The 71,838-nt window shown below is 39.4% G+C and overlaps 4 protein-coding genes across 6 annotated transcripts; 3 read left to right on the forward strand and 1 right to left on the reverse strand.

Annotated features, from left to right (window-relative positions):
• The first annotated feature begins 15,374 nt into the window (after positions 1-15,374).
• On the forward strand, positions 15,375-24,535 carry smad3b (SMAD family member 3b). The gene is made up of 9 exons (XM_026365828.1): positions 15,375-15,817; positions 18,182-18,375; positions 18,474-18,608; positions 18,969-19,043; positions 19,233-19,283; positions 21,607-21,819; positions 21,942-22,079; positions 22,213-22,357; positions 22,939-24,535. The coding sequence occupies exons 1-9, from the start codon at positions 15,615-15,617 to the stop codon at positions 23,060-23,062; spliced, it is 1,278 nt and encodes a 425-aa protein (XP_026221613.1). The 5' UTR covers positions 15,375-15,614; the 3' UTR covers positions 23,063-24,535.
• A 171-nt stretch (positions 24,536-24,706) lies between these two features.
• aagab (alpha and gamma adaptin binding protein) lies at positions 24,707-27,462 on the reverse strand. The gene is made up of 10 exons (XM_026365829.2): positions 27,303-27,462; positions 26,842-27,032; positions 26,659-26,755; positions 26,489-26,578; positions 26,319-26,402; positions 26,127-26,206; positions 25,920-26,013; positions 25,653-25,757; positions 25,515-25,564; positions 24,707-25,310 (listed from the first exon to the last, which is right to left on the reverse strand). The coding sequence occupies exons 1-10, from the start codon at positions 27,394-27,396 to the stop codon at positions 25,233-25,235; spliced, it is 963 nt and encodes a 320-aa protein (XP_026221614.1). The 5' UTR covers positions 27,397-27,462; the 3' UTR covers positions 24,707-25,232.
• A 448-nt stretch (positions 27,463-27,910) lies between these two features.
• Positions 27,911-48,055, forward strand: iqch (IQ motif containing H). Of its 3 annotated transcripts, none has more exons than XM_026364823.1 (21): positions 27,911-28,061; positions 28,322-28,438; positions 28,523-28,620; positions 29,126-29,201; positions 29,504-29,620; positions 31,424-31,526; positions 31,781-31,867; positions 32,302-32,495; positions 32,575-33,120; positions 34,069-34,135; positions 35,058-35,141; positions 35,239-35,420; positions 36,371-36,643; positions 36,799-36,987; positions 41,287-41,407; positions 41,573-41,859; positions 44,852-45,010; positions 46,206-46,328; positions 46,466-46,527; positions 46,962-47,070; positions 47,286-48,055. In XM_026364823.1, exons 1-21 carry the CDS (start codon positions 28,011-28,013, stop codon positions 47,367-47,369), a joined length of 3,129 nt encoding a protein of 1,042 aa, XP_026220608.1. In that variant the 5' UTR covers positions 27,911-28,010; the 3' UTR covers positions 47,370-48,055. The 3 variants fall into 3 exon arrangements, with proteins under 3 accessions (XP_026220608.1, XP_026220609.1, XP_026220610.1); XM_026364824.1 differs by having other exon boundaries at positions 46,293-46,328; XM_026364825.1 differs by lacking the exon at positions 46,962-47,070.
• A 460-nt stretch (positions 48,056-48,515) lies between these two features.
• c6h15orf61 (chromosome 6 C15orf61 homolog) lies at positions 48,516-52,393 on the forward strand. The gene is made up of 2 exons (XM_026364569.1): positions 48,516-49,183; positions 49,268-52,393. The coding sequence occupies exons 1-2, from the start codon at positions 48,841-48,843 to the stop codon at positions 49,390-49,392; spliced, it is 468 nt and encodes a 155-aa protein (XP_026220354.1). The 5' UTR covers positions 48,516-48,840; the 3' UTR covers positions 49,393-52,393.
• Positions 52,394-71,838: the final 19,445 nt, after the last annotated feature.

A 71,838-nucleotide genomic window follows, 5' to 3' on the forward strand; every position in this document is an offset into this window, starting at 1 on the left:
CCACTAACTTCTTAATGCAGTTTAATTTTCCTTTTTAAATGATTTTTGAACCACCTCGTTCACCTTGACGACGATGAAAGGACAAATTCAAGTGCGTCACCAAAAGAGAGAAACAAACGGGCGCCCAGAGGACGCGTGTTCAGTCCCCAGGCTTGGTGCATTTGTGGGGTCCCTTGAGAACACGCAAAAATCCCCTGAGGCTTTTCCAGCCAACGAGAGCAACCAGTGTTAATAACATGTCTTATTCCTTGAGGGCTGTGCAACATGATCTCCATCTGACATTCCTGGGCTTTTGTTTGTCTCCATTTCCACTGCGCTCCAGCCCCAACTGCTTCACTCGTCCCGTGCCATCCCATATGAGGCTGTTTAACATCTTAATCTGCTGCTGTCTTTCATCTGGCTCCTGTTAAAGCCTTAACAGAAAGATTGTGAATGCTAACTTCTGTCAGCACCTCGCTGTAAGAGAGCAGGGGAGAGCCGGAGAGAGGGAGAGGACCAGACAGAAGAACAGGCAGGGAATGGGAAGATTTAGAAAAGTAGACAAAAGTGGCAAGTGTACACATTTGTGGTGGTGGAAGAATTACTGTGATCTTTTACCTAATTAAAAATAGCAACAATAAAATGGAATACTCCATTACAGGTAAACTCCCTGCATTTTTAACAACTTATATAGCAAATCATACCCAAGAGCCAACAGTAAAAGCACTGAAAAATATCACTGGCACACCATTCAATTATTAAAGGGATGCATCAGTTCATAAGCAGCATTTCACTGGTGTAATTGTTGAAGGTGGGGGTCAAATGTCATGAACACAAATGTGTTTTCTTTTTTTCTTAATTTATGAACTATTTGATTATTTTACATCTGTAGATCTCGTTATTTTAATGTAATCATCTATGGGTTTTAACAAGGAAATCACTGTTTGGTGAGGCTGCAACCAACAGACAAATTACTTGGCCGGGATTAATCTGTAAAAATTTAGTTTTATGTAGGATTATCTGAAAAGTAACAATTAACTATAGATGTAGATATAGATACGTTTATCAAATTGCACAATATTCCCACTAAAATGTAGTTGAGTACATAGTAGGTACATGTACTTAGTTACTTTCCAGTCCTTACATTGCTGCTTCCTTTAACTACCACTCCATCTCACCTATGTGTTAATTTATGTTCCTCCTGCTTTAACTCAGTATACATCATGTCTGCCTATGATATGAGTTCATTTTCTGATAGTTCTTCCCTATGCGTTGAACGTCCAGCTCATATCTGTTAAGACAACGTACGGAGGAGTAGGTGAACTGGTATCTCTGCTGCTCTCGTCAGCGTGTGTCTTAGCTTGATGGCATCGTTCTCACAGATTCCTCAGCAGATTTATGTGAACGCCCATCCCCTCGCCTGTGGCTGCAGGTACGAGTGGCGGCAGCCCGTCAGAGCTGAGGGGCCTGGTGATGTTCTTACAGCCATTAACATGGCAAAAAATCACTAATAGGAATGAGCCTCCAGCTACAGGCGCTAGGTCAGCTTCAGTACAGTGGGCCCTGCTGTATTACACAACCAGGGGTCTTATCATCATTAAGGAGACAACACTGCTGAACATAAAGCATCACGCAGATCAATGCAGTGTCTCTGCCATCACTGAGCATATTTCATCTCTTTGCTGGCGTTCCTCTAATTGCTTGAGTCTTTTTTTTTCTTTGACCTGTATGAACAAAATGAAGCAATCCAAGGGAATTAATATAAATGCTGTAATAACTGCCCTCAGGGCGACTCAAAATCAGGATAATAGCAGGCGCCTTGCAAGCTGTAAGAAAAAGAAAATCCTCATTACACTTGCTGCTGCATTCTTCACGAATGGCTGACATGCTGCAGCTTGTCACTTGTGCTCAGAAAATGTACAGACCGTATCTGCGTTGCTGTTCATTCCTCCTTTGCCCCGTCAGATTGAAGCAGGGGAACAGAATCTGGCTGAATTATGTGTTTGTGAGGGATGTAATGAAATTCATATTTTTTTGTAATGTGTTTTATGTCCCGTGGCGCTCCGGTGTGAAAGTACAGTTTATTTCCAGAAATCCAAGCTGCAGTCTGCGACTCTCATGCCAAGCTCTCGCTCTTGGGTATGGGTTTAAACTGAGGGCAGGGTAAATTTGGTCCTCCGTGTTGGTGTATTTTTACTGGCATGTGCACGTTTTTGGGCACAACCCGGCATCTACTAGTATTTCAGGTCTCTGGCACAGTCTCAGTCGGTGAGGTACAGTATCAGGGGATTTTTTCCCTCTGGTGATGGCTCCAGTTCAGCCTGAGGCCTGTTCACATCTAAAGAGAGGCGCCGTGTGTCAATGTGATCACTGTGTGAGAATACAAGAGAATAGGCAGGTGGTTGTTATAGCAGGACAAGCTAGAGACACATCAGTTGAGGCCAATCAGACGTATAACATGAGCAGTCAAAGAGCTGTTTTATTTTGTTTTGACTGGACAAATATTTGTGTGTCCATTATGAGGTTACACCTACAGACATGGGCTTAGGAGACAGTAGGAGTTTGTTTTCATGCTTTTCATCTTTCCCTAGCTGTTCACCCTCTTCCCTCCCCACGCCACCCCCCCCAGCAGAGTTTTTAATATCAAAGTGCGCTGTCTGACAGGGGTAAGTCTCAAACAAGGGCTCTTTTGTTGGGTCTCCCTCTAACCGGCCAGGAACGACAAGAACTTGTCAACCGTTGTTCAGTTAGAAGGGAAGATGAAGAGAGGGAGAAAGGGTCGGGACAGAATTGGCTCTTCTGCAGCGTACAAAAGAGATTATTTAGGTGTCTGGCAGTGGGTATGAAACTGAATAACTTAATTTCAGCTTATTAAGGAGCAGGCATACTGCAGATATGAAAACACTATTCATTTTTCAGATTCCCCATATATTTAATATCATCACGTATAATAGGGACACAATCTGTCTGTCTGCGTCTGTGGGAGAGAAGGAAGGCCGTTGTGACTGTGCCAGAGAACAGAATGACAACCACAGCCTGGGAAAATGTAATACACTTACAGTTTGCTTGGCATTTACACTCATGTCATCTGATGCTCAGGATAATTATGTATATCCAGCAATGGTGGAAAATAGCTAAGTACAGCTACTCAAGAACTGTACTTAAATAGAAATCTGAAGTAAACTTGAATATATATCATTAATATTACTTTTACTTCACTCCATTTCAGAGGGAAATGCTCTACTGCATTTATTAAACTAACAAAGCTATATATACTTGTTGTTTATATTAAACACATAAAAGAAACAAGCATTACTGTTCATCCTCAGGGGAACATGAATGAGTGTACCACATTTAATGACAATCAATACAGTAGTTGTTGAGATACTTGTAAACCCAAAACCAAAAACGTCATTATGGTTCATCCTCTGGAAACCAGACACTGAGATATTTCAGTGTTGGACCACCTAACAAACAGATGACATGCAGCTAAAATGTCATTTTTCAACACATTGAGGCTTCATAAAGAGGAAATCCTGCACGACAAGTATTTTTACTTTTGACTTTTACTCAAGCAGACTCTTGAATGCAGAGCTTTTACTTGTATTCTTACAGTCATCTGAACACTTCTTCCAAAGAATTATGTGCTTTTAATATGGAAAAAAACTTTCAATGCCCTCATCTCTAGTGACAGACCACAGAACTTTTATGCATCTGTTTGTGATATGAATATCCTCATACCAGCTTTGATCCGCTGCTTGACAAAGATCGTCATCTTGATTTAAAGAAAGATATTTAGCTTGTTCCCGCAGTTGATCTTGAGGATTAACAATCCATGTTGAGTTTCTTCATTCTTTGCATTTACTCTATCTGATCATTGACCTGCCAAAAACCATCAAGTCACCACGTCAGAAATTGTTGACGTTAGTCTCTGTGAAGTATTGGTTCCTGTTAGCAACATGGTGACAATGAAGATGTGCTGGATTTGAGCGCTATTCATGCGTTTAACACACTTTAAAACTAACAGGAAACCCAAATTAGCACTGAGACAAGCTGTTCCTGCCACGTTATGTAGAAAAACTTTATTTGACTTGAGTCTACAAAGAATATCTCTATGAGCTGTGGTTCAAGCTGTAGGTATGAACATGCACGGCATGCTTACAGTGATCTGTAATGTACACCAGGAAAAGGGAGTGTGGGTGGCTGATAGCCAGCTGAGGCCACAGATGTGCAGCACTGTTTGGGCCTTGTCCTATGTTGTAAGTGTGTAGTGAGGAGCTGGCTACTGGACACACACTGTGGGATCTGGGCAGCAGATGATGGCTCACTGTTTCCAGAGATGAGCTGTAGGCTATTAAGGATTTACACCAAGAAAATAAGAAAAGTTTGCAAGGGAGTAAGATGTGAAGCTTAAAAAAAAAAGGCTAAGTGGGAAAATTAGTTGTTGTAATTTTGCAACAATAATAATCAGTTTCTGGTTTCTACCACTACGTTCACCAGCTAGACCTTATCTCCTGTGTGCTGCCAAGCAGGGGAGATATGGTGGGTTTACCAAAGATTTTTCGGTGCAAACAGCCACCTGCTGCTGTTGGAAACAAATTGTGTGAGAGTGAAGAGAGGGAACCAAAACAGCAGCATGCCAAAATAGTCAAACAATAAGACGAACAACACTGAAGAGCTCTGTGTAGATGGGAAGGACATTTGTGTGTTATGGCAAGAAGCAGCACTAGTGCACTAGTAACATTACATGCATGCATCTTGACAAATCCAAACCATGAACACTCAGCTTTTGTTTCTTATGTGACTTTGTCAGCAAAAATAAATCAATCTCTAATTTCCTCATGCCCCTGTAGCATCTGTTCATATGATGCATGTCTACAGCCGTAGTCACGGATGTACAGCTGTAACACTGAGCCAAATTCTTGTTGTTCTACGTATCTCCTCCTTCACTAATTTCAGGTTTTCCCTTTCCGTCTTCCAGCACGTGAATCTGTGTTTTTGTTGAGTTTGTCCTCCTCCTGCCTCAGTTTTTGCCTTTTTCCATTCAGTCATGTAGATGACTACCTATTCCCACAGTGACCTGTGAACAGAGAGTTGAAACAACAGAGGTAACACTCATGTACCTTCCCACCAACTTGTTTGCTTTCCATCTTACTCTACTCACGGAAAATGAAACCTTACTATTTTGAGACACTTGAAGGGGGAAAATACTCCACCCAGAAGTTATGCAATTTATAAACACAAATTTTTTCCCTATTTCTTTCATGTGTTATTCAAGAATGGTCAGCACTCCTTGAGGGGCCACGTGTGGAGCGCATGAAGGGTTTGTTGGACGGGCACAGCACTCTGGGAAGGAGAGGGAGTGTTCTGTCATGGTTGAACGTTGGCGTCTGGTGGTGATTAGAGACCATTTGTTTCTGTCAGTGCACAAAGCTTGAACCTTCTCTCTGTGTGATAGATGAATTAGTGGAAGTGAACTGGATAGTAGGATAAAAGGAGCCATGCTCATCAATGAAACACTTTGACACCGAGATGTCCTGTGATTACCCACGCTAGAATGTTTTCCCGTGATGATCAAATTTAAGAAAAATCTCTTTTTTTCCTGAAACTTGTCGTCCTCCCACGCTACCTCCTTGCTGGTTTCTTCTCTCTCTCTCTCTCTCTCTCACACACACACATACATGCACACATGCACTCATGCACATACATAATAAACATACTAGTTGATGACCTGGCTAATGCTTGTTCCTTGTCTAAAGAGCAGAGATAAAGACAGAGAGGAGAGTGGCGAGTGGTGCAGTAGATCCACCTCCCCTCCTGTCCTCCCCAAGGGGATCGGATGTTCTCAGCCGTTATAAGCAAGCAAAGCTGGCGGCCGGCAGACCGTCTGGCTCCAGAGCAGCCCGGGCACACAGACAATGCCAGACCTTCTGTCATGAGGTTTGCTTTCACTGAGGTCAGCTAAACAAGCCTCCAGGCCCTAAACACAGCCATGTGCTCGTGCACTCTTCCATCCTCATACACACATGCACATCTCAACACACTCAAGATAACTTACTTTGTTTCTTACCTAAGGCAACAGTGTCAGCCTCTTGTTTGTGTTGTCTGTGCCTGTGTTTGCAGTGTCGCTCTGTTCTGCAGTCACTGACCTCACTCTCCTTCTCAGCTCGCTGTCGCTTGGCCGGCTCACTGTGCCAACATCAACACACACTGTAGCGCACATTATTACACATATGTTATTAACACTTTCACCAGGAACTGTCAGTGTGAACTGTAATAACCAGTGAAACATATCATATTATTAATGAGTATATTCAGTGAGTAAATGTTTGTTAGTATTGGGTTTCCAATATTTACATTAGAATATAAAGTGCAGTACAAAGTTGTAAACACAGTAGGAAGTAACTAAAGACTTTTACTTAGTTTGATGTGGTACATTACATGAGATGAGTATTTCATTTTTGAGCTGTGGAGTATGCTTTAACATCAACAAGCAGGTAACTTTACAAAAGGATATTCATTCATTACAAACTTTGATGTTAGGCATCCTTTTATGTCTGTAACTAAAAGTTTCATATTATCATATTGTATCAGCTTGTTCCAGCTGTAGATACTGAACACGTTTTGCCCATCAATTAATTTCCCCCAAATTCTCCCTAATGAAATCTGTTTAAAGGTTCGATTCTTCACTAAATTCCCCCGCTGCTGCTCATTTTGCCTCTCCCCAAACATATTTGTGCATTTTCCTATAAGTAAGACACTCCACTGTTTGTCCTCCCATGAACTAAAAGAAAGCTTGTTTCTGTTTATAGCAGGGTCACTGTCCTTGGTGTCTGAAGGCATAGACAGAGAGAAGAGGAGGGATGCTGCAGGGATCTCCTGTGTGTGGGGATGTGCAAATCCGGCCTGCACACATGAGGGCAGAGTAACTTCTATGAGTGAGTTATTCCAGAGTCTTCTTTGTGGCCTGCTTTGATTTCACAGTTCACGCCCCCCCTCACACAGTCAGCATCCCTCCCCCATTCCTTTTGCCCTCCTCAGCCCCCATACTATACACTGATACTCACTCAGTTGAATGTTAAAATAGTGCCACGCACCACAACAGGTGTTTACACTCGCTTGTCTGTCCACACAGGTTTCAGGGTGATTTATGAGGGACGAGAGGAAATTAAGCATGAAGGATTACACTGTGAGTGTTAAGACACTGGCAAGACCTGCAGAGTGTGTGTGGTGTTCTTTGTACAAGGCTGCTGGTCTGCTAATGTGAGGCCTCTGATAGACAGACAGCTTTAGCAATAATGAACCAGATGCTTTTTATTTTTCAGTTTGTCCCATGGGGGTCACCATAGCGGTTCATGGCCCGCTTATTTATTTGGCCCATGGCTTTGGACCAGTGTTCTGCCGAATTCTGCATGCCTGCCAAGAATTGCATTTCCTTACCTTAACCTGAACTCTACCTTGCTCTAATGCTAACCACACAGGGGAGGGTGCTCCATGGAAGCCAAGCTACAGTGAGAGAAGTATGGGTGCTTGCAGTTCTCAGCAATCAGGCAGAACTTGGCATAACACCGGCACCAAGCGTGCAGTGGCTTGTGCAGTGTCAGTGGCTGGGGTTGTGTGAACATCTTTAGGGTTCAGTGTATTTTCCAGGAACCCTTTGACACATGGTCTGGAGGAGTCAGGTCATGAACTGCCACCCTGGAGACGAACGCCTTACCTGCTGTGTCTCTGTGGGCAAGATAAACAAACCAGGTGGAACTTAAAGAATAAAGCAAAGCGCCAATATTTGATAGCAAGGGAAACACTCTTATAACGATAGAAGAAGCAAAAGATGAATGTATGGATTTGCTGAAGCTGACATGTTTTGCACCGTGTATTTTTAAACTTCCATCTTTTGGTCTTAATCTTCTCTCTGGGGTATTATACTGTGTAAAACTATACAGTAGTCTAATAATGTATATTGTTGTTACTTAAAATCCTGTAGATACTGGAGGAACTTTACACAAAGGATCTGGCCAAGTAGAACAAACAACTCTGCCATTTTAAACTGAGTAGGCTACAGGGCAGTCTTTAGAGAAGCAAATAACAGATACATGCTCTAAAATGTTTCCTTTTATCCTCCCTCCCCTTTGGCCTTCTCCCACTGCAGGCCATGCTTCCCTCCTATATCTTTTCTCTTCCTCCTCACCCACCCCTGTTTTTTTATCACTCCCTCTCTCTCTGAATGAGCTGCCCTTGGATTACTGGGGCTTGTGGAGGTCTATCAGAAACATGTGTGGAGGGTTGGAGGCGGCTGATGGGAAGTCCTTCGTCAAGCGGCTCCTCATTTCTCCTAAAGAGCTCGAGCCAGTGGGGAAGAAAAACTCTCAGCGAGTTCAAAGACAGAAACTTATTGGCTTTTTACAGGATATTATTTTCCACTGAATGGATAAACAGGAAAACACTTCTCACCCTAAACCACTCTCTGTGAAACACAGAAGTCAGTTGGAAAACTGGATCATACACTCATCTCTGGGCACAACCTTCAGTCATCGCCGCTCCAGTTTTTAGCCTATAATTCTCCTGCCCTCTGTCTCTGTTTGACTAACTGTGTGTGTGTGTGTTTGACTGCAAATTATACCACCAGAGACATGACATTGGGATTTTGGGACGTCATAAACAATCATGGATGATCACACTAAGGCACACTACTAAATAACTTATATCCACATCCAAATAACCACGTGAATGTGAGGATGCCCTCACGGATTGTGTGGACATGCTCCTTCCTCACTGAAAATGTCTCATCATAACAGTGTTGATGTGTGACAATGGTTAAGAGCGACACTGAAGGAATTTACACCTTCCATATGATTTCCCAATTTTCTAGAGAACTCAGCTACTGCCACCTTGTGGACACCAATAAAAGCATAAAGGTGCAGACAGAGTACAGTTTCCAAAACCAAACTCAGAAAACATACAAATATCTGAGCACACACTCAGAAACACTGATTGTTAAAGCAGTAACCAGATCATTTACTTGAGTTAAAGTAAACAATACGAGAATGTGAAAGTATTTTCAGCAAAGTGTCCCTAATGGATCAAAGTAAATGTACTTATTCTGCAGATACATTAGTTCTAAATACTTTATGTGCTGGTGTGTACTGTATTTTAGTCCAGTGAATACCAACCTAGTGGTCATGCCAAAGAAAAATAACATACATTTGGGGTATTGATAGAAGAAATATAATCATAACATCTGTAACACATGTTCTAGCAGCCAAAAGTAGAAAGATTTTAATTTAATAAATGTATACTAGTAAGTACAGGATAAGCTGGTACTAAATAATGTGTGTGCAATTGTTTGTTGCCTCATTTGTATTTTGATGTTTTGTGCAACCAGTGAGAGCCAAATGCGGCAAAGATCAAAAGTCTGTGGCATCCGCTTTAGGCAAATCAGTCTACATTACTTCCAGTCTATGTGGTTTATATTCACTAGAAGCTGTAAATAAATTACAAAACTTTAAACCAAGCATTTCTGTGTCTGAAGAAGCATTCACTGTAGCCTAACGCTGCTGAAACAAGAAAATGTCTCGCTGGCCTCTCCTTTAGCTACTGAGCAGAGTGTGAGCTGCCTGAGAACGGGCCAGAAGGGGAATGGAAAAATCCACGGCATTTAGGTAAAACCATGTCATAAAGGCAACACTAATGAGCCGGAGGTTTTAAGAGAGGGAGAGGAGGAGGAGGAGGAGGAGGGAGGAAATGGTTTACATATGGATTTGAAAGAGCACAGGCATAACAGCTATGTTGTGTATTTAATGAAGCAAAGTAATCCTGGTGCACATGAACCTCCACTGCTGCCGCTCTACCACTCATCTTTCTTAATCCTAACATTTTATTCACACACTGAACATATGTATTTGCTGTGCAGAGAATGTGTTTTTCTGTTTGACTGATATGTATCAAGAAAAGTAACAAGAAAAGTGTGTTTGGGCTTTGGCACAAAAGATTGCATCTAACTGTGTACCAAAAGGTCTCACTTTTTTTTAGATTAGCAGCATTAAAACAAATCATTTGAGATCTATTTTATGTCTCTGTGGGTAAACTGCTACTAAAGCTGTGCAAACGTATGAATTGACCAGAGGCTATGTGCCAATGCCTAATAGATAAATGTAGACGATTGTTGAGAACTACAACAAGCCTGATTGTTTTCTTTTCCCGAAGCCACATTAAATCATCTACTCAGCCACATTAAACTCCATTCCTATTACACAGATAATAAGACTGGCGTTTTAATGAGTGATAAGTCTTACCTGGAAGAAGACCAAACCCCCAGTCGGTGTAGATGTTTGAGGCTCATTCAGCTGCTTCATCTACACACAGAAAAAACACATAGCACACAAAAGAAGAAAAATAATGAACACAATCTAAATTATGTGAAAATAGTTTGGGTGAAACCTGAAACTGCAATCAAAGTAACTATCATCCAATGATGAAGTAATAATTAGTTTGAGCATTTTCTTTAAAATTAACAATGCCTTCACAGTCTGTTGAAACTTGATTGTACACCCGAACAGGGGGAAGGATGTGCCCATTAAAAGTTCTTTGATGAACTTGATCAAGAACAAGTGTTGTTTTAAAATCTCAGTGTCACAGACATTCGGATATTTAACCACTTAATGAAAACAGAAGAGGGGATTTGTTTGTGTGTGGGAGTTTTTTGAAGACTGTTTTATGTGAGACATAATGAAGCCTGTTTGGTCCTAATCTGTTTGCCCTATTCAGCTTTAATCCCCTTTTATCCTCTACATCTGTGGCCCCTGTGAGCATCTGCTTTTGAGTCCCAAACCACATTTTACAAAAGAGCTAAAGAAGTACCTAATATACCTAATGCAGATGATTTAGTTCAGAAATTACTTCCTGAAGGTTGGTCTGCACCGGCTTGTTGTTGGGAGACAAGATGCTCAGTTGGTAGAGCAAAAATAGTTGTTTGTTACCGAAAATCACATGTTAGTGAGATTTTAAACAACTAAACCATGTGTACCTTGGCACACAACTGGAAAATTTATTTTGTAAATGTACGCAATGTTTCACAAAGTTGTTCCTCATCTCAATCAAAACTCAATTTACGGATACAGCACAGAGAGATCAAAAAGTTTATAGTTGCTTGCATACTAATACTAATGAGAACACATTATAGGGAAACACCAAAAATAGTGATGAGTCCAATAACAGCTCTCCACTGCCTGCAGCTCTCTGAAATAACCAAGTTTTAATGTTCAAGAGTAATGCTTAATTATCCATACATGGCCATTTACAAGAATGTTGCCACAGGGCTCGAGCTTCACAACAGTCCCCAATCTAATAGAAGATAGCATTATTGCGTGCAGTCAGAATTATTCACTGCATTACCCACGATTCATAGCATGTATTAACACAAGCAATTTCATGCATATGGATACAGTGGGTCTTAGCAGGGGAGCTCCTGATTGCTCTGAAACTAATTTCACAATCATTAGTTTTGGTGGTGGTGTGAGTGACAGAGTGTATTTACCAGATTTCAGAAAATGATAAGTTCCACAAGCGTTGTGGTGGAAGTTGTAGAGCTTAAAGTCTGATCTACGCCAAGTTCTGTGAGGTGTACTGTGATCTGTAAAGTGAACGCAGTCAACTGTTGTCAGTAAAGAAAATCAAATTTAATTTACTAACATTTCCCTTCCAAGCACAAAAATCATTAATCAGAAGTTACTTACTGTATATTATTGATTATATCAATGTCCACCCATAAAAGTGATACTTAAAAAAAAAAAAGCCACAGAAACAGACATATTGTGTAAATACATGTCCAGGAGCTCGAGGTGCAAGCCAAACAGAAAACCACTTTAGCCTGGAGGTGAAGTTAATGAATCATGTTAAAGTGCTGTATTCCATCCATATGTAAGATGAGGAGATATTTTGCAAAAGCCTCGGAATCAACTTAATGCTGTTATGGGCCATTGTTCCCAATAAACATGTAAATTGTGTTTATGAAAGAGCATATAAATCAGTGGCACTGATTCACAAATAAATTATAATCACAGTGAGTCCTTACCATATTTGTGCACAGGCAAAATCTGCATTGAACAAAAAAACTAAAGGAAACATTACACTGTGTATTTTAACCCAAAGTATAGAATACAGTATATTTTCTTAGTACAATAGCTGTTTTTCAGGTAGAAAATGTGTTTTATTAGTAATTACTGTAGAAAATAAGTTCACAAAAACCTGACGTGCTATTGTAGTAACATTAGTAAAACACCAGGGGGTGATGTGTCATTTTTACATTGTTGGTACTGGTCTATAATCCAGTCTATGAGCTGTAAGAACTTGTGAATTTCATTGAGGTGATAAATCTATGCTGTGTACAGCTTTCCTTGCAGCCTGAAAATGTCACAGGATAATATTGAAGCCAATAAAGCAAACTAAGAAATCTGCATTTTAGAAATCCTGAAATAATTTGCTGATGTTAACTAAATGCTTTGTAATTCTATTAATGGTGTGTTACTGATAGAAAACTAATGATAGAGCTCAGTAGAGATTTTAGACCCCTTTTAAATAAAACGTACCTCAGCACCTTTGAAAATAATAAAGATAATTATTGTTAATCTGTATTAATTGACATTAGATTTTGTGTATGTATCTCTTGGAGACAGGGGACAAACAATTACAGGTTGAAATGGCTTTGATACAGATTAAAAGGCAGTGTTCTTCATAAAAACAGGATGCTACACGATCCAGTACAGAAGGTGGAGAGTGCACCTGTAAGTAGACAGTAAAAGCAAAGGAGGAGAACAAGAAGCAGTAGGCAGTGACCAATTCTACAGGTAAGGGAAAAGGTTTTTCAAAATAATAGCTGTAAATGTCACTTGGCTAATTAAAGCAGCCATTATTTTTTCTGTTAAAGGACAATTACTATGCACAAGCTCTAGATTGTACTTCAAGGGAATAATTTATTAGAAATACTTTTGCAAATAACAGGTTATTCCATTTTTTTTTTTAAATAATTTGTGGTAACTCATGTTACTTACCAGTAAGCAGTAAAGTATTAATGTTGTATTTTAAAAGATCAGGTATATATAGAAAAATATGAATGTCATAATCATAAATAAATAATCATAAATAATGTCATTATCCAATGAAAATAGCGATGCAGCAGGTGTGTTGACCACTTTTGCCTGGCACTTTTATCATTCGGGGCTGATTCTAGAACCTGATTGATATGTAATGTAATATGTAGAGTGTGAGCAGAAGAAAGAAGAGACACATGCAGATAATAGGATCATATACACAGAGAGAGAGAGAACTATATGATAGTTCACCTCCTATATGATAGTGTATCACCGCCAGAGGACGATGATTTGAGGGTGCTGTGGTTCAGGCCAGAGGAAGAGGGAGGAGGGAGGTCACTACTACACCAGATTTGGAGGTGCCACTGTCTGGGGAGAGATTGATAGCTGCAAGCAGCAGATAACAGCTTTCAGTATGAAGAGAGATTAAAAAAGGCGGCAGAGATTCTAGAGAAAACGAGACCCCACCCATCTGAGACTACGCTGAACAGCCACGTCTGTTACAAATACACTACAATTAGCTGTTGAGGCAATTACAGGTTTAAGGGCAAACGTGTGAGCTACGCTGAATTTTTTTTTTATCATACATATCATACTTAAAAGCTTTCATTCATCACAGAGAATATGTGTTTATGGTATAACTGTGACTGCAACAGGATGAATAGTTTCCTTAAAATTGAGAATAATTTTAAAGATTAAGATACAGGTTTTATAAAACTTCACAGCAGTTTGCCCATATGGAGACACAAAAGACTATTTACTCTAATTGCTACTCCATCCTTGTCTAAGTATTGTTGTGACAGCAGCCCAGCTGATCGGCCTCTCCAACACATTCTGCTTGTTTCCCACGAAGCTCATGAGTGGTCCATCACAATGCCATTGTTATCCCTCTGCAGTCATTACTTAATCAGCCAGCCATCGTGCCTTTTGTCCAAAATCATTCGTCAATCTGTCCCCAAGACCTTCTCCTGTCTGCTGCAACCCATCTGCCCCCCCTGTATCCCACATAGCACACGAGCCCACTCTCTTTCTCTCTCTTTCACGCATAAACACACAAAAGCTCTCCACACCAGCTGTCCAGCTCCTGCCCCCCTGGTAGTAAAGGTGCTGGCCCTGCAGCAAACCATCAGAGTGCATATGGAAGGAGTGGTCACTGCTCTACAGCCTGTTTAATTTATCAATGGCAAGGGCATTTTAAACACAGGGTAATCCATTTCCAGGTTTAAATTTATTTCACATACAGACAAAGCATTTAGTGTTCAGTATGTATGAATATGTATAAACACTTTAAGATAAGATAAGATAAGATAAGATAAGATAAGATAAGATAAGATAAGATAAGATAAGATAAGATAAGATAAGATAAATTTGGTCTTCAGGAACTGAAAAAAGCTCCAATCCTGATTATAAGCCACTGTTTTCTGAATTATTAATGTGAATAGGGTTGCATCGTTACTACTGAGTCAACCGACTCATTAAGTGTTCTTTAAATATTAGTTTTCAGCTGCCAATGCCAAGATAGCTGTAATATTTATTTAAGAAGAAGGAAATAGGAAGCCTTGCCAAGTGCTTGCTCAAAAATAGGCAGCAGTCATTGATGGAGGTTATAAATAGAAATAAGGGAAAGAGGCTGGTCCTGGATGGTATATTTATAGCACAGGCACAGTGGTGTTTACTGGAGGCAGCAACTTGGGGTACACTTATCAATGACCCCATAAAACCCCAAATACCAGTCAATGCACCGTCACCTCCCCCGTCCATTTCTGGAGAGATGCATCTGAGGTGAAATTAAATCACTTTTATGAGGGGATCAAAGGGATTACAACCAAGGATGTTCTATTCATGGACACAGTAAATGCAAACGTTGGATCACTTTTCAGTGTTGACATATATCTAATTACAACATTTTTTACATTTCTTGCCTCTAAAGTTTAACATAGGTTGCACAGCTCAACCTGTGGTGAAGAAATACATACAATACACAGACAGCAAAGGGACACTTGTTTTTAAAAATGTTACATGCATAAAAGCAAATCACTCATATCCAGTTGTGTAAAACTAATTGAAAATAAAGAATGTTTTATAACTGCATTTTCATTTCGCAGGTGTGTTATTTTGCCCTGGATTTAGATGTTTGTGCAAATTATCCGCTGTATTTATTTTGCTTATTATAATGTTTAATGGTGGCTGTGTAATGTGCCATTCGTCCGCACACTAGCTCGATACAGGTGGAGGACAGACCAGCTGAGGAGGAGCAGCAGCAGCAGGAGGAGGAGGAGGAGGAGGACAGACAGCCGGGGAGGTGGAGGAGCTGCTCCCCTCCGACACACAGCCAAGTTCAACGGAGGAAACCTGCGACACAAGCCGCTGCTGAGTCCCCGGCAGCAGCCAGCACCTCGTCTCAGTGGAGTTTATCCTTAGTTAGTTAGCCAGGCTAACTAGCTAACTGAGTTGTTGTTGTCACGATAAAAGGCATTTGAGGAGCAATCGACTGTGGACGGTATAATTCAAGCAGAGCACAGAGACTAATTGTTTGAGTTGCAGAGTAAGATGTCTATATTACCGTTCACTCCCCCGATCGTGAAGAGGCTTCTTGGCTGGAAGAAGGGAGAGCAGAATGGGCAAGAGGAGAAATGGTGCGAAAAGGCTGTGAAAAGTCTTGTGAAGAAGTTGAAAAAGACGGGACAATTGGACGAGTTGGAGAAAGCCATCACAACACAGAATGTCAACACGAAATGCATAACCATACCCAGGTAACGACACCGACAAGCTAACTGGCTAGCTTAGCTGCCTCAGAGTTAAGCTAATGCTGGTGACAGCTAGCTAGCGAAGGTTAGCCGAGTAGCTTGCTAGTTAGCTTGAGCTAACTGTAGCTAGGAGCCTAATGTTTTATTGAAGCGCTTTTCTTTGATTATTTGATTATATTAACTTCGGCATGCTGCCTCGTAAATTTATTTATGAGTAGATGAAATGTTTGATGCAACGCATTTGGGTTTTAGTTGCATTCCTATTTAGCATTGACGTAAACTTAGCTTCCCCTTTGAAAACAATTGTAGGCTGAGTGCAAACTTAACGCACAATTAAATTGTGTTAAGTAAACAAGGAAGGTAAAGGCCAAGTGGCATTTCATCAGCCTGGCAAACCTGTGTTACGTGTATGAGTGGATCATTTAGTGTTATGAATATCAGCTGTCATTAGCTAACGTTAGTGTCTGATGCCATAACGTTAGTTAGCTAATTAGCATGACAGGTGGACCAGCGTTATCCCTTAGCACCGTTCAGATGTGATAATTGTCATTGAATTTTACGGGAAGTGGTAGATGCAGTTTCTTCTCATGTCTAATCAAGTTAAATAAAACGACTGAGCAAGTTTCACCCGGTGACCTGGTGGTTGTGTAAACAAGCGTGTCCACAGTTCACACGTGTGGTGAACAGGAGAATGGGTGGTTTGGCGAGGCACGACTCTGACTCACAGAGGATGTTTAGACTGGAGTGTGTGTGCGCTGGGAAAGTTGGAATAAGTGCTTGATTTGGGATTCCCCAACAGGGACAAGCATCTCAGTGCAGTGTAGTTTGTCTGATATATGATAGGTTTTTGGGTGTGATGCATCCGTAAAGTTCTACTCTCAGTCTGAATGACTCAACAACTGTTTATCAACTGTTTTCACTTGGTTGGATGTTGAACCAAAATATTGGTCTGCAGACTGTATGTTGACTGAATAACAGCTGTTGTATTTCAGTGATTCAGCCCTACAGCAGGTCTCCTTTGTGCTGTGCTTTCATCACCACGCCTAGTGTAGCTTAGGGAGAAAGGGGATTGTCAGCATCTTAAAATGGTCAAGTACAGCTTGAGGTGCTTGCACGTAGAGTAGACTCAATAAATAGGAAATTACTTCCAGAGTATATGCTTTAACCTCAGTCAGCATTGTTTTCATTGAAAGCATGTCATTTTTGACTTTTGCAGTATATAGAGAGATTTAAAATGTCATCTTGATGCAATTTAAACTTAAACCTTTAATTATTATTATGTATTTTGATTTACTTTACTGGTCCCCATCAAGAATTGTTGCTGCACATATATGATGGCAATTCGTAGGGTTTCAAGTTTAGTGGTCCTCATATCGGATTGATAAATCATTAAAACAGGGCATAGCTTAGGCCAGTCTCAGCCGAGACACTGAAATGCTGAACTCGGCTCACACAGTGTTGGAAAATGAGTTTCACCCCATCAGCTTGAACTGCATTGTTTTTCTAACAGGTGGAGGTGGTTTGTAGAACTGTCAACTTAGGTATCGCACTGTCCAACTTTACTGAAACTTTGTGTCTTCCATTTAGCAAATTTGTTTGCTTGAGATAAACATATCTTTTTATGTCTGGTGAAAATCATGTCACTGTCTTTTGTAAACAGACAGTTTAAAAGGTAAGAACGGCAACTGGCACTGAAGATGGCATAAAAGTATAGTATTTAAAATAACTTCGAATTCATACCACCACATTAGGCTCAGTGTGAGGAGTTCAAGTTAAACTTCTGTTACAGTCTTCCTTTTCCTTTTTTAGTGTGTTTCACTGCAAAATATTCAGTCATGTCCTTCACAGGTATAAAAAACAGGTGCAACTTTCAAGGTTTGCAAGGTTTCATCACTTTTTGGACACAGGCCAAACAGCTCTCTTTTTCATCATCATCATCATCGTCATTTAAATTACAAATTTTCTAGCATTTTTCTAGCAATATATTACATCATAAACAAACACACAATTATGTAGCATTTGGTTTTATGATGGTTTCGCCAACTGACAAAGCCTTATGAAGCTTCAAATCTATATTTCAGTTTGTTTCAAAATACTTGATTTCATATGGATTAAAACAAAATAAAACATGTTTTTCTTCTAATAAATATCAACATACTACTGATGTAGTTAATGTCCAGTGTCTATGGGAAACAAATTTTGACTTATTTTTATCCAACTAATGTTTCTATGACATAGTTTAGTTATTCAAAACTTCCTATTAAATTAAATCTTTTTAAATTTAAAAAAAACATTTGCAGAGCAGAGTGATTATCTCGAGTGATCTAACTCTGGAACTACCATGACAGTCTTTCCGATGGCATGTTTCAGGTCTTTAGATGGGCGTCTCCAGGTCTCCCACAGAAAAGGTCTTCCTCATGTGATTTACTGCCGCTTGTGGCGCTGGCCAGATCTGCAATCCCATCATGAACTGAGAGCGGTCGACCACTGTGAATTTGCCTTCCACACCAAGAAGGATGAAGTATGCGTCAACCCCTACCACTACCAGAGGGTGGAGACACCAAGTGAGATCAGTTAATTGCTGCATCATCAAAATTACTATATTTAAAATGTTTTCTTCAAACTGAACTTCTTAATGAATGTATCTGTTGTGTGTCTCTAGTTTTACCTCCTGTCCTAGTACCACGACATACAGATATCCCTGCAGAGTTCCCACCACTGGATGACTACAGTCCATCCATTCCTGAGAACACCAACTTCCCAGCTGGCATTGAGCCCCAGAGTAACTATATTCCTGGTAAGAAAAACGCTTCACATTCTGAAGACTTAAAAAGTCTATATACTCTAATTCTCATCAATAAGTGCGTTTATATACAGTGAAATTAACCTGGTTACAATAATTTTACAGTCTTTATCATTTCATGTTGATGAGAAACCAGATCAGGAACTAGAGAAGAGAGTGTTTCAGTTAACCTTCCCCAGGGTATACATGTAACTAGGGTTCTAATGTGTCTACTAAAAGACAGTCATGTTGACAGGGTAAATTCAATTCCAGCATTTAAGTCAGGGAGCAGCAAATATGTATTTGTAATATACGTCCAACCTGAAGGGTGGAGATAAGTGCTGTGTTTAATGTCTGTGTGTTTGTGTTTTATAGAAACTCCACCACCAGGTTATCTGAGTGAGGATGGTGAGACAAATGATCACCAGCTCAACCACAGCATGGACACAGGTGAGTCTTGTGAATATATACATATATATATATATATATATATATATATATATATATATATATATATATATATATATATATATATATATATATATATATATATATATATTTGCACAGTTCAAGCTCATACAGTTTTAATTATAACTTATTCAGAATATGACCAACTACTTTATTACCACTCTATTTCAGGTTCACCGAGCCTGTCACCCAATCCTGTGTCACCTGCAAACAGTAATCTTGGTAAGAAAAATGTGTTAGCTTTTCTTCAAGCCTAGTATTCACAATTACATCACATTATTCAATGCTTTTTTTCTAGTATAAAATTCAATTAAATTCAGTTTTATTTGTATAGCGCCAATTTACAACAGAAGTTATCTCAAGGCACTTTAGAGTGTAAGGTTTAAGACCTTACAGAAAATTTTTATACAAGAAATTATAGAGAAAACCCAACAATCCCATTTGAGCAAGCTTTAGGCAACAGTGGAGAGGAAAAACTCCCTTTAGAGGAAGAAACCTCCAGCAGAACCAGGCTCATAGTGGGCGGCCATCTGCCCCGACTGGTTGGGGTGAGTGGAAAGAGAAGAGAGAAAAGAACAGCAGGCAATAAGACAACAACAAGCAGAAAGAACATTGGGGAGGTCAACTGGATTCTGGAGATGTACAGCTCCAGGCCGAGGATACCTGCAGAAAAGTACAGAGAGAGGGAGACAGAGAGGAGGAAACACAACTAAAAGAGGGAGAAGACACAAAGTTAATGACATGCAATGGTGGCATTTGATACAGGAGAAAGGAGAGAGGAGAGGAGCTCAGTGTATCAATAGAGGTCCACCAGCAGACTAAGCTATATCAGCATAACTAAGAGATGGTTCAGAGTCATCTGATCCATCTCTAACAATAAGCTTTATAAAAAAGGAAAGTTATAAGTCTAGTCTTAAATGTGGAGAGGGTGTCTGCCTCCCGAACCTGAACTGGGAGCTGGTTCCACAGGAGAGGAGCTTGGTAGCTAAAGGCTCTGCCTCCCATTCTACATTTGGAAACTCTAGGAACCACAAGTAAACCTGCAGTCTAAGAAGGTAGAGTTCTGCTTGGAAGATAAAAAAAATAATGCCTGTGTGTTTTAAATGCATTGTTGATATTTTTTTATTATTGAAAGACAATAAATGGGTCTTAGGTAAAATATCAGGAAGGCTGTTTTTCCTTTCAGCTGACTGAAAGGGAGTTGTGTAAGGATCAAACCAGCATCTACCAAAATGACATTTATAGATGAATCCTTCATGCTGTTTAATGTGCTGCAACTGAGCAGCTAATTACTTGCCTGGCCTGCAAGCTGACACCAGTGGTGCACTATTGTCTGGTGAATGTTTATTTGTTGGCTTGTTCAACAAGCAGGACCAGATGTACTGTAAGTTAGATAAGAAGGAGACTTTAGGATTGTTAATGTGGGTTGGTGTTCAAAGTCTGTGGCTCTTATGTATCAGGCTGCTGACTGGCTCATTTTGACCATCTGCTCTGTCTGTGGTAGAACACTGAAATCTTTATTCAGAATTTGATTGGTTTATTGAAAAAAGGTCCTGAAAGTGTCTAATCAAATGAATGCAGAGCTAGCGGGTTGCAGCACAAAACTGAAACAAGTAAAAAATCTACATTTCTCACTTGTTTTCTTTTTTATTGTTCCCCACTTATCTCACTCACTGCTTTTTTCATGTTTTAATAATTTGCATCCAAGAGCATCACTCGCAGTGAGGAAACCAAATAATTCATTTCAGTCAGTATATCCATGTGAAATGCTTCCATTGTAAGCTGCAGATGTGACATTTTTTATGAATTGGTCAGTATGACAGCAGATGTTGGTCAGTGCCAATTAATTAGAAATGTCAAATTGTCTATCATTACTGTACATCACATGTACTGTAAATGTGTTTGTAAGAACACCCATTCCCACCTGATTGTACTACACTGTACATGTCCTGTCCTGTCCTAATAGATAGCTCTGTTCTTTGTTCATGGACACATAACATCAAAATAATGTGTTTTAGTTTTATTTCTTTCTTGTAAACCACAAAGTACTGATGTCTTAGTGAAAGCTCTGTTCATATTGTATGAAGTCCTCAGATTATCAGTGTAGGATCACTTTGGAGAAATACAGATCAGTAGTATACAGCAGCAGTCGACTACGTCTGGGAGTGTCAGCCTAAGGGCAGTAATGGAATAAGTATGGTATGAATGAAGTCTTTGTCCATGGGTTGTCCTTGCCTTCAGACTGCTAAGGGTAATGCAATAATAAAATCCGTTTGCCAGGTTATTCTATCCATGTGGAAAGCCATCAGGAGGTCATTGTTAGAAAAATAAATAGGTACATCACATCTTGGTCATTCCTGGCTGAGGCAATGGGGGTTGTGGGAAAGACCTGTTGAGGATAAATTAAAGGGAACTTTAGCAGCAATGTGCATCTTCATAATCAGAAGTCTCTTTGATCACCTTCTATTCAACTAGTTATTTTTTGATGGAGCTTGTGGCTCTGTAAATGTCTTATTTACCTCACCTCCCACCTTTCCTCTTGCAGATTTACAACCTGTGACATACTGCGAGTCCGCCTTCTGGTGTTCTATATCCTACTATGAGCTGAATCAACGTGTAGGAGAGACTTTCCACGCATCTCAGCCCTCCCTCACAGTAGATGGTTTCACAGACCCCTCCAATTCTGAGCGCTTCTGTCTGGGCTTGCTGTCAAATGTAAATCGCAACTCAGCAGTAGAGCTCACACGCAGACACATAGGTACTCATTTTATTTCACAAGAGCGACATAAGATCTGATATAATATGTATTTTATGTTTGTTCGTGACGTAATTAGCAGGTTGCTGGTCACTGAGCTACAGTCATGTCATTTCGCTTTTCAGGCCGGGGTGTGAGGTTGTACTACATTGGGGGAGAGGTGTTTGCAGAGTGTCTCAGTGACAGCGCAATCTTTGTCCAGAGTCCCAACTGCAACCAGCGTTATGGTTGGCATCCTGCCACTGTCTGCAAAATCCCTCCAGGTTAGCACGAAAAGATACATGCAAACATAGGTATATGAATATCATAACATAACATAGGAATATCAGATGATTCAAAGACATCTTTGTAGTTTTCAGTACTATTAATCCTAAATAATACATTTTGTCTTGTCAGGCTGCAACCTGAAGATCTTCAACAACCAGGAGTTTGCTGCCCTGCTTGCCCAGTCGGTGAACCAGGGCTTTGAGGCTGTCTATCAGCTCACCAGGATGTGTACCATCCGTATGAGTTTTGTCAAGGGCTGGGGAGCTGAATACAGGTAAAAGATAAATAGATAAATATATATAATATTATACACAAACACATACATTTATATAATATGTGTGTGTATACACACAAAGTTTTAAGGCTGCTAAACTTCTGGAGATGTTAATGTTCATGATGCAATTCAGTTCAATTTGGGCGTGAAAGAGAGGGATTAAGAGTGTTGCACACAGACGGTAGCAGTAAAGGAAAAAGCGAGAGTGATGGGGGAGGGTGGAGTTGCGAGTTGGCAAGAGAGGGTGGAATAACAGAAGAAGAATGCAGCAGGCATGTAGTGATGGGGGGGACATAGAGTGGCAGACACATTTCAGACAACCTTTGCAAGGGGGATTCCTACTGGACTGTGAATGTGTGTTATATTCCTGGCACCAAACACCTTGGAGAAAAATGTCTCTGGTATAAACTTGAGTGACTTCAGAAATAGTAGAATTGGCTTCACTGTTCAGACTGTATCTTTGCATTGACAGTAATGCAGTAACGTTAACAATTACATGTGTGAATTTCATGGTACTATGGTGTATTATGAAAAGGTATCGGCTTTGACAAACGATGTTGCCCCTCTCCTTTACCCTGCAGACGTCAGACAGTGACCAGCACCCCCTGCTGGATAGAGCTGCATCTCAATGGGCCTTTGCAGTGGCTGGACAAAGTGCTAACACAGATGGGCTCTCCCAGCATCCACTGCTCCAGTGTGTCATAGGAGATGCACATGCTACCTAACAGCCCTCCTTCCTATTCACACACTTAAATACACATAGGAAAACTGAAGTTTCTCTCAGTGATAAGGAAACAGATGCTGTTAAACAAATTATCAAACCACTCTCCTTCCTCAGTGTGTCCTACATCACCTCACATGTGCAGCGCTTTACTTAGTACCATTTAGTGTTTCCATTTCATGGTTATTTTAGAACCTGTGCATCATTTTGAGCCCCTGGGCACAAGCAGTAGGTTTTAGAAGAAAAAAAACTCATTATTCATTCAGATATCATGTCTGTGCTCAGTGTTATAATTTTGTATAAAGGAGATTGAAATGTTTGTTTTCCAAGTTGAAGTTATGGTGAAGTTTCAGCTTGGTCATCTACATGTTTCAAACCATTTTTGATTCTATGAATTAGCTATGATTATGAATATGCTAACATCACTGGTGTTTCAGTGTCCCTGTACCGTTCTCTATAATCACTGAATTGGACGTTCAGCATCTAAAACATAATTTAAGCTAGAAAAGGTGATTCTGAGTAACAGTTAAATACTATATATTTAATTAATATTTTAAGTACAAAGTACTTAAACCATATTGATTTCCCTGCATCAATGAAACCATGAATTGTCAACTCATTTAATTGGTATTTTATCTATTTTGAATGAGGAAATAGACATTAGCACTATAATTTCTGGAAAAGAACCCTTGTATGAAAACTATTTTGCTCAGTGAAAGACATTTTATAAGTTATTTTTGCATACTGTCCTGCATGGGAATATATTTTTATTATTGCCTTAGTATGATTGTACATAAATATTTATAGCTTGTGATTTCTTGTAGTCATGCATTGCTTGAAACAATGGGCCTGACACACTTCTGACATGGGTAGAGTCACAAAAAAAATTTAAATGACACAAAACCTGTCCTCCTTAAATTCAGGATTTATAACCCAGCCAACTGATTCTCAAGTGTAACATAGGATTACTGTGCCACATAATGCTGTTATTTGATAAGAGGGACATACAACATACAGAATGAGTGATCATAGTTGACTGTTTGAATTTAGGTACCATGTGACTTCAGTGTGAAGGGTTTATGTATCTATGGCAGTGTAGAGCAAAACCTACTAGGAACCGGTAGCCAACAGTACATTATGCAGTGTGCTATGATGAAATGACACACTGTTTACTGTGTTGATCAGAGTACAGTTTTAGTTGTAGTTGCAATTTAGTTGTTCAATATTGTATATTACATGTACAAAATAAGGCATGTGTAATATGCTTGCTGTTTTTGGTCAATGTCTACGAAGCCACCATGTTAATCCTGCACTTACAGTACATAAAACTGAGTCACTATGTAATGTATTTCAGACAATTACATGGTGCTAAATTGAAATACAGTGTACTACAGTACATTAGGTAATAGGTAGATTTGTATGAGTAACTGTGGTCCTTGATATTCTTAGTTGGTGATTTTCTGTTTCAAGTCTTATGTACATGTTTTATCATGTAGCCTGATATTTATTCTCAACTGACCATTGTTTTATCTGTGAAAATGTAATAAATTGCAACTGAGTAATAAGAATTCTAGGTAGTTTTCTTAAACCTTGGTTTGTTAATACGCATTGACTAGAAAAACAGGAACTTTTCTGCACCCATCTAGTGTATTAGTGTTCAGCCTTTACAAATGACCTACACTCAAAATAACTCACAAAATATAAAACCACAAGACTTTATGTTGATTCAAGAGACTATGCAAATAAATCTTAAACAATTCCTCTTAGGATAAGGCACATCATGTCATTACAAAATATGACAACTGTACCTAAAACAACAAATACATCATTTAAAGCCCACATAATTTATTTCCTATATTCTCAAACGCAATTTATCATGCCGAGCTTAGAATATTGCAGGGGAACCGAGGGAAAAGACACAGGGTCTTGGCCACTCACTAACTCTTTTGTTCGCCATGATAATGCGTCTCACTATACACAGTATTCCAATCATTTTATTTTAAGAATAAATGTTTCTAAACATGACTGTGCCTACAGTAGCATCTGTAAGCATCTCCACTTTCAGAGTGTCAATATCAAAGGACGCTGGCTCATAGAGCACCCGAGACAGGATGGAGATCAGGAGAGAGGAGACTGAGTCACAGGTAGCTACTTTTAGCTTTCTTCTCCTGATGATAACCCATCAATCTCATCTTCATCACCACCGATGGCCATCCAAAATGCTTTTGCTACCTGGAAACCAGATTTAGAGTTATCAGAATTTGCAATGGGTTCACTTACGCAATTTATTGAGCAAGTCAAGCATTCCACTGAAACATAGCCAAAACACTTTACTCATTGCTCTAACTATGTGATTGTAAGGTAACTTTGTTATACTAATTTTCTGGACAATACCTAGTTTCACAACGGTAAATTGAGATATATACCATTACTTACTTTCTCTGCATGAACCTTCCTCTGCTCGTGAGGTAATGAAGATGCTTTGTCTACAGGTTTAAAATCAGAGAAAACATAAATTAAATCAGCTGACCTCGGTTTTTGCTAACAAAGATGTTTTTTTCATTTAGCAATTACCTTTCATCTCTTTTAATTTAGTAAATAGCCGCTCAAAATTGTCCACATCTGCATCTCCAGCCGTCAGATTAGCAAGTTCCTGTATGTCCAAATCCGTCATAGCATCTGAGACAAACACAACTTTAACATTACTAATGTCGCATGTACGGCAATGACATCTCCAGTCATCGAAATAGTCATATTTGGGGTGAACACATTGAAGAAAAAGTGGAGCAGTATTGCAATACATGTCAGTGGTAGAGTCAACATCAGGAGCTGTTCACTCACCAACTACAGTGTCCTGTGCATCTGGGTTGGTACTGCTTTCAGTATTGTTAGCCTCCTCATTAACAAGTGTGCCCTCTACTGGCAAACTGGAAGACTGACAAGGAAAATAAGTTACATTAACCTGCCTCCAACAATTGCGTTAGAACACATAGAAAAAATTATTGAAAAAGGAAACTATCAAAATGGTTGCATGAAAATGCCACTGACTGGTGGATCTGGGCCGTTGCGAGGGTTGTTGTGTCTGGAGGCAACTAAACTACTCATCAGACCAAAGCCCTGAGAATGCCCTGTCCAACAGAGATATAAAGTGTCACATTCTATACATAAACAGAGGCAAGTTAAATAGTCAATAGGAACAGGAAAATACAACAAGTGATTGTATTAATAGTGTCATCTCACCATCCTTCATCTCCACACTGGACCACACATTGGCATTGAGTGCCTGGACAATTCTCTTTACTCCTGTGGATTCTGGAAAGTCATCTGATAAAGATAAAAATAAGCAAAACATGAAAATTTCTCATATACATGTGATTGTAACTGTCATTTCTACTGTCTGTAAAACCCACCATCCTCATCCGGCAGCTCTTGTGGATTGAGCTCCACCAGTTCAAAGGTGTGAGCCAAACACCACTGTTGTGCTTCATGTCTGGTGACCCCTAGAGTACAAACAAGTTTCACATGCCATATCATAGTCACAAAAAATGGGGCTTTCTGCAAACTATCATAATGGACTAACCATTTTCACAGACTCTGTCACACACCAGAATAAGCACCTCTGGAGCAAGATCTTCCACCACTGATACCCATGGATTTAGCTTTTCCAGGCCATCTTTCTGCAAACACAATGCAAAATAAAGGTTGCGCAGCAATCACAGGACTGTTGACAAATTTTAAATATACAAATTAATGAGCCACGTACCACTGTACTGTCGAAATAAGCGATGAAAGCCTGCGTGGATTGGGCGATTTCTGATGACATTTGGAAAGTGTTCGGTACAACACATAGACTGACATCTGCTGTATAATACTTATTGTTGATTGTCCATGGATACCACACTACTGTTTCTTCTCGCTTAGTCGGTTCAGGCAAAGTCTTCGAATTAAGGATCTCTGAAGCAAAAATGCATTTGTAGAAACCACATAAACAGAGCGGCTGTTAGGCTCGGCTTACTTTCACTGTTACTACTAGCTGTAGTAAAGACTCATTCAATATCATTAGCATATCAGACCCACAAAAGTAAACCACTTAACTAGTTTAACAACCTCACACAATTGAATTATTTAACTTATCTAGTATTAGAAACATGCATGCTATCTGTTGTGCTAAATATTAGCTAGCCTGTTTGCTGAATTGTTAATGCCACGTTTCGCTAAACTTACGTTTTATCAGCTCGTCTTCTTTAAAACCACTGTCAGAGCTAGTTATTAGCACGCATGGAATACCCATGCCAGTGTTTTCTTCTGTATCTGACATTTTTATAATATTTGTGAAGCTTCTCTAGCTGCTTAACGAGTCGTTAGCCAACTCTGACCTTTCAACTCTGACTGAGCAGCTGCGACAATCTCTTCCGGTGCAACGGTGCGCTGAAAAATCCAAATAATCTAAATAAGAACATTCCCTGTACTAATATGCGTTGTCGTTGGTGTATTTGTTATATTGGTATATTTTTTAAAATGTAATATGTTTGTGGCGACACTGATGTTAAAGCGCTTACTGTACCGATGCGTAGGGCAAATAGTGCCCTAAATATTTTCTTTCAGGCAGAGCATTTCAGCCAGCAATTTCCACCTATAAATGTAGACGTTAATAGTAAAGCAAAGTAAAAACATTACCATTTATGGATTTCTCTTTCCCGTTGTAGAGAAAGTTGGTCGGTGGTTGGTACCGCAGGCAAAGGTGGGGGGGGGGAAGCCTGACAGAATACACCGGGGGAAAATTGACCCTAAGACAAGTTGGTTTCTTGTTGTCATGGCTACGAGAACTTGTAGAAGATTTTCCAGCGGTGGATTGAAACTTTAACACAACATCACATTATGACAAAAGACACATGACTAAAGTCAAATGATTAAAACCACTACTCCACAGAAATGTCTGACACGCTGAAAAACGAAGATACATTGGGAGACGTTTTAGTTCAGGTAATGTCTAGTCAATTGAACTTATCTAGGGACTGTAACTTTACCAGCTAACTTGCTAGTCAGTCTAAAGTCGATGTTTGCTAAATTATGACCGTAGGTTAATTCATTAAATTAAAGCAATTAGATGCTTTTTAAACTAAAAAGTTATTAACCTTTTTAAAAACCTAGACAAAGTTTTATATTTTTTTTCTGAACATGCAGTAACAAGCTTAAAGTTATGACTGTTGGCTAATTTGAAGACAGTTAAGTGTGTATTACAGGTTCAAGATGATCTGAAACGACTCAGATATAGTCTTGAGAAACTCGCTGTCAATGAGAAAACACTGGACATTCAAGCCCTGGATAATGCCATTTGCAAGACAGAGAGTAGCATCAGGGTGAGGATGATTATATTTTTAATAGACACCATTCTTACAAAGGTAGCTGAATTACAAATTAACATTTTTTTTAATTGTAATTAGAAACATGCAGAGGATTATCTGAAAACGGTGACCAAGCAGCTACTGGTTCTTCCAAGCATTGAAGATATACACAAAAACACTTTCCATATTCCCAGATGGTAAGTACAGAGAAATGTAAACGTGTTGTTACATTTTCCTCCACTTTCAGAAATCTGAAGAAGCAATTTCAAATTTACACAACTATTCAAATGTTTCTAAGTTAGTCACTTAGAAATGTCCTTGTTTGTGAGAGAAAAGCTAATTTTATAATATAAAATAGATAAAACTGTGTAGACACAGTTGATGTTATAAATCATAACTGGAAACACAGCTGTTTTTTAATGGAATATCTAAAAACTACAGTACATAGGTGCATAGAAGCTTATTATCAGCCTTTATTTTTCAGTCCAGTGTTTCAATGGCATGTTGTGTTTGCTAATTCAAGTACCTACATTTTTAGGGCAAACTGATTATTAGAAAACCCATTCTAAATTATGTTGGAACAGCTGAAAACCTAAATATGAATATAAAGGGACATTTCTAAGTGATCCCAGACATTTGATAGGAAAAGTGTATAATTTCTGGTGATGAATATTGTAAGCTTCAGAGAAAGACTTTATGCAGGAAACCTGCTCTGGAGAGTATTCCAGATGTGCGCCCACAAAGGGAACATCTTCCAGAGGCTCCACCTGGGGAAAAGGTAGCTTAATATTCATGTTTATAAATGACATTTTCTTTTTACTTACTAATATGACATACTGTTGATGTATGACAATATATACCATATATAAGTAGGTTCTATAGTATTGCACATTAAAGTGAACAAGACACGCAAAGGTAGACCATGTGTGATAGAGCAGCTCATGAGACAAAACTAAAACACATTAAGACTTTTCTGCTTGGCAGTTAGCATTATATGAATCTCTTAAATTGCTATTGACAGTTCTACAGTACACCTTATTGTATTACAGTTTTGAAAATTCTCCTCTTCTCCTCATTCAGCACAAATCAGCAATAGCCATTCGTTTGCCTTATCCCGGTTACCCAAGGAAAAGAAGCATTACACACCAGAAATGTGGGAAATCACTCCCTGATGTTCACAAGAAGAGCACAAATACAGTGAGTAATCTGACAATGAATATACTGTTCTGTGTTTTTGTTCATATTTGACTGTTTATTGTTGTAAATACCAGTTAAAATTAAGAATTAAATACAAACTTAAAAACTCAAAATGCAGTAAGACTTTTGGTCCAAAGTATCAATATAAATCACAATTTCTATTGATATATTATATGTAATATTGATTACATATAAGTCACACTTACTATAAAAAGTGTTTAAAATATATGCTTTTTTACATGTGACTTTTTAATATACTGTATGTTAATTTTCATGAGTTTATTGTTCTCATCATGATATATTGTCTAGTTCAGGTGACCTTTTAAAATAAACACTATGAACTTAAGTATGTTACATTAAGTCTACCCATTGTCACCTTCCTTGTGAAATGAAGTCGATAGTTGTTTTGTTTCCAGGCATAATCATGTAGTTGTAGTGTTTAGTGTAACCCTAACCCACTACTACCCAGCAGTCTTCATGATCATGATGGAGTTGACAGTTAATTCAAATGTGGCTTTGTAAAACTCCTTTCAAGAAAACCAGCGGGGAGATTCTCATAGCACCACCACATTGTATTTTAATTTCTTAGTTATTTTTCAGATTACCTCCTCACACTTGCTGGAAAAGGCACTAATCAATTTCTTAAACTAAAATCAGAATGATATATTGTCCTTCATTTGATTCTTTTGTCCAGTGTTTTTGTTGATATTAATTGTAATATAAAATGCAAGGAAAAAAAGAGTTTCTGCTATGACTGAGATTAATTTTATATCACTGTTCCTCTTCCTGATACTCGGTTAATCCTCAGAATAGCCATTTTTAAACCTCTGTGCTGGAGTGAAGAGTGATGGTTTAGGTTTGCATTAATAGACACTTCAAGTCTTATCCTCAGAGAGACAGTGACATAAAGGTCACTTGGCTTAGTGATGACAGCCAGCACTCGTCACAGCAAACAAATTAATCTTTGCAAAGGTCGACATTAGTTTTAGATATATTTTACACACTTTCCTTTCCAGTATGTTTTTGGAGATCTATAAGTGACATGAGAAATAGAGGCCAAGACTGTCATTCTGATATAGGAGAGATGGAAGTGCTGGCTGCAGAAAGCGGAAGGCAGCAGATTGCAGCACATCAGCATTCTTCTAAAGAAACATGCGCCTGATTGCTGTGCTATGGGCTACTGGTTTACAGCTGTCTCAGGACAGAAGTGGGTACCTGGTCCAGCATGCCAATAAGACAGCCGTAGCTTCCCCAACTGCTAACTACTGGCTCTCTGCCTGCTGCCTCCTGCAACTCAGACCAGTTCTTCTCCTCTCCGTATGCTGTGCCAGGGAATGAGCTTTTGCATTTTAGCAATTTTACAAAGGGTGCCACCTTTTCCCAGCCCAGTCTGAAACAGATGTGTGCCTTTGAGGGGAGATTCTCACAGCACCTGGCTACTACCTGTGGTCTGTCAGAGAACTCAGTGGTCAGAGAAGAACGAAGGAGAGTATATTAGGTGACAAGTCTGGAGGATCAGTAGCACAAACTTTATGAGTAATGAGACATCCAAATCTAACTGTGAATATGAAAAGTTGTGATTACTCCTCCTGGCCAATTTAGGAGACAAAAAATAAAGAGAAAGAGTAGAATTGCATTAGTAGTAGTAGTAGTAGTATTTTGTATGCTTTTTGAATCTTGTCTACTTTGTGATTAATTGCTCTTTAGGACCACACCAAGGAATACTAAAACATAATTTGGTAGCATTGCTTTGGCTTTATATCAAATGTACAGTAAAACATGAGATAAACTTGTTTTCTTTAGATAAAGCATGAGAGAATAATTACTGGTCCTATAGTGAGTTTTCCAGCCATTGAACCAAAAGGCACTCGCAACCTGTCAATACCTGAAGAAGACAGTGGGACAGGTAAACAGACACTTTACCTTCTCACTACCACTGCCTAACCACTGTTACGCACTTATGTTCCAGTTTGTTGTTTGTGGCAGTTAGATCATTATTTTATATTAAATGCTTACTGTAATTTACATTACTACAGGAATGATTTAGATTTTCCTATTAACTTAGCATTCTGTTTTTCTCATTACTATTCAGTTTTTTTAAACTGCCATAGTCAGATTTCTAATACAAGGACAAAAACAATGTTGTTGTATTTTCTTCAGTGTCAGATGCAGGTTTGCTTCGTTTGTCGATCCAGCGCAGAGCTGCTTCTCTTCATCCTAGAGAGAATTCATATACTTCCAAGATAAGTCAGTGTTTCTCCAAAAACTTTACAGAGGATTAAACATTTTGCTAAATTCAATCTCCCTGCCAATTTATGGATTTAGGATAAATGTTAAAAGATTTCTCTTACAGCAAAAATATTATGATGTTGATGTTGTATAATGGTTTGATAAGCAGAAAGAAATGCCCTTAACCACCCTAGAGAATAACCTTTAAACAAAGAAACTCTCCCTGGAAACCTAATAAAAGACTCGTGCCGTGGTGGCATTGCAATATTTTGTGAGGTCTTATTGCTACAGTTCTAGAAACTATGCCCTCTCTTGCCATTTTTCTTAATGTTTTGGTTGTCCCTTACTGCCTCTGTTGAAATAGGAACAGCCACCACTTGATTTGACATTGATGACTAGTTGACACTGATTAATCACAGATAGAGTATAGATGAGACTGTTTGTGACTTTAGGTGTGATCGGCTTGAAGTCCAGGAGTCATAAGAAACTTAAATGGAAAACAGAGCCTAGATCAACATGTGACAACACAAGCAGGGAATGCACACCCCCCTGGACGACTAAGACACCACCACCCTCAACAACCTCTAAGAGCATGGAGCATGGGGGCATGATGGAGGACAACACTGATCTCCCTAAAAGCGCTCAGGTATGAACAATATTTCAGTTCAGTTAACTGCATTATGAAAGTATAGGTGGCCTCTTACTAGTTTCGCTGTGTTCTGTAGAATCTACCTATACAATGCCTTCTAAATGTCGTCAAATACCCCTTTACCATCATAAATGGAAGAGTCAACCCAATGGCAGCAGATTTCTGTCACTTCAAGCTGAGCTTTAGTTTGTGCTGGAGCAGTGTGGTAGATCCTCTGGAGGCCCTGGAAAAGCTGCTCAGGGACTTTGCTGTGCCTCTAGCCAAAGTGATTGGGGAGCGACTGGTGGAGTTTGGCCATGGCTGGGATAATGGTTGGAGAAAGGCTCCTCCAGTAAACAGCCTTCTGTCAGTGCTTGAAAACTGGGAGGAGGTATTGGATCTGGTCTTACACCCAGGTCAGCGCTTTAAGGGAGAGGGAGGCACTGAAGCAGCTGCTATCCACATCCAGTCCTGCTGGAGGCGCCATGTTGCCCGGACAGCCTACCTGCGCCACTGCAGACGCAAGTGGGCGGCAGGGACCATTGCCATCTCATGGTTGATGCACGCTCAGATGCGTCGTGTCAGGAAGGCCCTGCAGGCTAGGCGTTTTAGACAACTGGAGAATTACCGCAACAGAGCCCAGGTGATGTTCCTTATATCCTAATGCTGTTGCTCTCCCTCTCCACTTTTTTTTTGAGAGATTCAGATTTGTTATAAGTTTTGTTTTCACTCACTCATAACTATCAGTGTTTTATGGAGGACAAATCAAAATCTGTGGTGATCAGTAACTTTTTTAGAGGTACTAATAGTATTGACTACTCTCTGGAACCAAAAAAAAAAATTCCACAAAGAATTTGTGAATAAAGGATTAAAATTGTTTTTTACATGCTATAAATATTATAGCTTAAAATGAAATATTAAGTGAAAATTCATTGAATTGTAACAGGGAATCCTATCTGATTTATTTATTACATTTTATTCTTACAGGAAATTGACTAAATTATAAAATTCTAGATATTATATTTCTCAGGTATCACAACTTTTATCTTCAGAGTCTCCAAATAGTTTAAACGTTATACTGTCATGCTCAAGAAATAAAAATTTGTTTCTATTTATTCTTTAAGGGAGCTGTGTGACAGGACATTTTTTCAAGGCTTTGCATATTTTTCCCCATTCAGCGCAGATGTCATGTCTGTGCTGTCATCTGAGCTGAACATCTTTAAGAGTTCTGACACAATATTAATTAGTGCCTACAAATTCATTTAGTTTTAACATCACTGTGTGTGTATACATGCACTAAATGTATGTTCTCGTCCTTTAAACATTCATACCCCGTTAATTAAGCCTGCTAATCTTCCTCTGGCAGTAGCATCATGTACCTTGCAGATTGAATTAATTGTGAGAAGATGTTTCTAAAGTAAACGCTTAATTTAATTAAGGCTGTATTTTATGCTTGGTTTGCTTCTGTTAGCCCAGAGAGAGATTGGCTTGATGTGTTTTAGCTATGCAATAACGTGATGATTTGTGCATGTGTATGTGTGTACATGCTTAGGCAGTCCCCTCTCTGATCACTTCTTTTCTCCATCCCCAGCATCTGGCAACCAACTGGAAACACATCCAGTCCGCCAAGAGGACCATTATCCACATCCCTTCATTAGGTAGCTTTCTCTGCCTGCTGCACACACACACACACACACACACACACACACACATACATCTGATCTAGCAGCAGTCATCCTCTATCTCACCACTCTGCCCCAGTCTGTGGCCCTAGTGGAGGCACTCTGTTTCATTCAAATGGCTCTCTCCAGGAAAGCACTCACAGGATGATGACAGTCGCCATGCCAGGGAACTGAACAATTTAGTCTCAATCGCCATTTAATTTGCAGATTAAGCAAATGAAAAGCCATTATGTTGAGTATTTGCAAGAGGCACAAAGGTCTTGTTTTACTGCCAGGGAAAAAACACACAAAAAAGGGAGACGTTCCTATGTTTTTGCACTAGACATACAGTTCAAGCTATGATTTGTTCTTGTTCTAATTTCACCATGGTGCTCACATTTAGACTGTAATCAGGCATGTGCATTGTAAATCATTGAGCGATTGTCTAAAATTATTAAGCCTAATTACTAGCAGATGGAATGCTTTATTTGCACTTGGGGTGGCTACAGAGAGTGCTGCGTGAGCAAGGATAATTAGAAAGTTGAACCCCATTGTTGTTAATTAGCATGAATCCAATCATTTAATTACCTTGATTCAGTTGAGGATTCTCTCTCAGGCAGCAATCCAGACAGACATAGAGGAACATCCTGGAGATATCACTGGATGTAGCTCAGCAGTGGCTGGACATGGTGTAACAGGACTCCCAGAACACAGCAGACACTGCACCTGCTAGTTATTAAGCTAAATTAATCATCAGATTGCATTACTGTGTCATTAGACTTTACTACCCCACCCTCTAGTACTACACACATCTGAGGCTACGTTTACACTGCTACTCATGTTGAATAAAGCCAATTAGAGAATAAATTAATTTCTCTTTGAAAGCCCTTTATGTGTAATTTTGACCTTGTTCTCACAGGATACTCTCAGAGCCAGCGACTGAACTTGAAGGGATTTGACATCCTACAGAACATTCAAATGGGCAGACTGTGTGATATCAGAGGTACAAGCATTCTTCAGAATATATACACATTTATTGTTTCTCTGTATGCTTTACTAAACACATGGCACTTATAAAATCCACATTTGCATGTTTTTAGATGAAAATGTGGAGGTGATCTATGTATGTTCCCGAGATCTGGAGGAGGACATCTTGCATTATTACACTAGCCTTCTGATGGGTGATGAAGCCACAGATGAGTTTTGTACTGAAACTACCGAAGCCTCGTTCTTCATCAGACGCTTTATTATCCTCACCCCTGAGGCTGTAGATTATTTCCCAGTAAGATCCCAAAAAAAGGTTCACAGTTTGTGTACAAATGTTAACATCTAAGACAAAACTTGAAAATGCATGTTTTCATTAGGATCCTAAAGCTTTTTGTACAGAAATCAATTGTGTTTTACTGTAGGAATGCTGCAGTCATCTGTAGTTTGTGAAATCTCCTCTAGAGGGTACTAGATGAGATTGTTACTACACACTTCTCAGAACTACACCCTATGTTTAATATTTTTTATATCCTTTTTACTACTTTTGAAATTAAACATCTGTCTTGTTTCTAAGTAAACACTCTAAAGCTATATTAAGGTATACTTAATTAAAATACATTTAATGGTCTCTAGCTGGTGTTCAGTAAATAATTAAATTCCATATTAGTCGATTTAATTAACCATTTATTCTGTCTTACTGCTGCAATTTGTAAATTTTGAACTGATTACCTCAATGAAAAAACATCAAGTTGTTGTTTTATCTTTTTACAACTATCCATTCTATCACATCTTTTTATATAATTTTGCACTAGATTAAATGTGCAACATGACATGGTCTTTTTAATTTTTTTCTATTGATTTTCCTGCTGTTATGTTGTTAAACTGTGCCAGACGTGTTGTTGAGATGAATCACTGCTACCCATGGCTGGCAGCGCATTCTGCCAGTGACAGAAGGGATAATTCCATGTGGATCAAATAAATACAGATGTGAAGTAATTAGTTGTATTCCCAAGGAGCTCATTGCTAGCACACATTAAAGATGTGAAGGATAGGGGAGGCCTCCCACAGGCAGCTTTTATCAATTCAACCTGCTGGAATCCAGGAGAGGTCAAAACCCTGCTGGCTATTACAATAATAGATCTGTTGTGTATACATAGTTATAAATCAGGTCAAGAAACAACCCTTGGAAGAGACACTGAGAACTCTTAGCTCCAGCAGTAATCTTTCTCTCCTCCTCTGTTCTAGACCCATAACATGTGCCTGTCTACACTGTTAAAGTACAGTCCACGTACCCTGAAGCGCATTAGGAATCTAATCCAGGGGAAGCAGGCCTATATGGTGGGTGGAGTGACCCATGTGGATGACCTGGCAGTGGCCGATGACCTGGGAGTACCTATATTGGGTCCAGAACCAGCTATTGCACAGCTCTACAGCACCAAGTCTGGAGGAAGGAGGATCTGCACTGGGGCAGAGATTGATGTACCCCCTGGACAAGGCGATATCTACTCGTTACACCAGGTCAGAGATCAACAACACAAATGCATATACCCATACCATTACATCATAGCATCTTTCATAGTACCATGGAGGAAGAACACATTCTAAGCTTAACTTTTACCTGTAGTTTATTATATTATTTAGTTTGTAATTTATGTGTCTCTTTTATGGTCTAGCTTCATGAAACACTGGCTGAGCTTATGGCTCAAAACATGGATGTGCAGCGCTGGCTCTTTAAGATAGATTTTGAGCATGGTGGTCGTGGTACAGCGTACTGTGATACATGCCATCTTAGCTGCTATAACTGGGCCCTGCAGGAATACCATCGTTATGGGCCTGAGTTATGGAACACAAAATGGATTCAGGTAAAGATGTGAGTTACAGGATTACGTCATCCTCTCAATCATAAACTATAGGACCACTGCTTAAAGGACATTTTATACACTTATTTTTATGCAATGTTTTATTGAATTTTCTTGAATTTTAGTTTTTTTTTTTCAGTTATGTATTTATTTTCCTTATTACTTCTCCCTAAATTGATGTGTTTTACTATAATGTGTTGTTTTTATGGCTTCCCCCAAAGCACTGATTTTAGGAAAGTGTAATACAAATAATGTTTATTGCCATTACTATTACACTGATACCAATGAAGAATCAACCATTTAAAGTTAACATGGTAACAACTAGATTCTTAACAGATAACATTATTGTAACAGCTAGATATTAAAATAGCAGTTGATGAGACAGCTTAACAATAGGTTAGATTCACTCTCATCACTGAATGAACAAAAACAGAGGTCACTGTGGGGTCTTAGCTGATAGTTAAGAGATAGCTAGTAGAGTCTTAGCATAACAGTCACAATTCTGGTCCTCACAGTACAGTATTTTGAGCATTGTCCCTAGAGCCATAGAACATTGAATCAACACAAAACCCATCTGTTTACACACACAGCTATCATCTATTCTCTTAGGTACACACATCAACTAGTGCCAGTGTGTTGGAGAGAACAAAAGCTCATATTACACCAAACCCCTTGCTCACCTGTTAGGACATATGATCAACAGAGCATTCTTTCTCTATGTGAACATGTGTGTTTCATTTCATTTGAATCACAGATTCATTTTAAATTCTTTGACAAATGACACTGAACACTTATTTACTGATACAATATTTACAATAATGAGCTTTTTGTAACTGCAAAAATAGATTCAGATTTAACCCTAGACCAAAATAAATCCGTAAATACCATGAACTTAACTATTGGTAAACCATTTATTTAGGACAGATGCAATCTGTACACAGCTTCTGAGCCCCTGGCTCTTATTTCTCATATGCTTACAAAGTAGCCTTTGATTTTCTGTCATGTGTTAATTACCGTATCTTGCCATTTAACTGGGAGCATTGTGTAAACTAATTACAGGCTAATGATTGTGGGCTTGGAGCACAACGATTTTACTTTTTATTTCATTTGAGAGAACAGCAGTCATCTCAAGCTTCTTATGACTCACTCTGTTTTGTTCCTATTAGCTCGGTCTTTGATTCATAGTGTATATGTGGTGCAGGGCTGTAATTGTTGTGGCATTGGTGCTGTTAATTATGGCAGAGAGTGGCTGAGCCACAGCCAAGGTCCATAATGGTGACTGAGGCAGCACAGGAAAGTAAATGGGGTTTGTTTCACCAGCTGGGGTCCCAGGGAGAGAGAAGAGTGCCGAGGCCCCCAGTGTAGGCCGACAGCCTCAGGGCTTCTGGGCCATATGGACACAACACTTTAACTGGCCTTTATTCTACACCTTGCTCTTTTAATCAAAGCAAAGCCCACACCCTGTGCTCTTCATTGCATGATTTTTATTATGACATTGTTTTGCCCTAAAATGTATTAACTCCTTAAATTTATTATGCTGTTGTTGTACTAGTATATATGGAGGATAGCAATTTGGCTCTGTGTGCTGAAATTACAGAACAATGTTTTCAATTAGTTTCAAACACATGAATATTTGATATCAGAGTATCTTCTCTCTTTAATCTTCTACAGAAACTGCAGAAGGATGTTTAAACATAGCTGTATATTTTGAGCTATTTCACTCGTTAATGTAGCAATTTGCTGAAAAGTCTTGCTAATTGCAATAGCAATGGCAGCTAGTGAATAGGATAAATACTCACAATGTTTAATATTTGCAAGCATTTGAGCATTTGGTTAATACATGTTTAAAACAAGGTTTATGAAAATAGCAATTTAATTAATAATGAATGTAAATACAAATGATCAGGTTGAGTACTAAATATTTATTCATAATTTAACAGTTCTGCACAAAGATCATTGTTTACTAAAAATGACAAATAAGTGATGATTAAAGTCTGTATTATACTAACGTTTTCCACAGTTCAGTGCAATGTCCTGTGCTCTTTATAGGCAGTAAATGTAGTAAGGGCATCGCAGAGTGTTCTTGGCCTTAGCCTGTGTGTGCAGTTTTTTTAATTATTGCTTGTTCAGAAGGACTCAGCATGAAGACGCATGAATCACAAAAATAACATGGGCTTTTAGAATAACACCAACAATCAGATCCCTTCCAGCTATGCAAGAGAACGCCTAAAAGGGAACAACGACAAGGAGGGGGGGAGGATCGCATCCAGTCTTTAGACGCTTTCATAGAGGTCTAGGAGATTGTGTTCTTCTCTAAATATTGTGAGGCGCACAGCCTCCAGCACAATGTTTCAGCCTGCAGAAAGCCCCCAGGCCTCTTTTAGAATTTACACAGAGAGAGGTTAAAGACATGTAGATCTGCACCCAGGCACTGCCTGAAGGGAGGCACACACACATTTAAGCAGTCACACAGCTTGCATATGGATCATTAGGCACAAGAGGGTAAAAATTACACCTAATAGTGTCAACAGATGGAGTACTTCCTTTATTCATGCTGTGTACAAACAGATCCTGGGCAACACCTTATTTAGGTTAAGTTTGTCAACGAAATGGGTCATTTAATAATCACTGCCACTGAAGAGATTCAGTGGCAGTGATTATGTGATTAAGGACATTTTATACAGATGTTTTCTGTATAAATATTGGGCAGCCTGTGCTTGCATCTGGGAATTTAAGTAACTATTGCTCTGTTTTAACACAATTAACCTACATTTGCCTTTACATTACTTTTACCATTTTGTGGTAAAGTTGTGTTTCTTTTGTTTTTTTGGTTCCTTTTATTTATCTGAAGGTCATACATGCATGTTATGCAATCTTTAAACATATTCCCTTGTACCATCATATTAAATTTAGTGAGGGCTGAGAATAATGTGAGAGCAAGAGAGTAACTTAATGTTTATTACACATGAAATTAGCCATGGACTCTAGCAGACTGAGACTGAAGCTTTGCTGGGTCAGGAAAATAAATCTTCATACAAAGCGTATGACTAATCTGATAATATATTTCTACCCCAAAGACTTACTATAGTTTCAGAGTTGTTTCACTATGCAATAGAGAGATGAAATGACAATCAAAGAAGCAGGGCACATCTATGTTATTTATGACCAGATTGCTTGGCTTTATGTGGACACCAAGCAAAGCTTGAATCCTATAACAGGGCACTAGACGCAGTTTAAGTCCAAATAATTTATTGCAAAATACCTCTCTTTATTTTCTTCCTGTCCTGCTGTTTCTGTGAACTGCATAGGCAAAGTCCTGGGGTGAGCTTGCTCTTCCATTGAAAATGACAGCCGTTCCCTTACACTTTTTGCCGCACCATTGTGTGCTTTATGGTTTGTATAGGGGGAATCACTGTGTAGCATTTGACCTCGGTTCTTACAGTACTTGAATATGATGATGGCTGTTACATGACTGGAATATCAACAACAAAATCTCCAGTCCTGTCTCCAGTGAAGCCACACAGCATATACTCAAAACAAAGTAACGCTTTATAAGAACACTGTAAAAATAAAGAAATGACTTCTCAGGCAGTTCTTTGTTGGAATTCTATTTTTTTTATGATAAAATTCCTGTCTAATAGTCACTCTGTCACTTAGTCTCTTCACAAACAGTCAATACTAGTTTAATTGTGCAATATATGCTGTTTAAAATGACAACTAAAGATTTAATGGAATAACATCCATACATGATAACATATAACAACTGTTTTCAAAAGAAAGTGACACCTAAAACAAAAGTTAGAAATTAACAGCATAATTAAGTGGTGAAACCATTATGGCATTTCCTAGTTACAGAAACAAGAGTGATATTGATCCCAGTCAACCCTAGATTGATCCCCAGATAGATGGGTTAGCTTAGGTATTCATCAGCTGCCCAGTGGAGAGAGTTGTTATTGAGGGCAGGTGCTGTCTCTGTGGCTGTGAGTTAAAGCCATTAGACTCCCGAGGCCTTCTGATAATAGGCTGTCACTCAGATATAGACCCTCCCGCAGTATCCATCAGACACTCATGCAGAAATTGAAGCAGCCACCGAAGGTCCCAAGGATAACAAGCAGTCACTGGAGTCAAGGGCACTTCCAATAATGTAGGCGACACCTAGAAAGCTTTGATAATGGGACAAAATAAAGTGGCCAGAACTTGTTATTGACTTGCCTTGACTTAATAAATATAGATAATGTCCTCATATCTGTCACCAACTTTCAGCAGATTCCTAATGTATGCACCTTAACTTTCTCTCTCTAGGAGTCTGTACTGCTCAGATATTTAGATGAGATCCCAGAGTGGCTGGCCCGTTACGCCCGGCCTGCTAAAACCTCCTGCTATCCCAACTGGGTCTGCTTCCTGAAGACCTTCCTCAGGCAAGGTCAGATACCTATTGTCAGGCACTGAATGCTATTCACCAGCAAATACAGCACTTTGACTATGCAGTAATTTCCTATGTCCTTACTACCTTCCAAATGTTTCCAATGTGAACAGAACCTAGGAGAATTTTACACACTGTATCATAGCTAATGTTTTGTGTATGCAGGTGGTGTTGTGGAGGCGTACCCCCCTTCAGACTGTATCACCTGTCTAACAGTAGATCTGTTGCTACAGCCTGGGGGGAAGGTGACCATGCTGTCCTGTGGAGACCAGCTACATGGCTCCTGTCAAATGGAAGCTATAGGCTCTACTGTTCCTCAGACCTCTGTACACCCAGAGACCTTGTACTCCATCTGCATGTGTGTGGGCCAGGCTTGTCTGCAACGCCTTATTGTAGGTTATGTCTCTGTGGACCTGGTTACCTTTGTGAACCCCAACACCTTGGAGCAGAAGGTGAGACATACCAATGCTACCTAGTCTATGGTGTTGGACTATCAGAGCTTTCTTTTTCACCACACTGGTAAACGATTAATTTTCAGGCTAGATCAGAGATCCATTTGAGTAGATAGGTGCCTCCCATACTGCTCCCCAGGTATCTGGAAAACCGGCAAGACAAACAGTGGACATAGGGACCAAATGTTTGACAGGGCCATCTAATAAACTGTCAGGTTTTATTGTGTCAATACACTGATTCCACCATTTAGGTCTTGCCCTTTAACCTTACAATGCCAAGAAATTCAGAGGCACCCATCTTTCAGACAATACGTCGTTTTAAAGTGATTTGGTAACCTCACATTGATGTCCTGTCAGTCCTTTAACCCCTGCCTGGTTACCTGCAGTGGTCTGTTAAAATGTGTCATGTTGTTATAGGAAGACACCATTAAAGTCCTATCTCATTTGTCAGGATTAAGTTTTGTTGAGACCTTCTTGATTTATGATGTTGGAAATTGACTGGTTTATGATGGTTTAACCTGTGCTCCTAGCATGTGGCTACATTGACTGCCTATTGATCCAGAGCTGTAAAATAAATGCTTTGTTTATAACGTGGTCTATAAAATGAGTGTAGATAGCTACTTCACAGTTTTACTGTGGGGTTTGTAGGGTTTGAACAAGGACACAGAAATGGTTCAGATTTTCTTTTTTGGTATTAAAAATTCACCAGATAATAATACACCATTTGTCATCCACTTATTGGGATATGATTTTATTCAGTATTTTTCAATAAATCTCTCATGTTTGTTTTTCTTTCTACTGTTGAAGTTTAATTCAGGCTTCCATTTATAATTTCTTGCCACGATGAAAAAAATGGAAGCAGAGTAGACAAAAGCTAAGAGCACACTTGCCACTAGAGGGTACTCTCTTATGGGTGAGGTGTGACAGAGTGAGAGCAAAACTGTGTTCAGACAATGTAGTTTGTGTCTTAAAACTTAAAATATTTTGTAATTAACTGAATTTTATTTTAGTACATTAGCATTTGCTTTCAAAGAATATTTTTTAGACAGTATAATTTATTATATTAAGGTAAAAACTAAATTATGTGTTTTTGACATATCCAAATGTCATATACTCAAACTAAATTGACATTCCAGTGACAAAGCTGTGACATTCAATTCTGAAAATGTGCTATTTCATATATATAACAGGAACAGAAGCTGCCCTTTGTAATGACAGTCTTTAAATTAATTTCAGTTTCAGTGTTGACCTGGAATTGAAAGTGATTCGCTGACAGCATAATTAAGAATAGACTATAAACAGCATGTGCTTCAATAGAGGCAGGAACATTAAAGACAGATTCTTAACTATCTCCCCACACACAGCTCAGACAGAAGAGAGCCACATGGGCAAACCTGTCTGGATTTAAACATCAATTTAGATTCAAACCTGTTGCTAAAAGCTGCCTACTTTGTTTGATGGGAAGAAGTGGGTCACATATGTTTGCCCTTGCAGTCTTTCCTCACATTGTGGAACGGTGGGGCCCCAGCTGCAGCATCAGGGTTTTTAATGAAAATGCAAGGCAATAGAAAACAGGTACAATCCAGGCTTACATTTCCCACGGCTTTGTTAAGAGCGACAATGGGATATTGGAGTATGATTTTAGTGAGTCGAGTGAATGGTTCAACGGAGTGTGTCCATCACTCATGCCCAGGTATCACCTGATGCATAGAGACTTACATCTATCTAGTGGTATCTACTGTGCATCCTACAGTAAAGGTGACTGAGTGCTAAACTGTTGCTAAACATGAATGTGTGTTTGCATTTATATTGATTATTTTGGCATATACAGTTTATGACATTACATGCATATAAATTCTCTTTCATAAAAGTCTTGCATGGCTTGTACATAGCTTCAAGCTTATTTAAAATGTTGATATTATAATATATGCAAATTACAATTCATAAGCATGGCCTTTTCACTGCTTGGGAAATTGTTCCAGATTACCAGCAGTTGTAATTCAATGTCCCATATATATTTGTATTTCTTCTGGTGCTTTATTTAATACATTTTTTTTACGACAGTCCGTTTAAAATTCATACATAATGTTTAATGAACATGGTGGAGCTATTAATAGGTTTTTTTGATTTACTTAATTGCTTAACTAATCAATAAAGTAAGGAAAATGTGTTAATCTTTTTTTGAGATTTGCACATTTTCTATGTATTCTATTATTATAAACTGGCAGCTAGTTGGACAAAACATCTGAATATGTCACCTTTTATTTTAAATGTCATGTTAATCGCTGGTTATTCTTAGTTTTAATCCTAGATTATTTCACGCTGTATTTTATCGCAATACAGAAAAAATCTAAGTATACAATCACATATAGATGCTTTAGTGGAGATAAAGTGCTCAGGTTACAGATTGAGACTGCAGGGTTCAGACATGCAGAGATTTGCATTCAGTGGCAGGAGCGTTTACTTTGACAAATAGGAACAGCAAAAGGAGGCAGCCGACTGCCACTTAGTTATTAACAACTCCTTCACTGGTGATTTATTTGCCACTTTTGAATAGAGGGCATAGCCATTAGGTTATTATTGGAAAAATTAGCCCTGTTTAAGCAGAAGGCTACGAATATACCTGACCCCTTAATATACTTATAATGACGCCATTTACTATACATATCTGAACTTCGCTTCTCATCAGACCTAAGCCAAACTAGCCCAAGGCAGACTGAATCTAAATACACGAGGAAGGATCTACTCTGTGCATGTGTCACTCTGCATTAACGAAATCTGCCAAGCACACACCATAAACTGTGTTTTTCTCTCCCCCTTCTCTCAACATGGGTAACATAGTAGGGATTAAAAGGTACTGACCCATCTCTTTAGAAAGATTGGTGGGTGAAATATTTGGATGTTCCATTTTTGTGATTGAATTGAAATTATTACATTTATAGTGTGAGTTTTTCTCTACTGTGACACAGAGTTTATGGTTTCTTGTTTGCAGGTGTGGGCTACTGATCTGGACCTTACATACAGTGACCAGCTGGCCATGACCCAGATGCTTCTGATGATGACTGGAGGAACGCTGAATTTCCACACAGGCTGTTTAGAAGTGCCAAATCCAATGACAGAGAAATGCTGTGAACGCCAGATTGCAGCCAAAGTAAAACTGTGTTTTTTTTCCTTTCATACACTTTAGTTGGTAAGAATGTACCAACTAAAGTGAAATGAGACTTCAGAGAATAATATTATACCACTGCAGTAATCACAAAGATAGATCAATGTTTTGATCCTCATTTTTGTTAAATACAACTAAATACTGTAATTATGCGCTGAGCTCAATTGGTGTTTAGGTGCTGAATTCATTATCATTTTGATAGATGAGCCTAAATAATCAACACATTAATAATTCATACCATTTTCATTATGCATGTGTATGCATGCTTGAACACCTCATCAACCTGGTGCCAGGCCTTAAACAATAGAGTTCTTTTATTAGCAGTATGCCTGAGTTTACGCTTGTTAATCTGCAATTGTATTATTTTATCAAACATTCATTTAGTTGGTGGCCTGGTGCTTCAGTACAGCAGTTGAGCCACTGCAGCGGTTAATGGTTTTAGCAGTGGCCATCATTAGGGACCTGCATATTACAAACACAATTAAATCCCTGTTGGACACTTTTATTGTTGTGTGAAGGTCCTGTGCTTGACAATGGCAAATACACCCGTCACAGGGAGTTATGGGCTATCTCCTGAGCTCACAGGGGCTTAGGCCGTTGCTTTCTGTCTCCCAAAGGTGCACGGAACCAGAAAATTTTTATACTCTTGAGCCCTGGCTTTCTTAAGTAATCAACTTCTCTAGTGGTTCTGACAACACGCGCATACTCTTAACCCCAGCATTATGGTGATATGTATTGCATCCTGAATAAGTCATTTTGTTCTTTCAAGAATACTTTGTCTCAAAGAGAAGATGTTCACAGTTTAAAAACTGGAGTTTCTTTGATTGGCATCATACAATTAAGCTTGTCTTGTGTTTGGCATGTCTTCTAAACATTAATTGTTCCTCCCGCAGTTAATTAAGAAAGGCCCAACAGTTTACCACATGTGCCCCACACTCATCATGTTTACTAATCACGCACACTCCCCACAGTCAACAGTGACCCTAAGGACATGTGTATGGGGTTCAGCCATCTCTGCTCTACCCATTTTATACATACCTCCACCGATTCCACTTAACTCCTAAAGATTATAGAACAAAATATATTCTATTATATACCGTTTGCTATAATTTTAAATGAACAGATAGACAACAATCTTACATTGTTTTACAGTGTTTGTTTTTTTTTGTTTTGTTTACAGCCTCCTGTGGTTAATTATTATGCAGTTATTGGGATCCACTTGTTTCACTCTAACCTTTCCATGCTGTACCATTATGTGTTCTTCAAGATATGCAGGGCTCATGGAATAGGATTTAACAGAAAGGTATAGTAACTATCTCAACTACCCTGTTTATGTAATTCTTATAAGTTTTATGCAACATAGTATTCTGTGTAATTGATTTCTTTCACATTATATGATGATGGAACTCTTCTTTTGGGTGTTTGTAACTTGAATTGCAGACCAAGAAAGGCACTGTCTTTGCTCTTTATGACTGCAATGACCGATGCAACATTGGAATGATGTAAGTAATTCTTATCAATTTCTTGTCAAATTCATATACAAGCAACATTCATGAAATTTAGGGTCAATGTAGGTTTGTTTTACCTCTGTTCAAACTAAACAGTAGAGGATTAAATGGGTGAAAGACTTTGCTAGACTGAGGGTGAAGACATTTCTTTTAGAGAATTAAAGTGCCACCTCTGGCTTTGTAAATGCTGCTACAAACTCTAGAAGTTGTTAAGTAGAGGATTATTTACCATATTTATCACAAAAAGGCTTTTGCTTACACAGTGATGTGACAGTTAAATCAAGCTGTGCCCATCCCCCTAAAGACTGAAGATCTTGTCTGCTGAAAGTTTCATTTAACCACCACCATCAGATGAACAAGGTGATTATTTCTTAACTGGCAACATGGGGATCATTAGTAAACTCGTTTGTTTGGGGTGTTGTTAATAGAACAGTCTCAGAGGATCTCCAGGGAGCTCTGATGACCTTTGCTCAGAATCTGTCAGTCATTCATCAGGAGATATCATCCTCTAAAATGCAAGGAGAAACCAATTTCAAGGTACCGTGTTAATGACTTAATGATCATTGTTCATCTGTGTCATGAAACCTGCAAATTCAGTGAAGCTGTCATCACCTGAAATTCTTTTGCTGAAGAAACTGTAGCAAATTAATTCTTATAATTAGATCACAACATTATCTTATTTCCAAATGATGTTTGTGCTCATATGGAAAAAGTAATTTTAATATCCTCTTTGGTGTGTTTGTTTTTTGGAGGAGTTGCTCAAGAACATAGAAGATGTACTACAGATAACAGCTCAGAACAAGCTGCGAGCAGTGGGGGGCAAACCTGCTGCTTAAACAGCTGCCACACCAATAAACTCACCTTACTCTCACCAAGTTAAGTCATCATGACTTTGCCAGCTTGAATGTCACATTTTCCTGGGAGTATGTGAAGCTTGGAGAAGGTTAAACATAAGGGGCCAAATGAATTACTGAAAACACAGCCAGAATTTGTTATTAACTTTAAACCTAAACCAACAGTCAACTGCATGTACTGTACTTTTAAAGTCAGAATCAAACAAATACAGTAAACTTGATTTTTAGATAAGCAGCGTAAGTGTAACACAACATACTGAGATGTGACAAATTCTCTACTGATGCAAACTTTTCTTTGGACAATTAAGAAAGAAAGTGATGTGATGTGATTTTCAAAGAACTTTGATAGCACATTACTATATTTCCTTTTTAATTTACTTTATATAATATAGTTATTAGCATATAAATATAATTACCATAAAATGTTTCTACTATGTTTCTTGAAAATACAGTAAAACCCTAATTAGCTAGTGTGTAGTCACTGTTATTAGTAATTGATTTTTAACTCATATTAGATAGAACTGTCAATACTACAGGCAAATATATGAATATTTTAGAATAAAGAGAATTATGTGTTTGCTGTTAAGGTGTACATTTGACATTGTCCAGTAGCTTTAGGTGAGTCCCTGTGTATAATCTTTGTGTGCATGATGCATTCTGAAAATGAATAATAAACTGTGTATATGTGTAAGTGTGCATACTTGCCTGATAACATTCTTAAAAACATTTTGTGCCATGTGGAAAATCAGCCTGTTTGAGCACCACTGTTCAAACACAGAGTCTGGATATACTGGAATCATCATGTTATTATTTTAAGGAGACTGTGGTGGTGTTGACACTTATCATTACTGTCATCAGCGTATGATGAAGGTTTAAAAGAGTTCAGTGGTTAGAAAGTAAGATCTGTATTAAATAGATAGAAATTCTGTTTTATAATTTGGCTGATAAAGATTCAAAGTAGTAAACAACAGAGGATCATGTGTATTTTCTCATTTAATTGAGTATATTTAACATTTACTGAGTAAACTGAAGTCTCTACAAGACAACTAGATCAGGTGAACAAGTAGGAGTCTGAAGAGGAACAACTACGCAGCGCTCATTTTCCATCCGGACGACTTTAGCAGGAGAACCAGGTCAGAGCAACAACACACTACAGCAAGTTAACCCACACAGTCAAAGGAGAAGTGTTTTTATGTCGGTGTCGTTGGTTAAAACTATTTATTTCTTAACATCGGGAGGCGTAGCTGTGAGTATGGAAGAGCTTTGTGCAGCTCCTCTGTGCGCTGCGCTAACATTAGCTGAGCTTTCTGCTCATCGCTCAGATAAAATGTCCTGTTTGCGTCGTGCTGCTGTTTAAACTGCTTTGACACATTTCACGGATGGCTGGTTAGAGAGTCATTTGCATGTGGTCCAGGTGTTAAAATACGAAGCGTAGGGAAGGTTTGCACAAGTCATGAAGGAGTTTCTGAGACAGATGCACGGCTTCCTTGTGAGGATCGCTCTGTTTCCGAGCACATTAGGCAGAACCGGACCGCGACCAGCTGCCTCCGAGGTGCTAACCTGCCACCTGCTGCAGCGTAAACTGCCCCCATGGACTTCATTCTGTGTCCGCTACAGCTCAGTCCACAATGACCAGTTTGGCCTGTCAAACTTTAACTGGGGAGTTCAGGGAACCAATTATCAAATACTGAGAACTGGCTGCTTCCCCTTTATTAAATATCACTGCACCAAAGCACCTCCACAGAACCTGGACTTTGAAGACAAGTTTTTCACCCTGCTGAAAGTGATTAATCTAGGTCAGTAAATACATTTAATGTTCCTTGTTTAGCTATAGATAAAGGTAATAATTAAATTTAAAATTGTACCTTTTGTTATTGCAGGCATCCCCTGTTTGGCTTATGGCATTGGCTGCTGGATGGTGGTGGGAGCTGCAGAAACAGTGCAAACAAGTGTGGGGCCTGTCACAGTGTATTTTGCCTACAAAGAAGAAGACACACAGTATTAAACACTTCACCTAAATGCATCTGCAAGAGGAGAACACCATTATGTATGTCGCTGCTGTATTTACATCATTTACCCACGTGATGTTCTTTTGGACCTTTTAACAGGAGTGCTATCCTGTGTCACTCGTGCTCCTATTGTGTGACGGCACAGGCTCATTTGTATTTAATTATTAAAGATTTAAAGTCGCAGTGGAGGAGCCAGTTGTGCTTGTTATTACAGTGACATGGTACAAACAGTCTTTATTTAGAAGCCCAGCCTCACATTAAAGTGGTCATCATTTGTATCATTCAGGGTTTAGAGGATAATAAGATGTGGAGAAGAAGTGCAAATACATTTTATAATGCCTCTTTATGCCACATAAAGACCTTTAAGGTTCTCCTTCCCCTGATCCCACTCTTTTCTGTAGGCTGAACTAAGCCCAAGCTTACATCCAACATCCAATATTTAAGTCACAAATTTTGATTTTGCTACGTAACCCAAACTCCTCATTATATTTGCTATTGACATCAAGTGCATATGTGGGAAATGTGCCTAGCGAGGTCGTAAACAAAATATTAGGGACAGTAATGTTGTCTTTCGTTGCTTTCATTCATGTGTATGCTGTAAATAACATCTATTCTTGTAGCTTTAGCTTCGTAATTTACTAGTTCTGCATTGTTGAGTTAAACTATCTGCATTACAATATAATTCATGAGCCATGTAAAAAATTAACACATACATATTTAAAATTACCAGTCCTGCTTCCAATTTCCACCACTCAGATACAGTTGGAACAGCACCATCCTTCAGTAGCAAATTAAATAAAAATCCTGCTTCACTCTGGGACAGGTTGTGAAAACAGTCCATGAAGTGCAGTGAACAGATAAATGTAACATCAGAACATGAAAAGCATAATATGAGCGCTTTAAAGTTTAGTCGAAGACTTAGGATTTCTCCAGGAATAAACTGTTGACTCAATGCTTTTTTAAAGATGTTTAATTTACTGCCTGTATATACGAGTTATATACAGATGGTTACGTTCATTGTAAAAGTAAATTAATTTGCAACAAAATTTAAAGTGTACAGGATGACAGTGCAGGAAAAGTGGTTAATCATTCACTGAATACTACCATGCCTTTTGCTTCATTTTGTTGGACAAATACAAGTATCTAAATAACCCCAGCTCATTTATTTAAAGGTAAATTAGTGATCACTCTCCATGCAACAGATAGTCAATAGTGTTAGAGAAAAACCAGTGACAAGACAGGGCTGATAAAATAGGTTTTAATTACTAAAGTGTGGTCTTTGTACGGAGACATTTGCATCCTTCCTTCAGGCCTTCTCTGCCCTTTGATTTCTGGTAATGTGCTTTGCTGACAAGGCACGCTTACCTCTGCTGCACACTCGTGCTCCCTGAGAGACGCAGGTTGACAAACTGCCATATTGATTTCTTTACCCATCAGCATCTCCAACTAATAGCATTTATCAGCAACCTCAATTTTCTGGCCTTGGCCTCTTCATTTTTAGCAACAATGAAACAGAACAAATAATTTCTTGTCGTACATGTAAATCAATGCACCTTTTGACCTTCTTTGTACTTGAAGCTTGTGGTATCAGCCTACATGCTGTGTGTCATCATGTACAGCCTCTGTATGTGGGTCCTAATATGTAAAACGTGTTTATCCCGGGAAAAAGAAATATTAAATAGATGATTCAATATAAAAGTATAGCATAAACAGCTACATGTTCCTTCTTTGTGGTTTTGAAGAAGAAACCAAAACGACCTTGCTGAAGCAAAGTCTCTAACCACTGAAGCAGAAATCTAAGGTCCTGAATGTCATTTGCACAGGTACAACACCCTCTTCAGTGCGTCTGCACTTTAAGCTATGTAACCTTTTGTATACTCAGTTTTGGAACCTCATGCAGAATTCATGTGCAAAATCCTCTTAAACAGCGTGATGACACCACACTATCTCTTAATCATACTAATTGCTTTGAGCAAGAACATTTAGACACACTTATGGAAATCGGATCCATAGTATCAGGCTGCACTTAAACCCCCCTCCTTTTATTTCTAACCCTTCATCAGGACTGAAAGTGTGCATGGGGAATGCTCAGGCAACCATGTCTTAATTACTCATTGACCCTTTGACCCAGGGTTGCATTGATACCACCGTACAGCCAGACACAATTGCATGGAGTTGCAACTGACTGCGGCTTTGTGTGTGGCTATTACAGGATGATGTGAGTCAGTGAAATCTAAACTGTGGAGCAGGTGAGTACATTGTATTTGTTTTCAGGGCTTCACCTTTGAGTCACTCTAAACTGCAGGGGACATCACCCCTTCAGCTCCAGGCAGAGGCTTAGCGTTACACTTCAAACCTCAGTCACTGCCAGTGCAGGTTTAGAGTATCTGGACTGCAAATGAATGCTGTAAATTAACCAAATATATCTGCATTTGGTGCGAGATTGATGTCTTTTAATAGCTGTAGTAGTCTAAATTACCCAAAACACATTTAATGTGGTAATGAACAAAGAATTAATGCTTGTTTGGTAAGTTTAATTGCATGCTGGAGCTGGTAATAAGTTTTGTCAAGGTGAAATCTTTAAATACTTGTTCTGTTTAGAATTTAGGTAAGTAAAGCAAAACAAGTGCTGAAATTGAGTGTAGTGTTGCTGTAAATTGTTAATGTTCAGCAGTGAAATTGGTAATCAACTTGCAGAGACTTGTAATTATCCTCTAATTAGTGCATAAGTTCTCAGTTTCTTCAGTGTAAAAACAAATAGTACACGCCACGTTCATCTCCTTGAAATAGTTGATGCAGATGATTTTTAAATCAATTATTTAGAAGCAAAGTCGCACCAGATTTGTCTTTGTCATATAGATATATGTCTCTTGGCAGAAACAATTATTGTGTGAACAAACCCCTGCAGCTAATGCTGGTGAGGTTATCATTATTAAGACTCTGGATCGGCCACATCGTGGTTGCTCCACGAGCAGCGGGGGTACCAGAGCCATCACTTGAATCGCTTTCAGGATCTTTTCAGGAATTACATCTTAATGCAGAGGTGTCAGCCAACGATGTCTCGACATTTTCTGTGAAATGGCATTTTTTTGAATTACAATGTGACAAGTGAAACGTATTGCTCATTACTTTTCAACTAGAAACATCTCCAGTTGCATTTGTTTATTTGCACACTTTGATCAGCTTTGAGAGTCAATATGTTAAATACGCAGACGTTGTTTTGTTTAGTAAGAGGTAAAACATATCCTGACCTCTTGTCTCTGACACTTGAATCACAACCTTTTCTTTTTCTTTCAGAGGCGGGATAACTTACTGAAGCCATTAAAAATCTATTATGGTGTATTCCTTCACCCATGGGATGACAAGGGGCACCATAATTCTTTTTTTACACCCCCCTTTACTTCTTTATCTTTATGACATATTGTATATGTGTGTGTGTGTGTGTGTGTGTGTGTGTGTGTGTAGGGGGAGGGGTTAGTATTGAAAGAGTATGCCTGCTGTGCCAATCAGTGTTTCCAAAGCTACTGTCAGTGGGTGGCTGAAATGTCTTGTCACTCATCTTCTCTGGCTCTTCTGCTGCGAGACCATTTACCCAATGATATTAGGACTAAAGTTGCAATAAATAGAAATGTGGGCAATTTCATCAAGGTCTCTTATATTGTATTGTACAAAAGCATGTGAAAGAAATGCTAATTTGCTGTTCTTAGAGTGGATCTACATTTATATAGTTAAATATGTCATTGTCAGGCCTTACACTGTGTTTAGTTGATGCCCTTAAGCTCGTGCACTTAACTTCATGTCCCAAACTCTTTTTTTTTCTTCCAGTTGAAGTAGGCTATTGTTTTGTTTTTCTTTCTTGTTGACTGTGCAGTATGATGTTCACTTCATTCATACTTAATGCTTACACTACTGACATTAAGAGAGTAATGGATTTTAATAGTTTTTCCACGACTTATCTGGAAGAGTTAAATGAACTATCCATTTTTATTATATATTATGCAGTATTTAAAGTTTCAGCTCATTAAAAAACAGACGCCCTCCACACCCTCCCCGGGCTGTCTTTTACCCCCCACCAGCATGCAGTCAGGCTCCTCTAGCCACAGGCTCTGCTTGATCTGTTTTTCCTGAGTCAAAATTGAAATACTCTGAAATATTTATTTATTTGTTTATGCCGTTCTCTTTCATAAAGACCTGCCTAATGTCTTTGTAGCTTAAACAAGCGGCAGCAGTGGATCAGAAAAAGGGTGGATAATGCATGCTTTTGTTTGACTGATATAATTTGTTACGTTGCATATATGTTTTATCATTCATAGCCCATAAAGAGAAATACTGCATGTACCTTAATTTTTGCACCAGAACAGGCCCCTTGTGTTATTCTATTGCTCTGCTTCTTACTTGCACAATAAGCACCAACCTACACAGCAACTGAATGCTGGACTGGGGATTTATATTAAATACACTGATACCGATGCTGCATACAAACATGGAAATGGAATAAATCAATTTTGTTCTCAGAAATGCTTCACATATTTTTTGATGCAGCGTGATCTCCAATCTTTCTGCAAATGAGCTGCAGTCCCTTGTAATGGTTTCTGCTCCTCGTGGGAGGCCGGTGTCTCAGAAAAGCTGCTGATTGAGGGGGAAATGTGATACAGGTGTAAAGCAGACTTGATAGGGGTCTTACACGAGGGTTATGCATTTTAACAGTGATATACATACTGTTACATATTTATCAAAGAATATGGAATTTGCTAGGTTGACTCTTTCTGGCCTGCAGAGATTTGTGGGTTTCTGCTAGAGTGTTGTTAATTCTGGCAGAGGGGGTGGCTATTATGTTGAATTAATAGGAATTAAGGGTTTAAATTGGTTAAGTAACCACTTCATTAATCGTGAGTGGATTGCTGTGTGTGAGAGGTTTATAGGTGGGTTAGACCAGAACTAAGAGGAAAGAAAAGGAGGGATTTCTGAATTGGAAAACGGATGGTGTGTCGCAGAAATACTTTAACGCAGAGCTCACATGATAACAGAATAATAGTGTTTTTTGTTTTAGTTTTTAAGCTCTAATTTAATGTATATGGTCTGATAAATGTTTGTTATATTTGTGATTCTATTTTCTAATTTAGTTCTAATATTATCTTGTGTTTTAGTCAGTGTGAAGGTAAAATAGAGTCCCATCTTTGCTGACTACATATGTACAGTATTGCATGCTGACTGTGCTTTTCTTTACATGTACTATATTCGAACTTTTACTGCAAGACATAGACTGGTGATTTAGGGATTTAATTTATTTAATTTAAAGCTCCCCTTGTCTGACTGTTTGATATTTTAATCTTTAGTCCTCAGAGTGGAAGTGGTGTGAGCTGGTGTAAATGAAACTATGGTACGGGTCAGGTGGAAGCATCTGCCTTACTTGACGTGCTTCCCCCAGCACAGGTGGACTAATTGAGGTGTGTTTTTATCTCGGCTTGCTAATGATGATGAGGGTGCAGGAGAAGAAGTGTGTCCCCTTAGGCTGAGGAATAGCATGACTTACCCAACCTTCTGTACTTATTGTCCAACAAAGGGGGAATTCACTTAATGCAGTGCTTCAGAAAAGTGGATAATTGTGGCCACAATCAATAAAGTAACAGAGCGGAAAATGAACGGTATGTGTGCAGCGTATCTGTGTTGTAGATCTCTGCTTGAAATCGAAAAAAAGTGAGGTGCTTGTTTTTGCATTTGCTTCAGCCAAGTCATCAAACAACGAGTCGATTGCAGTTCATGCACACAATATACATAAGCACAGGAGTAAAGCCATATATATTTACTTCGTGTTTGAGTGGTTGTGACCATGAGCACATGTGTGTTTGCATGTATTTGTGTATACATGAAAGCGGGGATAGGTTTGGTTGGATGAGCCACATTGTTCCTTTGCGGCCTAGTGGCATCGCTGGAGGGCAGAGAGGGATGGAACCTGAACGGGGTGACAGTGATAAATAGCCCTTTTAATAACAGCTGCCCCACTTGGCCAGCTAGTCCCAGTCAGTGTCCTCTGTGTATTTATTCCTATGTTTATTTATGCATCCATAGCATGCAGAAAATCACCACCGCAGGGGTACAATCATTCTTTTTTTGTGGTGGGGGAATTGCATTGGTTTAACTTTGGGAGGTGGTAAGCTAGTTCGTCTTGAACCGAGCAGATATTCATTTAACCCTGGGGTTGATCTGTTGGTATGTCTTTTGTTAAATGTGCAGATATTCACGTCTTAGAGAGGAAGCACAAACAAAAATTAGGCTAGTACAAACAAAGAGATATACTTTATACATTTATGTGCTTGTCACACTTGAGGGATCCTAGGGATTTGTTTTTGCATTAACACATCCTGCAAGTGTTGTCTGTAGTCTCTGAGGATATGTTTAGCATTTTAAATAACATGTAGATTTTCTTAGGAATCTTTATTTGCTCTTACTTTGTACTTCAATGGCTGCTCGGCTGCTCTGCACGGCCTTCAGTCTGCACAGGTTTTAAATATTTGCTTTATTGTTGCCGCTTGACTCCAGTCAAAAACCTTTTGTCTGCTGAAATATGACCTCGGGCCCAGGTCTGTGAATAGGGAGACGGGAAGCTGTAGATCAGAGGTGTCAAAGCTTCTTCCCGGAGGGCAATGTCGGAGCTGTTCTCACTCAAAACACTTTCCTCCCTTTAATTGGTTCAATTAGTTAAGTATCCATATACATTATCATGTATGCATTTTTCATGACTCCTCTCAACGCTCTGTTTAAACCGAACAACTTCCGGCTATGATTTGCCATTTGGATGAATGTCAAGGAGACTAAATGATTGCACTAATTGAGTAATTAAAAGCAGATGTTAGAGCAAGAGCCAACAGCATACACTTTAAACACTTTGCCCTCCAGAAAACCTACAGTGTTTTTGACACCCCTGTTATGTATGGTTATCCCAGAGGTGCCTCTGTAATAGTTACAGTTTCACCCTTGTGATTATTCAGTTGAAGTCTTTGCTATTGAACCCAAATGGTGTTTTTATGCTATTTTGACCATGGGAAATGGTCTGGAAAAGAAAAGCCCATCATACTGCCTAATGGGCAGACTCAGTGGTGCACAGATTCAACACAAGCTCTAGACAGGCAAAGCACAATATCTCTGCACTCGTCCTATCACTCTTACCCCCAGCTGTCCTCTGGTGGGACACTAGTGGCCTGTGCAGGACTCTTTTTAGGGAGACAATGTTATGTTGAAGGTAATTAACATTGGAAATGTGCCAGTAATGAGAAGCAGTGTGCCATCAAATCACAAAGGAGCAGAGTGTATTTCCATGGTTTTGACAGCTGTGGTGATTGGAGCATTGCTGGAAGGCTTTACAAAGTGCAGATCAATAAGTAACAATTTTCCTATTAAAGAAAAATTACTTGGACATTGCACTAAGATAGCTTGTGGCTCTTTCACTTCAGAGCACTCGTGGAGGAAAGGTCTTTTGTTGAAGGAAGGTTTGTGTAGTTTTGCCTGACGTGTGATTTGCTCCTCTGTCATTCTGCTATTCTGAAATAACTCTCTCTGAAATAACATGTTATTTTTTTTAACATTGTTTGGAAAGAGATCGTGATAATGGCGGTGTCCTGGACCCCCATGTCCCAGCCGACTCATGGTTCATAATTATCTACTAATTTTTCTTTTCCCGGTAACAGATTTCAAATAATTCATTGGGCAGTTGTTTGTTGTCATCCCATTTCTCAATCAGGCTGTTTTGAATGCTTCATCTGTAAATATGATAAAGTGCAGAGAGAAGGCTTCACTCACCCTTTTAAATGCCAAACGTAGTCAGTGAAGATATTCAAAAGCAGTGGAGAGAGTTCATGACAGCTTTTGTTTTAATAAATCTCTAGGCCACTAGCGTGGCTAATGAACTTAGTAATTACTCATCACTGGTTGGAAGAGTTTAGCCCGGGTGAGATGAAAGCAGTGGCTGCTGGGAGCCACAGGAATGGCACAACAGGCAACAATCAACACAGTGTCTGCACAACAATCAATCAAAACTGTCAGGCCCTAAACAGTCAGAGTAATTTGCTGGTGTTTTTCAGAAATGAGTACACTTTGTAAAATGTAGCTAAGATCGCTTTGCCAAACACCTTGCAGCACAATATGTTTAAACCAATGAGACTGGTGTCAAATGATTTATCACAGTGCTCTCAGAAAAATTATTATTTTTAGCTAAGGAACTGTTTCATGGGCTCAAATTACTCCACTCAAGCCTGAAGTCACATCCACTTACAATACAGTGTGCTGTGTGGCTGAATGTTACATTTCTTCACAGTAATCTATCTATCTATCTATCTATCTATCTATCTATCTATCTATCTATCTATCTAACTATGTATTCATTTTAAATATGATTTGTCAAATATTTAAGTATGAATCCTGGCGTTTTACTGAACATCTGTTAAACCGCAGTGATATTTAAATACGAGTCAGCGCAGGGTGGTGAGTAACACTGGACTATTCACAGATGTTCCTTTCTGCAGAGCTCTAAATCATGCTTCTTAATTCCCAGAGCCACATCTCAATCATACTCCTTGCTAATTTGAGAGTCACCCTCATTTCATTTTAAACGATTCATTTTTGGCAAATTTGTAAATGGCCCTGATGTGTTCTACAATTTAGTCAATTACTGTTTCAGCCAGCAGGACTCCGGGGAACAGAACATACATCGCCTGGAGGTACCATCTCAATAATTGTTTCAGAAAAGTTGGGAATGGATTGCTAACGCTGTGCTCCACTTATTGAAATGTCAGTTGGAGCCAAGACCCTTTTACTTGTCTTCTCAGTCTTTCTCAGAACAGTGTGACTGCTTCACCTTTCCTTCTCGAGTCCTAACCGCTGCTAAAAGGATAAACTGAGTTTTATGTCTTGTCATTTTTAATGCTGTTTGTGTGCTGAGTGTTATAACATCGGTACCAGGAACTCATTCTTTAAACTACCACGTCTGAATATAACCTCAGACTTGATGCTTCCCTGTCATGTCATGTCCTGTCAAATAAAACTGTTGCAGACAATTTGAACTCTACTGTATACTGAAATTGTAATTAATTACTAATTAGCCAGATAAAATTAAGAGATGATAATAATCCAAATTAGGTCTTAATGGGTACTAATTAAGAGGAGAATCCATCTTTATGGAACCAAACAGCATGACCTCAAGACCCCAATTAATTTAGTTATTATTAGCCATTTCCCTGTGTTTGGATGATCTGGGGCTCGTTCAACTGAAGGCAAAATGTGTTTCAAAAATCTGAAAAATGTGTTTCTGTTTGTTTTGCCACAAGGCCCCTCACCAGTCCTCCGAGCCAATTAACCTGTGACAAGCCTGTTGGTACAACGCTGATTAATTAGAGCTGGGAAGAGATCTCCATATGATGCTGTAGACAAGCCCTCAGGTGAGCACACGTTAGTATTTAGCTGTTATCTGTTGCCTTTTTCTGTTCATGTGTGCACTGAAACACACAGGACCACACAGGGATTTGTTCCTGTAGCGTCTTCAGTGACCCAGACCCAGTAAGATGCAGGTTGGAGCTGCAGAAAAACAGAGTGGACACATAGAAATTTATTATTATTATATATTTAAAAGTTTATATAAAATATTTATGGATGGTAGATTTCATCAACACAGACACAAAGTATAATTGACAACACATATAAATGATTGTTCAGCCATAAATGATTCCTACATGTGCATGAAAATATTATTATATATTAATATTATATTAATATAATATAGAATATTATAGTTGAATTGCTGTATTGCAATTATTATTATAAATAACAATATATAAAATCTATTACATTATGTATAATACATTTAAACTAATATTTTGTTATGTTTTTTTTTCAAGATAAAATCATCAAAATCACCTTAATATGATTCATCTGTTCTTCTAGACCAGATGTGAGAAAAGCAGAGTACCCCTTGGACAGCTGTTCTAGTTTTATTTATTTAGTTATTTATTTTCATTGTCTGCATGAAGTACAAATATGTGGGAAAAACTTTGTCACTGTGATTTGATGACAATAAAATCAAATGACACATATTAAACATCAAGCAGAACGACGACTCTAAACAAAGTTTCCTCCGCAGTTCATATTACAGACTTTGTTGATAATAGAGAACAAACCTGTGCTGTTCTTATGTCTGTTCTGTGGGTCAGCTGCATCTGTCTGTTCTGATTACAGGATGGGTAATTCTGTACTTCTGTGTGTAAGACCTTCAGCTCTGTTCTATAATTAACTTTTGCCTGCGCCCATCAGCTTCCATTCCACACTTGATGTGTCCACAGTGACTGCTACATGCAGCCAGCTTGCCATTCAGTATGTATTAAGCTGTCAGAGTGGGCTGCTCTCCCAAGCCGCCTGTCTTCACCGAACAACCCAGCCTATTAACTCCTATTGACTGTGACACACATGTCCCTCCAAAATGAGTGGTTCCATATTGATTTTTCCTGAGCGCTGCTCACTTCCCCCTTTCGTGCCGCCAAGGGTGAGATCTTTATCCTGACTGATAGTATATGTTCATCGCATCAGAGTACTCTTGTGCAATTGCCAGACCTATGAACCCTCCTCTGCTCTCCCCTCCTGTGTATCATGCCTACTTGGATGTAGCCAGGTCTCAATGAGACAATTAAAAGACCTGACTCCCCTGTGTCCCCTGTAACACTGTGGTCAAAAAGAGCTTCCACGTGGCTCCTAGTCTCCCTTTCAGCTTAATATAGTGCACAAAATAAGACATAAGACATGACAGCCAGCTGTTCTCCCCCGACTAGCAAACTGGCTCCCAATCAATGAAGCTGAATAGAAGGGTGCCATATCCTCCCAGTGACGCTCTCTCTAACTGCCACAGCCAAATAAACTCTGACACCAAGTATCGACGTCATATCAAGCTCCACCATTGAAAGAAAAATGATTATCTGCTGGTGAAATCAGTTATTGACATGCTGTGGAATAGCTTCACCTCCCCGAGGGATTTATTGATACAGTTTATGGAATATAAATATTTATCTAATATGTGTCTAAGATAGATTTGTCTAGTTTAGGTATACAGTGTGTGTGTGTGTGTGTGTGTGTGTGTGTGTGTGTGTCCACTGAGGGCTATCAACACCTCGCTCACTCTCCTCTGCCACTCAACCATGACTCTTCTTTTCCTTCTAGTGTGATACTGTTTTTACAGGCAGCATGAAATTGCTTTGGCTGTTGCGACTCCGTCTTGAAGTTAATAGTAAAACATGTTGTAATTACATTTTATTGCCTCTCACTTTCGAAAATCAAAATGGCTTTACTGCGGCCATCATATTGTAAATGCATGTAGACGTGCTACATGTCACACCATCAGCGGAGGAGCTACTCAAACACCAGCAAATGTTCTGTGACGTCATGAAATAGTCCAGCATTGTTGGTTATAAACAACTGCAGAGCAAATCTGTGTTTTGTTATATTGGGCCACATAAATAAAACAGACATTTAGAATTTTTCAGTCAGATTTCTATTAAATTATAATTCAGGAGCAAAAAATTAATACTAACGTAAAATAACTAATGAACTCTGCCTTTGAGCTTTGGATGAATGTGAAGTAGAGGAGTTATTCTCGTTCACTGTAGCACACGGAGACCTGTTTGTTCCAATTCTGTTCTGACAGCTTTTATCAAAATCAGATAAAACAAATCTAACCAAACGAATTTGTCATGAGATGTGTCCATCAGCTGCTTCTCTCTGGTATTATAGCTTTATTGTACAGCAAACGTTATATTGATCAGTAGCAGCTGAACTTGATGTGACCTGCTATGTTGCTTGGGTCTTCAGAGGAGGGGAAATGCGTCCTTGGCATTTCAGTCAAACAGCTCGACCTTCGTATCTTCTTATGGTAGTTACTTACATGCAGGTTTGGTAAAAGTTGACTTAATCAGAGTAGAAGCTTGTAAAGTCAGCTCGCCACCATGCAAAAGTTAACTAAAATCAGATTATTCAGACTTCTTATCTGAAGAACATATGCTGGACATACATGACAATGCAATGTTATTCTATGATATTGATTTTTGCAGACAAACACATGGCAGAATGACTTTTTCTCCTCAATGATGCATGACCGTGGCCCCAAAAACATGACAGGTGCTCTCAGGTCAAATACCTCCGTCTCCCATCCTCCGCTGTGTCTCTATTACAGTCTGTTGGCTCTTTGGCTGACTTATTGACCAGCTCTCGTGCTCGTTACTCAACAAAGGAGTAGTTTGCTGTGATTGATACCACGACTACTCTAAGACCGCTCAGCCCCCGTCCTCTTTCCTCTCCAAATCCTATCTGTGGTTTTAAAGCCATGAGTGAGTTTCATTAATGGCCTCTGCTGTTTATGACACCATAATTAGAGTTGAGGAAAGGCACCTAACTACCACGGTTCCACCACACTGAGAAAGTCAATAATGCAAGCCCAACAACTTCTCACACAATTGAGCCCTGTGGAAAATCTATATGCTCTGCTGCTCTATGTCTTTATGGTGCTGTTTTAGGAGAAGCCACCTGATTTGTTTGTGTTTTGTCTTCCAATTTTAACTAATCCCACAGAATTGATTATTAACGCCAACAATATCATTCAGATTCCAGTAGCCTCCACAGGATAGAGGTGTGGGATGTTTTCTCTGTTTGTAGCCGGTGTGCGACATTGTGTTCAGTACAACGTGAGGCCTGGCCTTGTGGCCATTTACCTGCTTTATAATTTGTTTTGTGCTCCACCTCGTACATGCAGCGGCTCCTGTAAAAACCCAACCAGGCTGACCGCTATGCCTGGGTTATTTGTGTGTGGAGCAGGTCATGGGGGATATTACATTAGATTGCTTTCTCAGAAAATAATTCTGCCAGGTGGTCTATTGGGCTTTTCTCTGTGTATCTGTCAGCCAGGATCGCATGCAGTTACACACAGAGAGAGAATTGTTTGAATACACACAAATACACCCTGTTTTTTTTACTCACCCATCTGTCTTTTTAATTAAAACAACAGCAAAAAACAGCTAAGGGAGTACAAGTGCTTGCAAAAGAATATGTACTATTGCAGGCTGCACCGTACATGATGAAAGAAATATGTTGCTTTATTTTACAAGCTAATTTCAAGTGTACATTTTAGAAGTGTTAACGTAAATTCAATCTTTCAGGAACCACACTGCTACTTAAAAATAATTTCCCAGTCTGGCAATGGTGTCAAACTCTTGATGTATGTTTTCTGTTTTCTCATTCACAGGTTAGTGTTAGACAACAGCATTTCTGGAGGTGTGTATGGTCTTTAAAACCTCAGCAGATGGTGTTCTTTCAATTAAGGACAAGTCAAGTTTTATTTATTTATAGTCCCGATATTGCAAAGCGTGCCTCAGAGGGCTCCACAGAAGAAAAAGATGACAACAGTGACCACCTCAAGCAGAACCGTTTGAACTGAAATAAGATTCTGGTCTTGGTCCTGTTCAGCTCAAGCGTCCAAATTTGTAACACAGCCCCCGTTCTCATTAAGGGTCATGACTGTCATCTGATGGGTGTTTTAGGAAGCGCCATGAATAGTTGATGGCAAAGTGTTTTCTGTGGCCTAGACTTGAATGTAAATAAGAGGCAGGTGACTAGGATGTCATTTCAAGGGTCAGGCGCACTACAAGTCTATTTCATGGCTTTGCACATTTCCATAGGTCACACAGAAACTGTTCATAGCTGTTGTACACTGAACTGGTTTTGGTATGAAGACCTGCTTAGAGACATGTTAGCTGCTCACAATGGAACTAACATTTTCTAACTAGCACTAAACACAAAGTACTACTAAGGATGATGGGAATGTCATCTGTCATCTGTTGCAGTTATTTGATTGTAAATTGTGTACAAACTATTGAACACAGGGAAATACTGACACTGATTAGTGAATATGCTAAATGAAGAGGGTGGGATAATCTAATGTTGAGATTCATACTGTACAAAATGTCACAGCAATCCCTCTGCCATCCCTAAAATCTTCATCAAAAGTAATATCTCAGTAAAAATGCTAATAGAAAAAGTAAACACACTAACTGCAAGTTTAAGCTTATAGGTAACAGTCACGTTGCAATATGCAAGTAGTGTTAATGAGGCCAGGAAAACATGTTGAGATGACAGCAGTCTAATGACTTCCATGACAGTATACAGACACTGGTGTAATCACAACTAAATGTCAGACACCATAAGGCCTGCTGCATAATGGCTCCAGATTGATATCGCTCTTCTGCTTTAATTAAGAAATGCAATTTTTGCTTAAAAGGTATTGATTGTAGTTTAAAGAAAGAGCAAGCCATCAAACTAAAAAGTGAGGAGAGGACTCTGGAGTCATAACAGACGAAACTGTTGTGTGGAGAGGGATTTGCTTTGAGAAACAAAAGCCAGGAAACTACTCGCTGAGTGGCTCCAGTGCCATATCTTACGTAAGATGAAGTTAGAGGTTAAGTAAGCGCTGTAGCTGACAAGGTTGAGTTGAATATCAGTTATAATGGTTACCATTCAGGTGCAGACTTTAGCCATTAATCAAAACAGTCAGGATCCTGTGAAGCAGTTTTCTGAGTACCTGACTCTCCCTCAGTGAGACCCCACGCACTCAGACCGGCCATCCTGGGAGATTAAATGTTACCTGCTTGAGATCCAACATGTGCTTCTGTAAATGTAAACCACACTTGGAACTGGAAACCTAACCTTTGTGACTGAATGAACCAGTATCATAATTAAATCATCACTGCTTCGCTTTTGCTATGCCTGCAACCCTAACCACAGCGGGAGAGGGGTAAGAGGAGCACAGCTCTGCCGGCAGGCAATGACAGTGTAACCAAGAGCTGAAAGCTTCTGTGAATGGTCTAGCATGGCACGAGCTGGTGGGGCGAAAGCCACCCACCTATAGTAACACCTGCTTGGACCTTATCTGGATATCTCTGCTATCACTCCCTTAGTTACTCCTACATTACCCTTATTTACCGCACTCCTTTCAAACATTGTTTATGAGCTTTTAGAGCGAGGATGCAAATATAGTTATAAACCTGCAGATTACCTGCACAGTTTTTCTACAACCTGTATGTATTTGTTATATTACCAACAAATAGTGACTGATCTAGACTCCCCAACCTCCGACAAACAATGCTGTGGCTGTAGAGTCATGCATTCATGTCTGCTCCATGTTACCTTAATGCCTAGTGGCTTGTTGCACTGCATGTGTAATGACTGTGGACCTATCAGAGCTTATCCTGTTTGAGCAGAGGATATTAGGGAGGGTAGTTACAAAGGCCAGACTTTAATTTGACCTCTGCCTGCCCTCTTCTTTAGTCAGGTGCCTCGGAGAAGCAGGCTGGTGTATTGGGCAGTTGGTGATGAATGACTGTATTTGGTGGGCAGATTGTTACAGTTCCACACTAATTGAGGGGTCAACACAAAGAGCAAATGTGGTAATTGAGTCACTTGACTGTGGCTATAGATACCATGGCTCTTTTGACCCTGTAGACCGCCTTGGAGTCTACAAGACAACACTCCCCTGCCTCTGTTTTTTTTTGTCACATTCAAAATCTCTTGGTTTTACGTTCTTTTGTGATAGGTTTACACACCTCTAAATACTATGCTGTTTTCATTAGAATAGAACTTTAAAAGCAGTATGCAGTACAAGGACTTGTCTGCCTTGATAGTGTTGATGTGTTGCATCAATGAGCATTATCAAAATCCATCCATCCATCATCTTAACCACTTTTCCTGTTGAGAGTTGCAGGGCTGCTGGGGCCAATCTCAGCTGTCATTGGGAGAGAGGCAGGGTACACTCTAGACAGGTTTCCAGTCTATCACAGGACTGACACATTAAGACAGACAAACATTCACACTCACATTCACATCTACGGGCAATTTAGAGTCACTGGTTAAATTAACTGATGATGTGGGAGGAAGCTAACGTACCTGAGGACACCCATGCAGACAGAATAAGAATAAACTAACCCCACACAGACAGGCACTCGAACCCAGGTCCTTCTAGCTGTGAGGTGACCGTGCTAACCAACACACCACACTGCTGCCCCGACTGCAACAATATAAGTGGATAACAATAGCTGCACAGGCCACATACAAGTTAACCTGGTAATGTGTGAACATCATGCACATGTTCTACAAAATGTCCAAAACTCTGGTTTATGTTTTTACATATTAAAAGACTAGTTAAAGATCTAGTTCATGTTAATTATTATAGTCTCCCTCCGTGCTCTAGCTAATTGTTGATTAATTATTTGCTCTATAAACACATCATAAAACTGAGACAATGTCAATCATATTAAAGAAACTAGGGTGATGCCTTAAAATTTCTTGTCAGTTTACAATCGTGTCACCATGAAAATCAGCGACTACACAGACTAGAGAAGCTGAGAATTGAGGTAATTTTTGCTTGAAAACCAGCTTAAAATTGAAAATAAGTGCTAATAGATTAAACAACTAAATATTTAGGCTTTACAATAAAAATGTAATCTGCAGTGAACTTCATCTGTTTTTGTGCTTCCCTCTTCATTTTGTACTGAACATTTCTTTCCTTCATCTGCTGAGATATTTTGGCTGCAACTCATACTGGTTTTCTTTTCCAAAGTGGTTGTCTTTGTGGTGGAGACAGGCTGCGGTGTTAGAGGATGGAGTTTAATGGATCTGTTGGCCTTTGCATTTGCTTTGCTCCTGAAACATGTGCTCAGCTGAGACTCGGGCAGAACACCATCCATTTACACCTAATGGCCACTGCCTTTGGATGTGGTGAGTTGTGAACAAGTGTGTGTGTGTGTGTGTGTGTGTGTGTGTGTGTGTGTGTGTGTGTGTGTGTGTGTGTGTGTGTGTGTGTGTGTGAGAAAAGCTACAAGGACAAATGCATTCTGCATTTAATGAGTGTGGGCCAAAGGGAACCTGGGTAGTTAAAACTGAGAGTTGGCGAGACTATTTTGTCCCTTGTTACCTGACTCTTCTGTTGCACCTTTAAACTGCAACATGCCACTAAACTACTCTGATGGTCTCACAGGACAGATGTAGAGGCTGCAACCCTGTGTGAATAGGATTGATGGACCACATTAAACTCTGAGCTTCATCCTGCTTAAATGCTTTTTCACTCTAAATCTTTTCTGCTATATCACTGTGGGAAGACCACATACTGTAGAAGATTTAGCCATAGGATTGTCGTCAATCTTGCCATCATTTAAACTGTATATTTGGTTAAAACGTGGGTAATGATCATCACAAACCTGTGTCTATTGAGTACCGAAAGCATGGGTGGAAACAAAGATGAGATTTCTTTGTTTACATTGGCACATCTCCCAAAAGTCTATGTCCACAGCCTCCTCTAACTCTTCTTACTCCTGACTAAGATGTGATTGTTTTAATGCACAAAAATGTGCATGTTGTAATTACTATTTTGCACAAACAACACAGCAGCTTCATTGATATGCTGCCGCTGAGAAGGAAAGAGCTTGGCAGGGAGACAATGGCTGAGGCCACCAGGGGCTCACCAGCACCAGGGACACGGGACCGTCCTGCCTCCTCCGTCAATGCAGACGACCAACAAAAGCGGCCCGTCATTCACCGCACACTAGCGTTTTTAATTAATTTTCAGTCAGCTCTCCTCGGAGTGCTTGTGTAGTGATATTGACCCCCAGATCTGCTCATGAATGTAGTTTTCTCCTCAGCCGTGGCTGTCAGAAGGTCAGCAGTGCAGCCTCCCTGAGCAAGAGCCCCTTTTTCCATAGTACGAGACTCAAGAGGCTGCAACCATTGTGCTAACCAGGAAAGTTGTGTTGTGTTTGAGAATATGTATGGATTAGAGGTCAGTGAGGAAAATAGCTATTCACTCAGACTTGTGTAAGAGCGCAGTAAACATGGTAAATAGTATGGAATATGAAGGCATTGTGTAGTGTTTACATCATCATTGTGACAGTTGGTAATTGTCTTTATTCTGGCTCTATCAGTCAGGTAGTTGGCAGTTGAACCTTAGAAAGACGTGATATATTGTCACAACCTCAAGCTGCACTAAGACGCAGCAGCGAAGGGTTTTAGTGCCGCTTTCATGCTCTGTGCATGAGTACAAATCTGGGCGGTCCTGTGGATAAGCCAGATCAGAGCTGATCAAATTGCTGTTGTCTTAACGACATTCTGATTTGGATTAATCCACAGGAGAGGTGACATCTGCTTGTTCTGTAAATCTATAGATCCCTGTGTTTCCATCTTGCACCCCCACTGGGCTTTGTGATCTGCCGGTGCTTTGGAGGATGAAAGGAAGTGGGTCTTGTTATTTTCTTTGAATGTTCCAACTGTGTTCAAGGAGGCTTTTTAAATAAGTGCCCTTGACCTATTCATAGGTTTAGCCCAGTCTTCTTGTTACCCCTCTTTTTGTCTCCGTAGGGGGCTAAATGTAGTCTGATTAACTAATGGCAATAGTGTTCTTGGAAATTAGGATTTTTGGGTGACTACAGAGCTGTCTTCAAAGCCCTGACATCATGCATGTGGGCTTTCCAAGAGGAGATTAGACCAGCAGTCCACCTGCTCACTTACATCTCACCGATGGCTATGCAATACACCTTTTGATCACATCGTCTTTACTTTTATTACGTCCATGTTCTTTGCTTCTTTCGAATGGCAAGCTCCAAAGTAAAACTAAATTTGATGAAAATATCCACTGACGTCGCTTTAGGAGTCTAGGGCTAAGCTTAATCCAAAAAGATTAAACATTATAGGTAACATTTTGGCTAGTGTAGCGGCATTATTTCAGCAAGCTTGTGAATCTGGCCCTGGTGGCTGGGTTAGATGTCCTCTGGTCTCTAAAAGCATTAGATCTAATGGTGGACCATTTTGCTCACAATTAATAGAACTCCCCGAGAGACTTTGAAGCCTATAGACTTGTGGAAATACTGTAGCAGCCTTCAGGCAGCGGGCTAGATGTGGCTTTCCTCCCCGTCACTCACATTTGTCGTAATGGCACGAGAGTCTCACTGGCTATTCCCCAATGCTGTGCGTATGCATGAGTGTGTGTGAGCCCACTGCCCCAAGCATGTCTCATTTCAAAGTGCTGTCACTCTGTGCTTCCTGGCATCTATTAACACCCACCATTATCATGCTAATCTACATTGTATGATTACATAAAGTAATTTATGCACAGATCTATTCCATGGCTGCACAGGGATGCATCCTCCTGTTGTTGAATGTTTTTAAAAGAACATTTTATGATCATCAGATTGCTTTTATTTCCATTCTTCTTTTAATCAGTCGGTTTTGGTTTCTTGCACTTTTTGCACTTGCCTCCTTACTTTATAAACAAAATCCTAAAAGCGCTCACAAAGATTTGAAGGCCTCTGCCTACTGAGAAAATAATAGCTGAAATCACTGGCTGAGCCATGCTGCTTTGTTCATGAGGAGACGATGAGTTGAGATGACTTTCCTAACAGTCCTCTTTAGTTCCATATCGAAAATGGTAAGAATGTGTTTTGTGTTGAAAGCAGAGGCCACGAGATGAGCTCTCTTCCTCATTTATTCACAGCTAGTGGAGTAATTAGGAATGCAGAGGGCTGTTAAATTAAAACCGAATTGCACTTATTAACATTTTAACTACCAACCCCACCCTCTTTAGACACTAAACAAGGACAGTTTCAGCTCTAATATGCCTGAAGAATCCCGCTGAGGGGACTCTTTATGTATCTCTCAAACAAAGACGTTCTTTAAAGTAAGATCTCCCTTTTGTTTAAACAACCAAGCATTTAACATTCAGTGTAATATGCCAAGACTTCCTCCATGCTGTCAGGAGACACACCACCAGGCTTCTCAAACTCTTTGCTTAATGGAACACTATTTGTGGTCAGATTGGATAGCTAATGGTGGTCCCTTTGAGGGTAACTCTCCAAATTAAATAGCATGGATTCACATCTGTCAGACAAAACCAGGAGGCTCTTTGTAATCAATGACCCAAACCAAGAGAGGCTCCACAGGAGGCGCCGGCGCTATGAAGGCAGCAAGCATAAGGAGCCACCAGGGACAGAGGCAGCTCACCTGCACTAACAGCCACTGTACTGCGCTTTTGGAGCAGACTAGAATCTGAGAGGGAGCACTAGCAGGGTTAATGTACATTTATAGAACAGGTCAAACTACTTAAGCCAGGCACTGATTTATAATGCAGGAGTGCAATGTGACTAAACTGTAAAGGGAATTCTTGTTTTTCTGAGCAAACATTGCCGTCGGTGTTGTGTTAAAATGTTGAACCCCATTAATTTTATCACTCCCCCTCTCTTGTTTCTCTATGTCTTTAAATTTTGTTTGGAGGAGAGACTAGCAAGACCTCCCGCTGTTGTGGAGAATTTCCTCTCGTTGTTAATTTTCCCTGCTCCATATGGCGCCACAGACACTTCACCTGCAGGCTGTAGCAGGCCGCGTGGCAGCCAGCAGACATCCTCGGGCTCAGGCTGTCATTTACACAGGCCTGTGCATCTGTCTGAGCAGAACAGAGCACAACAGAACAGAGACAGCAGTTCCCTTCACCTCACAGCCTGAGTCCGGCACCATCCACCTGACAAAATCAGATGCTATTTTTGAAATACAGTGAGACAGAGAGAAGGTGGCAGGTTAAGACAAGTCCCCCTTCATGCATTAAACTCACATCCTCAGTACCAGTTTGTGAAACTCAAGCTGGAAAATAGCCAGAGAGATCATGCCAAATGTGTGCATGCGAGTGTCTGTTTTTGAGCATGCGCATGCATGTAAGCACACAAGTGTGTGTGTGTGTGTGTGTGTGTGTGTTTTCAGGGGGCTTGAAGTTTGCCTATGGCAGAGCCATGGAAGAGAGGATTTCATCCTGGCTTGTCATTGATTAGAGAGGGGTCTTTAATTCCATCCCACCCCATGTTGTGATTCATTTGCATTTTGTGTCAGGAGGTAATGGAGTTTTGCTCTACGGTTTGCTCTGAAAATCTTGAAGATGTGGTCTAATGTGCATGCAGCCGCTAGCAAAGAGCTTTCTGATTTATTATGTCTCGTGTGTTAACTAATTTTTTTCCCCGTCTTTCTTATCTGTGGGTAGGACTGTGAGTTTTCAGACGAGGTGCCAACACTGTGTGGGGTGTGTTTGTGATGATTATTATTTTTTTAATTCTGTTTGTAAACAGTTTGTCAGGATATTGGTAATACAGTATTTTATGCATTTATAATAGTCCTTGATTCATGTCAACTGCAATCATGATTTGACATTATGTATTATTATTATTTGAATTATTTTAGAAATATATTTAAATACATATTACTTTAAGAAATGGGACAATTTGGTAATTACAAATCTTTATATCAATTATCTGCAGGAAAGGCTGCGAGCACTCACTGTCCCTTGTCATTCCTGCACATGCCCTTATTTTCCATGAATCTTAAAAGATTCCTGTTCACAGAGGTCTGATTTTCCCATTATGTCTGAGATGAGATATGAGGTTAGGGAAAGCTACTGGTGGGGTTGGCGTGGTTGTGGGTTGGTGAGTTGGGTTGGTTTTCTGAGCGAAGTTGGGAAAATGTGGTGATAAAATTTGTCAACCTCTGGGGTAGGCCTTGTTCAGGGTCACAGCTAAATCTCTGCGCCGCGGGCAAAAGGCTAGCCCATAATTCCAGCACAGACGAGCAGAGAGCTGACCTCAGTACAGCTGAGGCCAAAGCACACTGATTTCTGCCCACCTGCTGGATCGGCAGAGGGATAACAATGAAGGTGAGGGGACGGACATAGGACAGACGTGGGTCTCTCTCTCCTTCTTCTTCTTTCTCTTTCTTCTTGCCTGTCTGTGGAGACATGTGAATGTCCTTGCACACTGACCGTCTCCCTGCTTTTTCCTGCATTCCTGCTCAAAGGAATATAGCTGTTCACACAACAGCGTGCCACTTTTGAAGAATCAAATGGAATTTTCAAGGCATCCTTACAAAATTATAGTCTATCAAAGAAATAACTCAATAAATACCTAAAATGACATGAATTGCACTCTTGCAGTTGCTATCCATTTTCATCCACATATTGATTTTCTATTGTATTAAAAATGTTGCATCAACATGCAATCATGTTAATACATCTTACCTATTGTGAGTCATGGCTCATTCAGCTGATAAATATGTAAATTAAAATGTTTTATAGTTGATGGGCAAAATTAATCTCATTTGGATGTCTTAAACCAAATTAAATGACAAAGTGTAGCACCTAGCAGTTTGGAAAGTGTGCCGTGAATTCATCTCTGAATTAAAAAGGAAATGAGCAGGGGACAGAACTTGCTTTTTTATATTACAAATGTTAATGAAAAATGTTATTGACTTGAACAAATGGAGAATACACCTGGAAATGTATATTAAAACCCCTTTCCAATTTCTCTCTCTGTGTAGTTTGCAATTATAGTTATTTCAGCAATAGT

This window comes from Anabas testudineus, chromosome 6, assembly GCF_900324465.2.
Source record: "Anabas testudineus chromosome 6, fAnaTes1.2, whole genome shotgun sequence".
In the NCBI taxonomy this organism is placed as follows: Eukaryota; Metazoa; Chordata; class Actinopteri; order Anabantiformes; family Anabantidae; genus Anabas; species Anabas testudineus.

What these genes read in the sequence shown, in the direction of transcription:
- smad3b (XM_026365828.1), top strand. Translation starts at nt 15,615, where the DNA reads ATGTCTATATTACCGTTCACTCCCCCGATCGTGAAGAGGCTTCTTGGC. An exon ending in CCAGAGTAACTATATTCCTG is followed by an intron (nt 18,609 to 18,968) that starts GTAAGAAAAACG and finishes TGTGTTTTATAG; the next exon opens with AAACTCCACCACCAGGTTAT. An exon ending in GGCTGGGGAGCTGAATACAG is followed by an intron (nt 22,358 to 22,938) that starts GTAAAAGATAAA and finishes TTTACCCTGCAG; the next exon opens with ACGTCAGACAGTGACCAGCA.
- aagab (XM_026365829.2), bottom strand. Translation starts at nt 27,396, where the DNA reads ATGTCAGATACAGAAGAAAACACTGGCATGGGTATTCCATGCGTGCTA. An exon ending in CTTATTTCGACAGTACAGTG is followed by an intron (nt 26,756 to 26,841) that starts GTACGTGGCTCA and finishes TTGTGTTTGCAG; the next exon opens with AAAGATGGCCTGGAAAAGCT. An exon ending in AGAGCTGCCGGATGAGGATG is followed by an intron (nt 26,403 to 26,488) that starts GTGGGTTTTACA and finishes TATCTTTATCAG; the next exon opens with ATGACTTTCCAGAATCCACA.
- iqch (XM_026364823.1), top strand. Translation starts at nt 28,011, where the DNA reads ATGTCTGACACGCTGAAAAACGAAGATACATTGGGAGACGTTTTAGTT. An exon ending in ACAAGAAGAGCACAAATACA is followed by an intron (nt 29,621 to 31,423) that starts GTGAGTAATCTG and finishes TGTTTTCTTTAG; the next exon opens with ATAAAGCATGAGAGAATAAT. An exon ending in TTCATATACTTCCAAGATAA is followed by an intron (nt 31,868 to 32,301) that starts GTCAGTGTTTCT and finishes TTGTGACTTTAG; the next exon opens with GTGTGATCGGCTTGAAGTCC.
- c6h15orf61 (XM_026364569.1), top strand. Translation starts at nt 48,841, where the DNA reads ATGAAGGAGTTTCTGAGACAGATGCACGGCTTCCTTGTGAGGATCGCT. An exon ending in GCTGAAAGTGATTAATCTAG is followed by an intron (nt 49,184 to 49,267) that starts GTCAGTAAATAC and finishes TTGTTATTGCAG; the next exon opens with GCATCCCCTGTTTGGCTTAT.